This window comes from Ciconia boyciana, chromosome 4 (assembly GCF_034638445.1).
Source record: "Ciconia boyciana chromosome 4, ASM3463844v1, whole genome shotgun sequence".
Lineage (NCBI taxonomy): Eukaryota > Metazoa > Chordata > Aves > Ciconiiformes > Ciconiidae > Ciconia > Ciconia boyciana.
Window position 1 is genome coordinate 24,721,751 of NC_132937.1, and position 72,089 is coordinate 24,793,839.

The 72,089-nt window shown below is 40.9% G+C and overlaps 3 protein-coding genes across 3 annotated transcripts; all 3 read right to left on the bottom strand.

Annotated features, from left to right (window-relative positions):
• Positions 1–247: 247 nt before the first annotated feature.
• SLC45A2 (solute carrier family 45 member 2) lies at positions 248–16,816 on the bottom strand. Its single transcript, XM_072860895.1, has 8 exons — positions 16,811–16,816; positions 15,703–16,183; positions 14,421–14,597; positions 11,189–11,514; positions 7,216–7,359; positions 5,824–5,947; positions 4,647–4,852; positions 248–472 (listed from the first exon to the last, which is right to left on the bottom strand). The coding sequence occupies exons 1-8, from the start codon at positions 16,814–16,816 to the stop codon at positions 248–250; spliced, it is 1,689 nt and encodes a 562-aa protein (XP_072716996.1).
• A 1,887-nt stretch (positions 16,817–18,703) lies between these two features.
• AMACR (alpha-methylacyl-CoA racemase) lies at positions 18,704–40,189 on the bottom strand. Its single transcript, XM_072860080.1, has 5 exons — positions 39,654–40,189; positions 37,145–37,288; positions 34,350–34,510; positions 28,245–28,431; positions 18,704–19,596 (listed from the first exon to the last, which is right to left on the bottom strand). The coding sequence occupies exons 1-5, from the start codon at positions 39,901–39,903 to the stop codon at positions 19,187–19,189; spliced, it is 1,152 nt and encodes a 383-aa protein (XP_072716181.1). The 5' UTR covers positions 39,904–40,189; the 3' UTR covers positions 18,704–19,186.
• Positions 40,190–51,678: 11,489 nt separating this feature from the next.
• On the bottom strand, positions 51,679–66,798 carry C1QTNF3 (C1q and TNF related 3). The gene is made up of 6 exons (XM_072859952.1): positions 66,511–66,798; positions 61,361–61,472; positions 58,596–58,750; positions 54,833–54,962; positions 53,282–53,381; positions 51,679–51,838 (listed from the first exon to the last, which is right to left on the bottom strand). Exons 1-6 carry the CDS (start codon positions 66,796–66,798, stop codon positions 51,679–51,681), a joined length of 945 nt encoding a protein of 314 aa, XP_072716053.1.
• Positions 66,799–72,089: the final 5,291 nt, after the last annotated feature.

Genomic DNA, 72,089 nt, shown 5'->3' on the forward strand with positions numbered 1-72,089 from the left:
AGGAATGAAGTAGTAAAGCAGTCAAAATACAGAAGCTTTCAATCTGAGGCATTAGGCAACCTCTTAATGCCTCAATCTGAGGCATTAGGCAAGTCTCCATTTCATAAAGCTCTGGAATTGCAACCGCTCCGAGGAGGTAAGAGAGGAGGACGTGCCAGCAGTATCAGCACGGCAACAGCACCAGTGCTACTGACCCAGAAAGAAAACACTCCCCTGGGGAGATTTCTTCCAGCTGCTTCACACAGTCCTACTCCACATATCGAACACAAAAAGCAACAAAGCAGCAGCCGATCAGTGCCACCATAGATGCCGAAATCACAGTGACCACGCTGCCGGCAACACTAACCAAGAGCCCCAGGCCCACACCGAGAATGATCTGGGCCAGCTGGACCATGCAGGTGAGAGCAGCACAGTCAATGCCCTTCCCTCGCCCGTGCTCTCCAGCTTGTTCCCCATCCTGCAGGTTCAGGCTCTGCAAATAAACACAAAACAAAACCCAGTGAAATGAGACAGCACTGATAACTTGCAGCTCTCGGCCAACGCACTGTCACGACCCCCCAGGTGCAGCAAGACAGGACAATAGCTCTCTGCTTCCCTTCCGTTTTTTCTGCTTGTCCCACAGAGGTTACGGAATTCAAACAGATTTTAAAAGTTATGATGAGTTTTCCAAGCTCCCTCCCAAATGGTCCCGTTTCTCCCATCTGCAATTTTTCCCTCTATCCCTTCTCTCAAGGAAAGAAATGAAACTTGATCAGAAAAATTAGCCGTTTCCTTCAAGTTGAGGTCTATTTGAGGTCTAGCAAACTGACATTTCACAGTACAGGACACTCCGTCATGGAAAATTTAGCTCCAGCTCTCATGGTTGAAGGAGAGCCTCAAAGGGATGTTAAGATGAGTCATACTATGTCCCACACACATACAGATCATAATTAGTTATAATGGAGTACTGTGCTCTGAAGTTATGCCTCAAAGCACATAAAGGAGTTCAGAACTAAAATCTAAATTTAATGCCTTTATTGCTGGGGAAAAAAAGAAAAATCTGAAAACAAATGTCCAGACTAGGATTCTTCTACACTACTGAAGACCATTATTAACAACTGATTATCTGTATATCTGCTATGATAGAACTAACAGAGCAAAAGGCTTCATTTATTATATACAAGCATCTCGTATATAAGTACCCTGTGAGAGTGGTCGATCACTGGAACAGGTTGACCAAAGGGCTTGTGGAGCCTCCATCCTTGGAAATATTCAAACCAGACTGGACATGACCCTGGGCAACCTGCTCCAGGTGGCCCTGCTTGAGCAGGGGTTGGACTACATGATCTCTGGAGGTCCCTTCTAACTTCAGCTGTTCTATGGAGCAGATCATCCTGAGTGCTATCACACGGCATGTAGAGGATAACCAAGGGATCAAGCCCAGCCAGCATGGGTTCAGGAAAGGCAGGTCCTGCTTGACCAACCTGATCTCCTTCTATGACAAGGTGACCCGCTTAGTGGATGAGGGAAAGGCTGTGGATGTTGTCTATCTAGACTTCAGTAAAGCCTTTGACACCGTTTCCCACAGCATTCTCCTGGAGAAACTGGCTGCTCATGGCTTGGACCGGTGTACGCTTCGCTGGGTTAAGAACTGGCTGGATGGCCAGGCCCAAAGAGTGGTGGTGAATGGAGTTTACTCCAGTTGGCAGCTGGTCACAAGCGATGTTCCCCAGGGCTCAGTACTGGGACCAGTCCTGTTTAATGTCTCTATCAATGACCTGGATGAAGGGATCGAGTGCACCCTCAGTAAGTTTGCCAACGACACCAAGTTGTGTGGGAGTGTTGATCTGCTTGAGAGTAGGAAGGCTCTGCAGAGGGATCTGGACAGGCTGGATCAATGGGACTAGGTCAATTGTATGGGGTTCAACAGGGCCAAGTACAAGGTCCTGCACTTGGGTCACAACAACCCCATGCAACGCTACAGGCTTGGGGAAGAGTGGCTGGAAAGCTGCCCGGCAGAAAAGGACCTGGGGGTGTTGGTTGACAGCCGGCTGAATATGAGCCAGCAGTGTGCCCAGGTGGCCAGGAAAGCCAACGGCATCCTGACTTGTATCAGAAATAGTGTGGGCAGCAGGACTAGGGCAGTGATCATCCCCTGTACTCGGCACTGGTGAGGCCACACCTTGAATACTGTGTTCAGTTTTGGGCCCCTCACTACAAGAGAGACATTGAGGGGCTGGAGCGTGTCCAGAGAAGGGCAACGAAGCTGGTGAAGGGTCTGGAGCACAAGTCTGATGAGGAGCGGCTGAGGGAGCTGGGGTTGTTTAGCCTGGGGAAAAGGAGGCTGAGGGGAGACCTTATGGCTCTCTACAAATACCTGACAGGAGGTTGTAGAGAGATGGGGGCCGGTCTCTTCTCCCAGGTAACAAGTGATAGGGCGAGAGAAAATGGCCTCAAGTTGCGCCAGAGGAGGTTTAGACTGGATATTAGGAAATTTTAGTTCACTGAAAGGGTTATCAAGCATTGGAACAGGCTGCCCAGGGAAGTGGTTGAGTCGCCATCCCTGGAGGTATTTAAAAGACGTTTGGATGAGGTGCTTAGGGACATGGTATAGTGGTGGTCTTGGTGGTGTTAGGTTTACGGTTGGACTTGATGATCTTAAAGGTCTTTTCCAACCTATACAATTCTGTGATTCTGTGATTCCCCCCAGGAAGGATCTATTCTGTTTTGTTGGGAAATTACATGATAGTTTACATATTTATTGTTCTTCTTGCATAGGCTGTTGAATAGAGAAGGTTGTATTGTAACAAACAAGAGGTTTCCATACTGTAGGCTAACTGTGTTGCTGTCTTCTGGTATCCAAATGCTCTTGGCCATTAAGATGCTTTTTGCTTTTCACAAGACCTATTACATTGCCTTTGAGCTGTTACCACCCAAAGCTCAAAAGTACGGGAGACAAACAGTCTCTTCCTAATCCAGTAGACAAAATTGAATTTGGATCCTAGGGAACAGCAGCACGAAACAAGAGTTGAAATGGCAGCATGTTAAAACCCAGCACATGATTTTGGTAGAATGCATAGTGAGGAAAATGTCTGTTCTTTGTTCTGGAATGATACAGTCCTTTCACCTGAAGTATTTCCAATTTTAGACTTTTTTTTTTTTAAATTATATCTATTTTCCTGGTCTGTGCCCAGTGTTCCTATGTGTTAGTAGTTCTGACCACAATTATATTAATGTGTAAATAAACGCAATCTTGCACTCGATGTTTCCTCTTTATTTTTTCTATCTTGTACATTACAGAAGATTTGAGATAAACCTAATTCTGTTAATATCAGATGTAACATAGAATTATATATCATTTAACATCTGGCATAGAAAGTACCATATACCAAACAAGAAACAGTCGGTTGTCTTACAAGTAACATTTGAATATATTAGCCTATTAAATATAAGGTCCATGCACACTTCAGCATATTTTATTTCACTTCTGTCTTGGAACAGCTCTAAATCAGAGCTGGACTACAATTTTGTCTTTACTCCCTCTCTTTGAGTTGTCTGGCCTGAGGTTAGGATTGTGATCTCACCCTAAACTGGGTTCATTCCCTGTCCTTTGTTCTATCTTTCTAAAACTCTTCATCATGATTGTTCTCTGTTGGAAGGAATAGAGAAATTAACTGAAAAATTAGGAATCAGATCTATGAAATATTTAACCACATTGAGACATCCTCCTAGGATACAATGGAATAATTAAGAGTTTTCTTGTATTCATCATTCAGATGGTGATGTTTAAAAGCTGTACAGAACAGTAGGACATGTTGTCAAGGACTAGATCTAGCCCTGTGCTGGTCTCAACTATGTTTCTATGTTGTTTTTCAATGGTTCAACATTTCCTTTATTAATTTCTTCGAATATCCTGAGATATAATGAGAACTTTTCCTAAGTCCTCCCAACTCTTTTAATCCTTCTTGTTTCCAGCTCTCTCACTAACTTAAGAGACTTGAGAGAACTTTTCCGTTGAAGAGCTCAACACTTTACAAGACACGAAGATCCTGCTGTGGCCAGTAACATGATATAAGGAATGCAAGCTTTTCCAGATTTTCCTTGGAAACAGGATTTCATGCTGTGGAGGACCAAAAACCAGCCCCAGCCATTTAGAGAGATAATAAGAATGTGGTATATACTTTAATACTGAACTATATGAAACTGTACTTCAATTTCATATCTTTATTAGCTAACAGTTTTTGTAACACTTTGCAGTTAACTAAAAATTCTGTCAGCCTTTACAGTGTGGTTATTAACCTTAGGAACTCAGAAGTCAAGTCCTAGGCTAATACAGCTGGAAGGAAGGATATAAGGAAGGTAGTGCTTGAAGGCAACACGAAGTGGAACCCTGTTATCTGCTTACTGCCTGAACACGTACTGTGATTGGCTTTGTTTCAGCTGTGATGATAAATAATTATTTGTCTCACTGCAGGATTGTTTGGAGAGTTTGGAGCTGGGACCTCAACTCTCTCTGTCAGAAACTTTCCATTCAAAACATGTGTCATCATAAATATTTTGAAATTAAAATTAAAAGCTGCTCACCAGTTCTATCCAGTTTTCTCCCAAAGCAGACTAAACACGCCCAGACAGATATAAACTTACCCTTCCTTAGACACTGAACTCACCTCTTCTTCCCTGTGATACTCTGCAATGAGGTGGAATGGCACTGTGTACAGCGTGCTGGACATGACACCAAAGAGGGAACACAGAGCCAGAGTGGAATAGACATTGGGAAACAAGCCAATTAATCCAGTACCCAATCCAAAAAGTAGGTATCCAATGAAATAAAGTCCCTTTAATCCTATGTATGGCAGAAGGATTTTCTGCAGGTCTGTGAAAAGAAAGTTAAAATGCTGATAAGACTAAAACAAAACAGGTCACATTTCATCAGGGAGTTCCTTTAAGGGGTTTTATTTTGTAAAATGCAATGAAGGAGACACTATTCCTGATTTTGGAAGTTGCCTTGAATTACTGTAGGTATAAACTTGCCAGAGAATACTTGCTTATTCTGGGGACAGTCTTATTCTGGCATAGCCAACTCCAGAGAATAAGTAGTTAACAACCATTCTGGAAGAACTGCCTCACTGACAACCTCAGAAATTTCCACTGTTTGATTATAATGCAAACGTTTGGCATCAACCTCTGTCTGAGCTGAGAAAGGTGCTACAGAAATGCCTGTAGTTAAGCTCCAAAGGGAAAAAGATTTTCCTCATGCCTCTTTTAGATGCTCAATTCAGCCCCCCAAATGCTACTCATTTGAGTTTTCAGATCGCAAGTAGTTTTTTTAATCCTTGGTAAGAGCTATGGTGAAATCCATCTGGGGAACTGTGCTAGCATATTTACACATAATTTTGAAGAGCAAGGTTCATGCTTCTGGCAAGAACTTCTACTGCCCTGTGAAGAAGTTATTTTACGAGGAATGCAGATGGGGAGAAGCCATCAGAAGGACCTTTGAGAACCTACAGCTACAGCACTGCTAGGTGAAAGAGCATCTCAGAATGATGCCCATGGCATCCATTTTAGTCTGGCATTTAACTTCAGGATGATTTTCAGTGTTCAGGGTCAGTTCACATGCAGAACAATGCCTTACTCCCAAAGTGACCCCTCATCATGTGGTCAGGAACTGTTCATGTTAAGATACGAGTTTCTGACAATGCTGAGAATGTAACATTTCTTAAAGTTTTAATGTGGAAAAAAAACAGTTAATCTGGTATCACTTTGGTTTTTTAAACAATGGCAAATAGTGAACAGCTTAAACACTGTTTCAAAACACAGTGCTGGAGTACATTCCTGGGTACTTACAAGAATAGACTGATGAAGAAATTGCGTTGATGCACAGCCCCCAGCATCCCACCTCTACTCCTGTTTTGTAGGTAAGGTAAAGCGTGGAGTTATGAGGTGCATAAGGACTACCCTGGTATACAACCTGAAAGAGACCACAAAGATCGCAGAAGGCAAGGATGGACTGCATGTATATAATACCTCCTTCTTATGAGAACAGGGTACTCAACACAGGGCCTCATCCCTGGTAGGGGAGATAATTAGCACCCAAGAAATCTGTTAAGCAGTGCCCTAACCATCCCTTCACAGTTCTCCAGGTTTCACACTCATTTCTCCCAGATTCTCACATCCCAGGCTCTTCCTCATTTATTACTCTCTGCCTTTTCCTGGACTGTCCACTCTACACTGACTCGTTTGCTCTTTTTCCTTTGGGTGTCTTATTTCCCACTCTCCTCTTTCCACTTCTGCCTTCTTGCCTTAGCCTTTCTTTCCCTAATTTATCTACAATTATTTTTTTTGTTTTCCCAACACACTCATTTTTCCACCCAGTAATTATCTCATTCAGCTCCTTATCTAGGCAAGCAAAACGTTTTCTTTCAGTTGTTCATACACTCTGCAGGAAAAAAACCCCTCCCTCTCACCTGCACAGACAAAAAAAGGCAAGGAAATGGGAACACTGCATGGAAACCACAGAAAAAAGGAAGTAGCAATGAGAGGATTTGTTCCAGGAGCATATTTGTACCATGGAAGAAAGGAGGCAGACAGGATTGTATAAGCAAGAATCACCGGCAGGGACGTACAGTCTTACTGCTTGGGAATGGCGTGGGAAAGGGAGCACTGGATATCATGAAGGCAAAGAGTTGCTGGCAGAAGGGACTCAGGGAAAGGTTTAAAGAGGTATGGCAGGGACAGCCAAATTAAAGGAGACAAGAGCTTTCAGCTACCAAGTAGCTCACTGTGTGCAAAGACCTGCAGAGCCTGAGGCCAGGGATGCTGCACTGCAGGTGAACAGCTTTGTGCCGACAGTGCCCACGCACCAGGATAAGGCCAGCGGCATCCAAGCAACATCAGCATTACTTTAGTTAGGAAACCTACCCATCTCGGAGCAGCTCCAAAGCCAAAGCAGAGAATGGATGTGTTTGGAACAGCTCCGAGAGCTTCATTTGGAACACTTAAATAGACACAAATAGCCTTACAAATACTAAAAGGTTTTCCCCAAAGATCCAACAGACTGGGTCAGAATGAGGGCCTGAGATCAATTAGCTGTTTTACAAAACTCTTGCTGAGCCATCCAGATGCAACTGGCTCTCCCACCACTGTCATTTCTTCAGGATTATAACACCGTCTCATTTCTTTTTGGTGGAGGAGGAGATGCTACGAGGAAAGAGAAGTGAGAGGATTGTATGCTTTTACCTGTCCCATGAAATCTGTGAAGAAGAGCATGTTGGACAGGAAAGCCATCCATCCAAAGAGGTGGCTCACACACAGATAGCGATAGTGGGATGGCATGCTTAAAAGTGTCTTCAGGAGTGATTGAAGGGTCATCCGCCTTTGATCCTAAAAGCAAGTATTTAACAATAATACTGTATTATTGCCCTGAGGGCTAATAAAATAGCTGACAGCAAATGAAGAAGGCCTCAGCACCTTTTCTTTGATAAACTTCCGAAGTTTTTTAGTTTTTGCTAGGAAGGGTTGCTTGGGTAATGAATGTCCTTCAATATATATTTGATTTGTAGAGCCATTGCCTAATAAAGTAATCAGAAGGATTCACAGAGACTCTGGGAGAGCTGGGGTGTAACATTTCCTGCTGTTACAATCAGTCATATTATTATTTACTTGTAGAACCAAGTGAAAATTTTCTGCCAAAACAGCTTCAGTGGAATTTAAAAAAAAAAACAAAAACAGAAAAAAAAATAAGTTCTTTATGGAGGCAATCAGGTTTAGACTGAAAATTTAAATTTGCCACGGAAAAAATGAAACTCAAAATACTTCCTGAGAATTAAAATGTATCAGTTGTGTAATACGGCACTTCTGAGATCTCGTCGCCATTCCCTACTATGTGCTAAATTCCCTAGAAAACGTCACCTCTTCTGGAGTATCGTGAGATTTCCACTATGTACTGTCCTCCCCTCCATGAAGCAGGGAGAGACTGTGATACATCACAGGAGATGCAGCACCAGTCAAACTCTTAGCAGCCAGAGTACGTGAACTCCAGCACCTGAACATCTCATCTCATGGGAGAAATAACTCATTTCAAAATCTGGTGCTGGTTAACAAATCTCACTGATGGGGAAAAACAAAATTTCTCACCACCTTCAATGACCCACCTTATCTCCCTCCTCCTTGTCTGAGCCCTGTGCCCAAAAACTCTCTCTCAGTTTCTTTTCCAGGCACATTCATCTGACCACTTGTATCACTTGAATTTTTTTAGTACTGTAGGTATGCTTGATGTCAGGCATTTGCAACACACAATTCTTACTGCTTTAAAGCTTCTGCATGGTTCTTTGCTTTTAAAGAAAAAAAACGATATCATTTTATCTGTGCATGGTGGGACACTTCCAATTTTCTCTAGTGATGTTTGGAGGCAACAGTGTTGGGAGAGATGGTAAGGGAAGCTGTATGGTCATGAAATGTGGAAGAACTGTAAAAGTTATGTTCATCACTGGAAAGGTGAATTTTGTTTTCAATTTGCTGTAAGATAATGATTTCTTTTTCCTTCCTTCAATGTTCTACTTACTTTTCAGAATTCTGCTTTCCTTTGAACTAGGTTATGCTGCAAGCTACTCTATGAATAATGACCACATATAGAGTTGGAAAATACTTTGCTCCAGTGGGAGGTTTTTAATCTTCATTGGAATGCCAAAATTCCAGTTGCTGACTTTCACCTTGAACTGCACATTGTCCAAATCCCTTGGAATTTCTCTTGGCATCACTGTCTCTTTTAAACAGGGTAAGATTTCTATTCTTCTACTGTTATAAAAAACAACCAAAAAAATTCCATATTGACTCATTAGTGTTATTTCAAGGATAATTACTATTGTTTGACTAGAATTATTTAATTTGTCTTCTACACAGTTCTTTAAAAGAGCCTTTCCAATCAAAGTGTTAACATAAGGTCAGGGAACTACAAAGGACACCGCTGTAATTGCAAACAATAATTTGACAGCTAGATAGAAATGCTTGCTTTCTATTTAGATATTTTAGAGAGTGGAAATGGAAACTGAAATGTTTAATGCACACATCAATACACACCAACACACAAACCCCATACTAATTTAAACGATGTGCTGAAGTTTGGCTCCGTTAAAGTGCCTTATCCTTCAAAAGCTTACAATACCCAGTCATTTTCTCTATAAAATCACTACAAGTCGAGGCCTAAGATGATTCATAAGAATGCAGAGGAATCAATATGACTTGGGTTTTATGGCAGTAGATCTTGAGTAATTTGGCACCAAACTAAAGAACAAAAGATGAATCACTTTGGATGTCTGTTCATACTGTCACACATCAAATCTCATTAATAATCATAGTAGCTATCAGCATGTAAGTGCACAGTCCTTAATTTAAAAGACATAGGGCCATGATGCCTGCAGCAAAAAAAGAAACACAGAAAAACAGGACACCAAACCATTTCTTCAAGGAAGCAATTACAGTAATGAATGAACTCAGAAAATGTGCCACAAGAGACAGACCATTAAGGCAGTGAGTGTCTAGAATTCATACATGCCCAGGCACATCAAAGAACCATGAGACAGATCAAGGCACTGTGAGCCTCTGACAGGCTGTCCAGCCAAAAATATAGGGAGGAGGGCAATGGCACAAGCTTGCCCACAGTGGACACCAGAGCTTCACCTTGGGTGTCAGACGTTACTGATTCAGTGGAATTAGTTCTTGCCAAGGTAGAGGCTACCCCGACCCCGTGTCTGCTCCCTTCGCTTTCACTGCACCTGCTCTCTCCTCTTCATTTACTTTCCTTTCTTTAGAGCCCACATGGCCCAAGCAGTCAATGACACTCAGCATCCCTGACAGTCTGGAGGATGCTCAGAGTGAACAGTGCTGGTGAAGAATGCTGGCTGCTCAAGTGGGCCTAGAGTGGGGAAACAGGGACAGCATCGCAGTGTGCTAGCCATATTCTCCCGACAAACTGTTGCTTTGCTGTCTGCGCCTCTCTGTGCTTGTCTGGCATTTGCATCCGGCAGTGTTCCTCTCTTATTCTACCTTTGTGTTATATCTGGTGTAATAATATTTTTCTTCAGGTTAGGAATACCAAGTGCTATTATAATACAAATGATAAATAGTAAAAGATAATAAATCCCTTTTATTTGTAGCTTAAACATGAGTTTAGGTTTCTAACTTATAACCATCTGCACATTCTTAGTATTTTCTACCTGATTGATCAAGACCTGTATCAGGGATAGATATACAAGAGATCAGAAGTGAAATTAAAACAAGCAACTGTTTCATCACTTATTGTTATACTTGGAGCCAAACACACACATTAGCCTTTGCTTACCTAGGGTACCGTGAGAGTGCAGTGAGGATTCCTAGCACTAAAAGTCATCCACAAAACAGTAAAAACTATTATCTGTTCGTAAGACCATTCTAGAAATGTGCTCGCCAGATATTCTTCAGGTAGATTCACCTTTTCCTAGTTGCCTTAGATTGAAGCAATCTCTCATTAAAATGCAGCAGAAACAAAATAGTGTTTCTTTGAAAATGAATGATTTGAATAGTGATGATTTGAAAGTACTGGCTATTCTCTCCCACCTAAAAGTTCTGCCAAAGACACAGCTACAACATCACTTCAAAATAAAACTAAAACTCTGGAAGCAAGGTAGCATTGTTGTAGAAGTAGCAATTTAAAACACATCAGTACCGTCAATAAATCCTCAATGAAATGTTGAGCAGCAGCATAACTGGAATGTTTACCAGACCAGGGAACAAACATTTCATATGTGCTACGTATGTAAGTGTGTGGACTTCAATGGGAGTTACAGTTTTATATCAAACATTAATGGTCTGTAGTTCTTGTCCGCAATGTGATGTTAATTCTGTCAGGACTACAGGACAACGTATATCCTCTTGACAAAAGTCACATGAGGAGGATATCAGGAGACTGAGGCAGAGCAGAAACCTGAACCTGGTTCTCCCTCACCCCTGCCAATTATTCAAAGCATCAGGACTAGTCCATCTCATCCCTCTTGCTGGAAACACTTCATAAATAAAAAAAGAGAAAGCAAGCAGGCTTTCTACTGACCCTGTATCCTAGTGGAGGATTCTTCTTCTGTGTATGTGAAAGGGCTCCATTCCAAATAGTCAGCATTAGCTAATTAAAGGGTCTCCAAGGGTGGAACGATATGGGTTACAAAATGATCTCTGCACTTACCTCTCTACGTGATGTAACAGCACATTTCCTTGGTTTAGCGACAGCCTTTATTTCTGTACATGTCGATTGTAAGTAACCGTTCTTGATTTCCTCCTCTATGGATCTATATTTATAGGCTTCAGTCACTTCCAACAAGAAGTTTGTCTCTTCATTTTTGTATGTGAGTGGGACTTCAGGAATACTGTGCAGATGTACGGTAAGGCAGATTAGGAAAACCAAGGCTGCGAAGAAGAAAATCACCTGGAATTCCGACGCCAAGGAATATCCTAGTACAGTTTGACTCCAATCCATAGCACCTGTCAGGTAACCCAGGGCTCCTCCCAAACCTACGGCAGTGGGCCAAAAGGAGAAAAAAGATCTACTGGCATTGATAAAAGAAACAGAAGTACACAGTACCCTCAACATGTGACCACCTCTAGAAATTACTGAATAATCACTCTCCAGATATTAATCACAAAAAATAGGAATACTGACCTAATCACACACATGAGCAGTTACCAAAATATCTCTTGAAAAATCTCCTCAGCTCTGGTGGACAGAGGTCTCAAAAAATGCCTGACCATATAGCAACATGGGCCTCCATCTATTTTCTTGATTCTTTGAGGCTTTATTTTCTTTGAAACAGTGAGTAATACAAAATAAAATTCTACTGAAATTTATGGGGTTTTTAAAACTTCACAGAACAAACAAATATTTTTAAATTATCTATAATATATATGAGACTATCTATAGTTTTGACTTTGTAAAATGTATTTTATATAGCTGAAGCTAAACAGAAATACTGTTTCCTTTTGAAATTAAAAAAAAAAGGAAATAAAACCAAAAGCATTGTTTTGTAGTTATCAAAATCCAAGTACCTCACCACTCGGAAAATAACACAAAAAGGATCAAATACAAATGTGTAATTCTGTTTACTGATTTTCTCAGAAAAGTTAGAATAAAAGGTAAAATGAGAGTGCTACCTTGTGTCTTGAAGTTAATAAAACCAGCGTTCAGCCCAAATTTTTTAAAATGTCTTCTTTTTGTTATTAGTGCACACAGTTTCAGAAGCACAAGAAAGTGCACACTGTTACATACAGTAGAGAGCTCTGGTAGAGGAAGCAGCTTTGTAGAGTCCTGGCACCTTGTTAACCAGGTGGCTCTGCAGGACGGGGGACTTCAGCAGGATAGAAGCATTTGAAGGACTTGGAAGTATTGCTACTCTTCTGCTTAGAACTGAAGACAATGTATGGCAGAACCATTCTGTCTAACAAAAAGTAACAGAGGTAATAGGACCTACATTTGCTTCACCTACAAAACACGGGATGTTGATTTCATTCTGGGTTTTCTGTACTTTTTTGCCTCTCGGGTCCGATTATGGCCCTCCTTCATTGTGTCCTACTGCATTTTACAGGGGACTGTATCCTTGCTTCTTCTCATGAAAAACAATTAAGCTGTTAATAACTTTTTGAAGAAAACCCACACTAAATGTTTGCACAGAATGAGTGTTTGATGTTTGAGGTCGTCTTTGCATACTGTTTTGACAAAAAGCAATCATGATATTGGAATGCAGTCCAAGTGTTGTGTGTTGGATATGCGTGCTCTTCCTTCCACTTGTCTCAGTGGTGCTAAGTTTCAACTGCAGAGCGATCGAATTTCATATTCACACCTTAAACTGAAGACAAACTGGAGAGCAAAATCCTGGAGATATTTAGTATAAAAAGAAGTAACTAAATAGGGGAAACAAAATAATATCTAAAACAGAAGCCAGAAAAGAAATGGGAAGATTGCTGTCTGTGTCTAATAGGGATAGAACAAGGAATAATAAAGGTAAATTGTAGGGAATGGATATTAAGATTAAATTTTAGGGAAAACTATCTAACAACAAGGCCAGTGGAGTGCTGGAGCAGACTGCCTTGGGAGGGCTGCAGAACCCCTATCAAGGGAGGATTTCAAGAACAGGCTAGGTAATTACCCATCAGGAAGTGTTAAGATACTGAGGATCTTGCTATAGAGGGCACAGGGTGCTGGACCAAATAACGCAATCTGTTTTAGTCTTATTTGATGTGATTTGTCCCACATCCCTTTTCACAGCTCAGTACACAAATGAATCAGCTAAATCTGTAGCTCCAAATTCAGAAATCGAGCCTTTTTAGTATCATCCAAGGAAAAAATGCAACCAGAGTTCTGCTGAAGGCAACAATACACATAGAGACTCCCTCCCCTCTCTGTCCAAACAAGTGATTATTAAAAATTTTATCTGACAGTTTCTAATGGATAATACTGATTTAATTCCCATATGGCTTTAAGGTTCCCTTATAATATGTGTTCCTGGACACAGCCATTTTGTATGTCCAAAATAGGCCTGTTGTCAATAGCTACTACACCTCCCTCCTCGACTAGCGTAACTGCCACTGAATCTACGTGCCTCTGCTCTTGGTATGGCTCAGTAGCCACAAAAATCTGCATCAATGCAGATTGCATGACTTCTCATCTAGTCTGCTTTTTGTCTAGTCCTTTCACAGTGACTGCTCCCAGGCACAGCTGGAAGCTACTCCCAATTCACATTACAAGTACACTACCTTATGTGTCTTCCCTGTGCATCTTCTCAACACAGGGCTCACATAGTACAGGTTTCCTTCTGTAACTCAGCCACATTTCAAACATGTATGAAGGCAAATGAAGCTCTTACTTCATTTGCATAGGCCTGGCCTGAACCACTTGGACTTATTTTGTGGAAGTTGTGAAGCTCTGAATTTTACAAAGAACTCCTATTTCTATACAAGAAAGCAGCACATATTGGAGCACTGCTGAAGAATGGAAATCAACTACACTCGTTTGTGCAGCTCTTGCTCGATGTCACATGCTGATTGAAAAATGTTATTTGTATGTGCTATGGCAAGGAAACAAGTTACATCCCTTAATTTTTGCTTTACCAAAAGCTGGAAAAAAATCAGAACAAGCTGAATAAACACTACTTCACTTCTTTAAATAATTAGTTGCTCTTACTTAAATAATGGCTATGTTGCTGTAAATATTTATGCCTGCAGCCTTCTGCAGCAGAATTCCTCTAGCAGCAATCACAAGCTGCTGTGCTCTGGAGTACTGAAAACCCAGCAACAAAAGACTCGTGACTGAAGCGTGGGATCAGATGATCAGTTCATTCAAGATTAGAAACACAGTAAGAATAAAATCCATGCAATTACCTTCCTCTCCTTCAGGAAGTAGGGAGGAAAGGAAGGGATCTGAGTACCTGTAAAGAGGGCGTGGTAATGCAGACCCTTCTCTTTATCCTGATGAGAGCAGACATCAAATAAATATGCTTTGATGGGGCCATCAATAAAATCAGCTGCAAAATCAAAAAGCACTACTCCCAGCATGGTAATGACTATTGCCCACGTCCGCTGATTGTTTCTCTCACCGATGAAAGCTACAAAAAGAAAAACACCCTCATTCTGACAGCAACAGTGCCATGTTCTGCAAAACCACATTTTATCTTTCCTGATACCTCCGAATCTAAACGGTGCTTAGTTATGCAAGAGAGAGCAGTGATACCAGAATCACATCAGCGAAGCAGGGTAACTGACTGTGCAGCGCTGAGCTGTGCTAGGTTGACTTACTGCCTTGAGTCACCACAAGCTCGAGGTACTCCAAGCTCCACAATCAAGAGCATCACTAGCCTTAATCTACTCCTTCGCACCTCCATGGCATGCTCTGGTAGCCTAACACACATGCATTTTGTAGTGCTTTTTTGTTTTATTCTATTTGTCCCACCCTTCCATTGTTTTAGATAATCAAGAGTGGACTGTAACACCTCTTTTTGGGCAAATGAATATAAGTATACTCAACATCAGTGATATCCAGGGAGAATAAATCAATCCATAATCAAACCTCCCCGCTCTGCCAAGTCATAATGACAGCAACAACTTTCCATCAAGCCTTTGCGAAGTTACATCTCAAGATGAAATATAACAGTATCTAAGGATGTCACTCCTATTTGATTTTGCATATTCCAGCTGCAACACAGTTTCCAAGGAGTTACAGATTTCTATTATTCACCAGCATAACACAGTCCCAAGACAAGTCAGTGCTGCAATAATTAAAGGTATGTATTTTGAATGCTAATCCATCTAAAATAGGGATTAACAGATATTCAGTTTGGATGTGTATTACATCACACAAACAATACTGATCATTTAACTTATCAAGGCAGATTTTAGTTTGTAAAAACTTCTCTGGGCCTAAGCAGTGCTTTACTTGCATGAGCTGATCAGGCAACCATGCCAACATACAACATACTGTAATCACATGCAGAAACTACAGAACACGATGTACAGGGTACATAACATGCAGCGTTAGGATTCAACGTGTATGAAGATTTCAGTGTTCCCCAGCTCCTTCAATGCAGCTGAGGAACATGATACCCAATTTTAAGAGTCCATTTTAGCAGGGAAAAAAGGAACCCCTCTTTTCCTTCTGATTCAAAAGGCTAGGATGAGTTTTGTCTGTCAGCACAGCGTATGCCCCTCACTCACCTGAGATCGTCACGTCCCCATTGAGGTACAAAGCCATGCCTAACAGCATTATGATGCCCAGACCCAGAATGTAAGGTCGCCTCCTGCCCCAGCTACAGGTGCAGTGATCACTGGCTGAACCTACCACGGGCTGCAGCACGAAGCCCAGGACAGGGCTGATGAGCCACACCAGGCTGTAGAGGTTCTTGGGCAGCCCTACACTGAGCAGTACCGGCGTGACAAAGGCAGCCTCCACGGCATAGCAGAACTCCCGGCCGAACATCGCCATGCTGTGCATGACCAGCCTTCCCACCGCTCGCTTCCTCGGCACCACTGCTCCAGTTCTCGTCACAGATTGCAGCAGAGCCTTCTCCTCTCCGGTGCCGTCCATGTCAGCCTTGGCCACCTCAGAAGGGGGTGGAAGAGCCCTGCGGAAACTCTCTTTCCTTAAGGTCGTCGCTCTGGCTATGCGCAGCGCTCCAGCAAGTCGGTGCTGCCTGCCCTGGCTGACATGGAGCCCAGATCATATGCCGGGTGGGATCAGCCTGTGCTGGGGGAGGGACTCACATACTTTCATGGCTCTGCGATCACAAGTTATGAAAGGAAGGGGGTGGGGAAGTGTGTGTTAACCTTAGCAGATCAGAGTTCTTGGGCGTCTGCAAAGCTCCCAGTTATCCACAACTAAAGAACTACTGTTTAAGCACGAAACACGTATAACGGGAACATACATCACATGGGCAAGGTGCAGGATTAGTGTGGCACAAAGCTATTCCTCTGGTTGCTGTAAGACAGCGGTGATACCAAGAAACTAGAGCCCTCATCTTTCCATTCAGCAAACGACGTGAGCACCAGAGAGAGCGCAGATTTCCTGTAGATCAAACGGGGGGGAAATAATCTATAATAGATATGCAGAAAAGGATTTAAATGCACTTCATGAAGATAATTGCCCTACCTATTGCCCTAGAGTGTTAGTGGCAGATAAAAAGCTTGACAGAAGTCTGTCAAACAGCAACTGGTGAATATTTTTTTGTATCTGCCGTGTGCAACCCTCAACACAACTGATTATTTTCTTGGTTTCTGAAAAACAAAGGATATCAGGATCACTTACATTTTTGTTAAACGGTCTTACCTGCATAGAGAAAGGCTTAAAAGAAATCTGTAGTGACATACCAAAATGGTACCTTTCAGGTTAGCCACCTGAGTGAGGCAGCTGATTCAACCTATGCTGAATCATAGAATGGTTTGGGTTGGAAGGGGCCTTCAAAGGTCATCTAGTCCAACTCCTCTGCAATGAGCAGGGACATCTTCAAGTAGATCGGGTTGCTCAGAGCCCTGTCAGCCTGACCTGGAATGTTTTCAGGGATGGGGCATCTGCCACCTCTCTGGGCAACCTGTTCCGGTGTTTCACCACCCTCATTGTAAAAAATTTCTTCCACATATCTAGTCTGAATGTACCCTCTTTTAGTTTAAAACCATTACCCCTTGTCCTATCGCAACAGATTAAAAAGTCTATCCCCATCTTTCTTATAAGCCCCCTTTAAGTACTGGAAGGCTGCAGTAAGGTCTCCCTGGACCCTTCTCTTCTCCAGGCTGAACAACCCCAACTCTCTCAGCCTGTCCTCATAGGAGAGGTGTTCCAGCGCTCTGATCATTTTTGTGGCCCTCCTCTGGACCCGCTCCAACAGCTCCATGTCCTTCCTGTGCTGAGGGCTCCAGAGCCGGACGCAGTACTCCAGGTGGGGTCTCACCAGAGCAGAGTAGAGGGGCAGAATCACCTCCCTCGACCTGCTGGCCACGCTTCTTCTGATGCAGCTCGGGATACAGTTGGCTTTCTGGGCTGCAATTGCACATTGCTGGCTCACGTCCAGTTTTTCATCCACCAGTTTTTCATCCATCAGCAGGGCTGCTCTCCATCCCTTCATCCCCCAGCCTGTATTGATACCAGGGATTGCCCTGACCCAGGTGCAGGACCCTGCACTTGGTCTTGTTGAACCTCATGAGGTTCACACAGGCCCACTTCTCCAGGTTGTCCAGGTCCCTCTGGATGGCATCCCCTCCCTCAGGTGTGTCAACCTCACCCCTCAGCTTGGTGTTGTCTGCAACACCCCACAGTCGATCCCCCTGTCTATGTCATTGATGAAGACAGTAAACAGTACTGGTCCCAGTACAGACCCCTGAGGTTAACCTCTGAAGTTAACATGTCTTTAAATTGACTTCAGTGATTTTGGGGTCAAAACTTCAGTGCACTGGGAATTACATTTGACAACGTTCATTGTTCTCCAACACAGTTAGATGCAACTGGGACTAAGCAAATTGTCAAATCTTACTGTAAAGGTGTATAATATTCAGTAATTTACATTACAGTGGTTATCAGCTGGAAACTCAAGATGCTTTTGCTGATTGTTTATCTAATTTGTCAGGACCTACTAGATAATTCCTGCTTCCAGGCAGGTGTTTATGTAGTAGAATGTAAAAGTTTTTATTATAGTAATAATGCTGACATTTTAGCATGACACATGTAAAATGAGCTGAAGTATGTCTCAGCTTCGGAAGTCTTTATAAGCAACAAACTAATCTTCAGCAAGGTAAACACTCTGACAACATTATCAAAAAACCCAACCCCTCATATCATTAATTCCTGACGTGTCAGACTAAAGAAAACTGTATTAAGGCCATATAACAATTCTTTTTAAAAGCTTTTTTTTTTTTTGCCTTGATGGAGGCTGTTTCAAATGATGGTTTAATTTTGAAGGAAATGAAAACCACCATGGAATAACCATTGTTTAAAACCTGTGCATCTAAGTTGCCTACCATTTTTCAAAAAAGAGAGGAAAGGATTAATACTTGGCAGCTATTTTAAAATAACAAATTTCATTCTGAAGTGATTTTCTAGGCAAACTGAAATTCCAAATGTAATATAATCAGGAGACTGCATTAGGAAAATGTAGTCAGGCTATTAAATAGAATTACTTTATGATAATAACTCTACAGCAGCACATAAGAAAACAGCATTATTTCGATCATTGCTTTGGCATGATATGGCAAATGAATTAGTATGATAAGACAGAGAAAAAAAATCCCTTCTAATCTATGAGTAAACAACATAATCACTTGTTTAGGAAGAATATAAATATATTTTATGAAAAGTATTGTAATATATGTTGTAATTACATGAAGTCAAAACAACGGTGTAACTAAGAATTAAAATAAACTTTTCACAGGATATGATATTTAAAGAAACATTTTGAGGATTTACAGCTGCTTACTAAGCAAACTGTGTAGATCTTCAGAACACAATTTTGGTTTCATTCTAGACTGCAGACCATCCAGGTACACAAGTACAGAACTCCCACTGTTTTCAATTAAATTTAAAACTTCCATAATTTTTTAAAAAAATTATTTAAAAGCTGTATCACGCAAACATTTATTTGTCATACAGTTCAATTTTAATGCATAAAAACGTACTGTATCAGCCTGAAATTTGTCTGATCTGCATAGTTACAGATTATAAATTAGCTTTTGGTTTACTGACTTCTATTACTTTCTCAGAATAAAGTTCAGTAATCTCTTGCTTAGTAAATCCATATTCCAGAAGTATCTCTTCTGTGTGTTCTCCTATAAAAGGATCTCTTTCAAACGATGGAACAGCAGGGGTCCTTGACAGAAGAGGAGCAGGTCTAGGACTTGTCTCTTCCTGATCATTTTTGATAAAAGAACTTCTTTGTTTGTTATGCTGATGTGAGGCAACATCATCAAAGGATAAAACAGGGGTCACACAGGCATCAGTACCATCAAATATGCTGCACCACTCAGCTTGTGTCTTCTGTGCAAATATGGATGCAAATTTTTGCTTCATTTCAGGCCAGTCAGAGAAACTCAACTGACTGGGAAGTTTATCTGAATCTAGGCCAAGACCTGAAAGGAGAAACACAAAGTTTAACTGTAGTATAGCTTAGATGAATTAAAGTGCTGCCCACAACTAAGTATGTTCCCCAAGAAGGTAATGTTTTGCAGGCAGTCCAACACAGCAGAACATACTAACTAAAAGTTGCTTCAAACTTCATTATGATATTTATAATTGAGGGGGAGGGAGCAGAAGAATAAAATGTTCTATTACTTGCAATTAGATTATACTGCATCAGCTACAGCCTTTTAACTAAGTACATATAATAAACATTTGTATAAACATTTCGTAAGAGAAGCAGCTGCCTAGAGATAACATTTTGTCCTGAGAACATTTTCTATAATAGGTATTGTATTCTCTACCTGGCAGCAGCAACACAGAAGTCTGCTGAATGGGTCTTGGACTACAGCAATACTTATCTCATAGAAGCCAGTACATCTTCCAGAGCTGGACATTCAGCAGGCTACAGTGTGTTCAACACAATCGGGTTATTTCTATGCCAGAGATGAGAAGATGGTGTGGATGGATATACCCAGGCTCGATGGGCATCAGGTAGCCCAGCTGCAGGTGCCTGCAGGCTAAATGACCTGCTTCTCAACTCCCTCAGTCCAAATGGACTCCAGCAGTGTTTGCTGCTCTCCCCTCTTCAGCACACTTCCCAGGCTCCAACTCTCCACTGCTGCTCTTTTGGAGAAATGAAACCCATAGCCTTTACACTCACTAACTGCTTAAGAACTCTGCTTCCCAGAAGATCAGTTGCAGGGACCACCTAGGTTTGCAAGACGCACATCCCTTCTGAGACTCAAGAGCAGAAGATGGACACATGGGCTTTGTACTGAAAATGTCCTGAACTAGGCAAGTCCTCGGTCCTTCCCATAACTAAGCACCACCTTCCCTCTCATTGGGGAGTTTACATCTCTCCTGTGCAATCAGTTTCCCATCTCTGTTTCTGTTCTCATGGATTCTGCTCTCTGCACTCCCTACCCTTCCATTCTCCTACTTCAAGGAGATCCAAGAATTGTTATCACTTCTTGTAGAGTTTATCTCAAAAAGGAGGTAAGAAACAGGAAAGAGAAAAGCCAATTAAACCACACTTTCAAAATGGAGATAGTACAAACAGAGGTACAAACAGAGTCTACGATATCAAATAGAAAGCAGAAGTGGTACACTGAAGGCTGTCCAAACAGTCACATCTTGAAATACAGGAGCATGAACATAGCAGGAAAAATTAAGAAAAAGCAGGGATAAGAAATAAGTTAATTTGAGAAATTAGAAAGGCTAGAGAACAACTATCATCATAATGCTTCACAAACAGCAAAAAAAGGGAGCTGCTTGGAAAACAACAGCTCTGTGTAAAAGGCAGAGAAAATGTGGAGTTCTGCAAACATTTAATTTTGAGCATTCTTTGTTATATCTTTGGATATCTGATATCAGATTGATGATTTGCCTTGCAACTGTTAACAGGCTTGGCTACTAGATGCCTGTTTGGAGGTAGAATTTACACAGAATTCCTCTAATCTTTAGATGTAGATAGGCAGAATAAACTTTCTGTATCTTCTATTTCTACAGCTTCCTTAACACTGAGAGGGGTAGACATATAGCTACTGAAACATGCAGGGGAGAAGAAAGGAAGATAATGTCCATTCTTCTGCTCTGTAAATTCTTTCTTTCTGCTCATAATCTCTACTACATGCACTTCTTGGGGCTCATAGGCTCCCCCAAGTTATCACAATATTTAAGAATTTCACTTTTGATCACAAGATTCTTAAATAGTAGCTTTGAAAATTAATACATGCTTTGAAATCTTACTTTGGTACTGCAAAGGAAAACACAGAGAAATTGCCAATCTCCAGACTCAGAAATACAGCCTTGCAGTTGTTCATGTTTAGAAGAAAACACAGTCAAAGACAGAATAAGCATTTTCACATCTTATTAGAGATTCCTGCAGATATCAGGGTAAGTATTACTATAAGGTAAACATCCGTCCTTATCGAGTTACCAAGTCATCTGCACCTTAAAACACTAACTTACAATCTAGTCTTCATAACCATTCATATCATGCTAAAAAAAGATCAGCTGAAGATTACTCAAGCTGGTTGAACATCCATAATTAAATGGAAGCTTTCTAAATTAATTTGATTATTAATCTGCAAAGCATAATACTGAAGATGAACAGTGCTATACAGTTTACTCAAGAACTAAGAGGTGAGGCAAATTTACCTTCCACAATAAGTAAAGCTAAGTAACAACATGCTACCTGAGATTCTGTCTCAATGCACGAAATCTTGTCAATTGCAAACATTGTTTCATAAGTATTTATTTGCTCATGAATTATGTTTTGAGTTCTAGTAGCCAGCCCAACATGAACAGAACTCTATCATTATGCCATTACACAATTATATTTGAAGATCATGCCAGATGGAAAGTTGGCTGAACCTAACCATACATGCTTTAGCAAAATAGAACAATATGCAGAACCTGGAATTTAATATTACATGCTCATTTTCCATTGACCACTGAAGACTTCAACTTTAAATAGCACGAACAGCATTTAAGCACTACAGCTTCTCATTTTCCAGCTTGTGCTAACCATTTGTGGTGCAGACAAACAGAATCACAGCAGGAGCAACTGAGTCAACAAGGAAACAATTACCCAGCACAGAATTGTTTGGGATACCACAGGATGACTGATTTCACCCAGCATAATCAAAAGCCAAGTATCTTTCACACAGAATATCTGGTAAAGCAATCACAACTTGTTTCCAAGTGTTTTTGTTCAAATTTTCGTCTATGGATTTTTGTTTTGAAAAGCCCAGTAACCTACCCTAGTACAGCTTGAAATAACTGTTTTTGAAAAATGAAAAATTAAGTCTCCTTATAGTGACATCGCTTTAAGTCTCCTTTAAATGCCATAGCTTCATTGACATACATCTGCACATCATCTATTAATGCAACAAATTGAAATCTCTATTCCTACAGAACTCCTTAGACAAACAGCAGTAAAACTAGGCACCTATTTCAAGAGAGAGAAAAGAGTAAACTTCATCAGATAAATCAGCAAAGTTGCTTTGGTATGTTGGAAAAAAACTGTTTCTTAGTGTTTCAGCCATACTATTTTAAAAGATTACTTAGGATCGCTAGGAGTGTTTTGTTCAGGATTTTCTTGTTTTAACTTGCTGACTTTCTTTTCAAAATTGTATGCTCATAGCACAGTAATTTTGAAATTATGTCGCCACAACATGACTGAATAGAACCATCGAGTATGGGAATCCTTAATTTTGGCCCAACCACAGCCATAAAGGGTATGCCATTGCTCACTCTCTCTCTAAATATAATTCATTCTCACTCTGAGAGGGAATTGAACTTTAGAATATTCCAAGACAGCAGTGAATTTTCATTGAAGTAACTACTTAATGTTTTTTCTCTGCTCAAAGTTTCTGAAACTAAATAATTTTTTAGAATGTGACAGTTCAGCAAAAGGTTGATCAGGAGCAGAGTACTGCCAGAGCATCGCTGCAAATGCATCCATAGCTGTACTCCAAGTTCACACATTTAATTACCACAATTGCAAATGTTTTGGTGCAGCAAGATTTGTACAAAGTTTAAGGCTTATCATGACAAGTAAATTCAAGTAAAACTGAACGTTACGTGTAACTGAGGGTGTCTAAAATGTAATAAGGAAAAGGCAGAGAAAAAAGTTTGTCCACTTTGCATGTCTTAATAAAAACGTTGTATTGAATTCACTACATTAGCAGATTTTTAATACAGTACACAATACTTTACAGTCACAAAACGGAGAGTCCTGTGGAAATCCTTCATAATGATGTAAACTATGTTTTTCAAGTGCTTCCTAATTTTTTCCTTTGTTTTAAATTGATACTCCTACCTTGCGTGACTTCTAAGTAGTATAAAGAGTACTACCAAATATATGTTCAGAACTTTAGTGACTGTTAGTGCTTTTCACATCAATGTACACTGACACTAAGTTCACCTTATGTAACCGAGTTTACACCACATGATAATGCAGAATCGAACCTTTACTCTCACCTGATACTCAAAATTTACTGTGTTCTGCATGCCTCTTGTAGCCTGGCTACAGCAATACTAAGCACATATTGTTAAAAATCAAGAGAAACCTGCAGAAGCAATTTACAGGTCAGTTGGAAGACATTCTGTCTCTTTCTGTCAAAACACTCAGACTTAACATTAGTAGCACATGTTTCTTACATCAGATTTTTCATAAGATGCAAAGGCATTTTAGTTATTTATTGGCTGACTTCTGTAGTAATAAAATTAATATACGCAAAAGGATTACAGCATGTTTGTTAACAGCAAATAGTCTATAGTGAGCCCAGAATACAACTCCTAGTACTACAGCTACTACAGCAATTATTTACCATGTCTATTTTATATAGCTTCAGTTTCTCATATAACCTTTTTTAAAAAAAATTCATAAATTTGTGGTAAGCAGAAATTTAATTTTCCCTGCCAAGCATGATCTACAAAGCCAACAATCTTCTCAAACTAAGATGCTCTATTTTCTCAAACTTAGTTAGTTTCCCTCTGCAGACCCCTTAAGAACTTTCCTCGCCAAGTCATTAATTGCACTCTGGTCCAGCACTGGGTTCCTAATTCTGCAAGGAAACACTGAAGTGAACCAAAACCAAAAGGAAATTAGTTTCACTTTGGGTACCTAGAATTCTGTGAGCAGTGATAAATGGTTCAGAAATCATGTTCCTTTCTCAATTCCACAATCTTTAAATCTCCAACTGTTACATCTGCAACACCCATATCCTTGTGTTCTCATTATATAGGAGTGGCAAAAGTAACCTACTCTCTGAATATGGACAGAGACACATAAAGTGGCTTTTGAATATATTTTATCTGGAACAGCACCAAATTGCTCACCAGCAGAACTGACCAGAATTATGGAAAAAAAGTATGAAATAAAATTATGGAAATTGTAACTGGAACATACCATTTTAAAACTACTTCAAAGCAGGGAACTAATGCCTGGAACAGACGACTCGGCCTAAGTCAAAGCTCTGCGGGTTTGTGCAAGATCAGTACAATTCTCACAAGCAGCTTTTTCTTCCCTATAACGTTCAGAGGCTTAAATTCTGAACTGAATTTCTGCAACAGATATCCCATAAAGGAAAAAATCCCTAAGCCACGAGAAGGATCTGCTGTTCTAATTTAGTACATTATTGCTTCAGAAAGCTTGCAACCATAACTACTGAGGGGGATAAATATTTGCTATGTGAAAATCTGAACAATTCGTAATATACACCTAAAATCCAATGAAGAAAGACCACTTCTTTTAAATGCAATATTGTGAAAAATCTTGAGTTTAGTCTCATACTTTAAACAACACACTTCTACAAAATAAACAAAGAAAAATTATTGACTGTAAACAAGCAAAGATTGTGATACAATAAAAGGCAAAAAGCAAAATTTCCTTAGGAGACTGCAGTCTGTATGCTGGATTTTTGAAATATGACAGAAACAGACTGAAACACAGGCACAGCTGTGACTGCAGTTGCTGTCTACTTACAAATGGACACACCAGTTCTTTATTGCTGGAATAACTATTTTCGAAACTTCAGCTGTTAAAATCAAGACATTTCTGTGCATTGTAAGCATAAGGAATACTTTCAAACATGAAAATAAAGTTGTCCAATGTGGGTGCCCCAATACAGGCAGATGAATTCATAGTTGCTGGTCCAACTTTATGCTCTAAATTTCTGAGAAACAACTAAGAGGAAAACAGAGAATGTTAACATTTTCCTCAGTAAAGAGTTATCTAAATAGGACAGAGACCAATCAGCGATCATGTTATATTGCCTGATGACTGGATTCATCCATCAGAGGCTTATTTCTAGATAAGCTGGCTGGCTGGTTGAGGGAGAAAAGCCTGAGTCTTGCCCTGTAGGAATGGTCAACACAAGAAGGCTGGAGTGTCCAGCAAAGGTTCACTGAGAAGAAGAGTGTCAAACAAGACCAGATTCCATTACAGAATTTGTTTTCTTTTTGAACAAATACAGATTCCATCCCACTCCTGTAGTAAGTGCTATTCAACTTAATCTCTAGAGAAGAATAAAATACTGCAGCCATGAATACTGCAGCCCAGTGTTTGATCATTTAAGCCAAACAGATAGGTATTTGAGTAAGCAGTTTTATTATTTTCTTTTTTCCTTTGTATTTAATACAGGCATTCTCCCTGAAGACATATATTGGAATTCCAAATTCCCTAACTTCCAGAGCAAGGGCTTACATTTTGCTTTGATACAGTTTTATATTTATTTTTGTTCTCCAACTCCATTTCTTGCAAGCAAAAAATGAGAATAACATTTCAAAGAACTGCAAAGTGTAGAATAATCAACTATGCTGTCTTTTTCAAGATCAAGTAGCTTAGAACTGGAGTTAGCAAACAAGTTGTTCTCAGGACAATGAGGGACAAAGTACCAGCTTCTTCAGCCAAGAATATGGCTCTTCCAAACTTGACATCTGATCTGGGGGCAGCACATAATGCTGGACATACCCCTGAGTCACTCCAGGAGACTGCCTTATGCATTTCATGTATCAGCATGTACAATTGCACAGCCCTTTTTAAAATACACAGAGAAGCAGCCATTTACAACCACAGAGGTGCAAGAACTTTGGTAGCACCACAGGTTGCAAGAGAACAAAGCCAAAGTGTACAGAACAAGATCTCTCTCTGGGATCCTGCTCACCAAAGGCATACCCCATCTTACAACTTCATACCTTCATTTCATCCTACCATGCTCCTGAATTTCAAAAACTCCTGGAAGTGCAGGCCCTGGCACTGACTACTCTTGTTAGCACAATGTAGCTGATTGGGGCTGAGCTGGCAGTAACTGCCTGTGAGAGGAACTGTCACGGTTTAAACCCACCCAGCAACTAAGGACCACATAGCTGCTCACTCACTCCCCTTCCTCCCAGTGGGAGGGAGGAGAATTGGAAGGGTAAAGTGAGAAAGAAACTCATGGGTAGAGATAAAACCAGTTCAATAAGTACACGCAAATAACAATAATTTAAAAAACTGTAAGGAAAAGAGGGGAAAAAATAACAAAGGGAGAGAAAAATAACACCCAAGAAAGACAAGTGATGCAAATGAAAACAATTGCTGACCATCAACTGACCGATGCCCAGCCACTCCCCAAGCAGTGGCCCACCAACCTCTCCCCCAGCCTTTATTGCTGAGCATGACGCCTTACAGTACAGAATATCCCTTTGGTCAGTTGGGGTCAGCTGTCCCAGCTGTGTCCCCTCCCAACTTCTTGTGCACCCCCAGCCTACTCGCTGGTGAGGTGGGGTGAGAAGCATAAAAATCCTTGATGCTGTGTAAGCACTGCTCAGCAGTAACTGAAACATCCCTGTGTTATCAACACTGTTTTCAGCACAAATCCCAAATATAGCCCCCTACAAGCTACTATGAAGAAACTTAACTCTATCCCAGCTAAAACTGGTATAGGTATGCATGCTACAATTCAAGGAATAATCAGTGGGGACAGACTGAGCAAGCATAAGGAGCTACTCCAATCAGCCACCCTCAATCAGCAAAGATTTACCACATGTAAGTCATGCACATACAAGTGGTTCACAGGACACTGGGTACATCCACTTTAGGTATATCCTTTGTTGGTATTCCTTCTACTCATTAAGCAAAACTGAAAACAGATTGAGAACTTTTTATATACTTGATATTCAGAATAATGGAAAGACAATAAATACCAAATTCATTTGTAGTTTTTTTATATTTTCATAAGTTCTATATGGAAAGCATAGCAATCTAGCAAAGGAGCACAACAGAAGAAATTATTTTTAAATTAAAAAAACAGTAAGAAGCTAAGAGCACAACTGATCAAAAGCCTGAAGCACACAAACAGTTCAAAGGTAAAGAGGTGCCTGCAAATTTCTGTTCTAACTTCACACAATTATTTTGCATGATCCATTCTAATTTTTCAAACAGATAAATCTTATTTTGCATGATCCATTCTAACTTTTCAAACAGATAAATCATATTTTATAGTCATATTTAAAGAGTCCTCAATAAAATATAAAAATTATACCCATAGCTGGACACTAAAAGCGCTCTGAAATTGTGTGGTGGAAATTAATTTATAAGGCTGACTTTGCTTCTAGAAGAATTCCGTTCTATCAAGAAATATTATGAATTACTTCCACTGAACAGTCATTTCTGAAACAATTTAAATAGTTTCTTTTTAAAAAAAATTAGAACACAAATAACTGAAATTGCTTGACATTTTATTTGCAATACCAAAGAATTAGGTCTCCTTTTTAAAGTATATTCACAATCCCTTGAAAAAAGTGGTTTCCAAAAATAGTTTAGTGCTCCAGCCACATCACAGACTACCATTACCATAAGTACAGAAGAAAACCTGTAGTTTAAGTGTAGTTTCTGAGGGTAAGGTGAAGAAGGGATGAAAAAGAAAGACATCAATTGCTAGGAGAAGAAAGTCAACTACACTGCTACACTACTATCCAATTAGTTTCAAGAAGTGTTTGGTTTTTACAAAGCAATCAACATAACCAATGCCATGAATCAATGTCAAGTATTAAAGAATTCATTCAATCATGTTTTGCTGATGTGAAACAACTGCTCCAAGCTACTTACCCTTTATTAACTGCTCATAGAATTGAGGCTCAATGGCACCAACAGCCATGAATTTTCCATCGGCGGTCTTGTAGGTTTCATAAAAAGGTGCACCGCTATCTAGCAGGTTCTCACCTCGAGGTCTGTTCCAAAGTCCCAAATTTTGTGATTTCCACAGGAAAGAACTTAGGTATGCTACTCCTTCTACCTTGAAGATTTACAGGAAAAAGTAACAGCTTCAGTAAATTAGTTGGCATGTTACCTTAATTCTACATGAAACAAAACAGCAAAAACCTACTACCAGTTCTGTCCTTTGTTGAGATTTTTAATGACAAAGTCTCTGCTAAGCAGTTTAATGTCTTAAAATTTTCAATTACTGTTTATATTGCATATGTGAAATCATCTAGAATTAGAGAATAAGAAGGAGCATAAATGTAATGCAGCTTCAGATGGATAACACACTTTCAATGCACAAAGTTTCCTCATTTAGCAAGTTTATAATCATTAGGAGCTCACATAGAGACTGTAAGTAATTTTAGGTGATGGGACAAGCTTCTTGGCTCTATAGAACATTAAGTATCTGACAGCCATCAAGCCTTCTAAACCTCTGGAAATCAAGATGCCTATACCAGTCTTGTAAGTATCAAATTTTTACCTCAACATTAACTTCTTTGAATTTACTGATTACAAAACTGCTATTTTTAGAAGAAAACTGGAAGGAAATCAAAGGTTAGAGCTCTCTTATACCATGAGAACTGGGAAGCTCATCTTCATCACTAAGTTAAAACAAAAATTATTCTCCCACTCTCATCACTGGCAGGTACATAGACGTAGCAAGGTAATCTCTAAATAGGCAAGCGTCTGATGAATATAGCATTAGAAAACATGATTAATCCTGTTCCAGCTTGCTCCTTAAAATTTTGGTTAGGTGGATTACAACCAGATGAAAATTCAGTTTGTTCAGCCTTTCAGTAATTATCAAGCTTGTGCTAGTCTTTCCAAGCAAAATCACATCCTACAGTTTTGCTCACCAGCAGAATCCATTTTCTTCCAACTGCATTAGAAAAAACTGTAAGAGAAGATGAGGCAGTAACAGTATATGGCCAGAAACATTCCAGCGGAACAGAGAAAAACCTAAGCTGTATCATTTTGATTCATGCATTTTCAGCTGTGTAAAATTAACCTAATATTGTCTATAGCAAAAGCACAAAGATTGTACCAAAATAAAGAGCTACTGAATTTTCAAATGGAAAGATCTATTAGTTTCTACCTTTCTAAGCAAGAACTTAAAACATGCAAATCTTTGAAGTATGCAGTCATGAAGACTTCTTCGCTTAATGTGCATTACTTGGCCTCTTTCTCAAGAACCTGCCACAAGGACAGGAATACTTCTGCCCTACTTGTCACATGTTAAAGTTAATTAAAGTACTTTAATATGAGAAAATACTGTATACCTTCATTTACATGTTTGCAAAATGATTGCAAGGATATCAAAATAGTGTTTGTTTTACTAATGATCTGATCTTGCACTGCTCAGATTAAGAAAAAACCCACAAAAAACATTGGAAGTAAGGATAATACTAGGTGGGGATAATACCAGAATAAGCTCTAACTACAAATTAGATTTTGGTGCTGATGGAACTACTTACAGTGCTACCTACATACAGTGCTACTTACCCTGGAAACACTTAAAATAAAATAGCAAATCTGTTTTGGACTAGTATAGGGACTTCAGAAATATCCCTGGCTGGGAAACTGGACAGCTAGCTTCTGCCCAAGGCCCGCTGCAACTCAGAGACAAGTAAAAAGGTGTCTAACATCTGCACCAAACCTCCAAAGGCATGCTCAAGTAAAACCACACACACACTAATGTGGCCACCTTCTTTTAAAACATGAAAAGGACAACATGGGGAGACTCGACTTAAGCCTAATTTCAGAATGATTACAGTGAATTATGTGTTTCACTGAATGGCTCCCTCATGCTAAAAGCATCAGCAGTCTCTGAAGCAGGGACAAGAATCCAGAGGCACCACCCCGCTGGGTGACCTGTCTGCTCTGCAAGTCTTCTGTTCCTTCTGCAGAGTGAAGCAGTTCAAACAAAACTAAGAATGAATCCACACCAACCTAATCTTTATCCTCGTGAACTGATGAATGCCTCTCAGCCTCCAGGCTGAGAAAAACCTGGAACCCTAGTCTTCCGTTGGACAGCTAAATGCTCTTGCCATGAGACTACTATGCAAGTGATCATTACCACAATCCTCTTCTGTGGCTGTCGTCTCCCAAAGAGTGAATCATGCTTGGTCAGATGCCTACCATCAGCAGAAGGCTCTGTGTCTGAATTTGGAGTGAACCTAAAGTGTGGCCCTGACTCACACGCCTCTATTCCAGTATGGTACAAGAGTGCAGACGTACAATTGTGCCTACCGTATCGTATCGCGGTGTCCTCTCCACATCCTACTTAGCACATGGGAACTATCAGGCTCACTGTAAGATACCTACGATCCCTATAGAGTCAATGAGAAGAGACAGCAACTAACATTAATCAATTCAGACCAGCCATTTAATTTTCTGAGGTAGACAGCTGAAATGCAGGACCCAGTGTGTACTTTCTACACAGCGCAACAGTAGCACTGGACACTGTGAACAGGTGATGCAAATCTAGCCCTTGGCCTGATCCTCTCTACCCTCTTTTTTTATCAGTTTAGTTTCACTAACTGGAGGAGTTCCTCATGTGTACATTACTGATCTTAAGAATGCTCGCAAGCCATTTTGCAGCTTTCAGGATAGTAATTAGAAATAAAAACAACAAATCCTTCCATCACAAAAATTCTGATGTCAATCTAGAATTACTAACCTCAAAGACAAGAAATAATGAATTTTTTTAGATTACTTCAGAAAAATAGACATTGCAATAAAAGGAAAAAACAAACAAGTTGTCAGTAAAACAATCCATGAAGGAAGATGAGAACTTTATAAAAGTAATCCTGAGGACACAAAGCTGCTAAAAAAGAAATCCATTTTCCCTCTTCTACCATAAAAAATTCCACCATGTGTCAGAGTCGTTAGCATATTCAGACTACCTAAACTGTACAACAACTTAAATAACAGGCCTATTAAAGAAAAAAGAATGTTAAAATGAAGTGAGAGCCGAAAGGCTGCAGTATTGTGATTTTAAAAATATCTACTTCCATGAAACAAACTTAGATACAAAACCAGGCTCATCAACCCAGTCTATTTAACAGTCTTTGCTGTTGATAATGTATGTACGTTTTTCATCAACCGTCTCACTGAAAGTCTGTTCAAGTGAAAGGAACATAACAAAATGCCAGGTAAAGCACATCCAGTGATACTGGACAATATTTCATCCATTTCACAGGACACCAGCAACATCAGCAGGGAACCTTAAATTCCACAATTATAATGAGACAAAAAAACATTGAAAGAGAAAAGTTTTGAGGGCTTAAAAAAACCCTACAAAAAACTACAACACATTCCATTCCCAATGAGCCAGAGATCTCATTAGGACATTAGTGGACTTACATTGATTCTTCTCTTAACAAATTCTTTTAATGACTTAAAGTACCAATAGTGAAATTTCACTTAAAGTGAAAATAAGGTAATACTCCAAACTAAAAGAAATAACTTTTTAAATATTTGAAGACTTGTCACAATTCTCCAGAGTTTTTGCTTCACAAATATACAAACCCCTTCAATTTTCTTTTGTAGGTCATGTTTTTAGACTCACATCATTTTTGTTGTGTTTCTCGGACTTCCTCAAATTGGTCTTTTTTTTTTTTTTTTTGAAATATAATGGCCAGCATCAGAAACAGTATTTTCCTAAGGCCTTATAAATTTTGAATAGATTAGAAAAATTACTTCAGAAACTTTGCTGGCTCTATTTCCTGTTTATACATCCTAATACAGAGTGTGTGTGTGTTTTTCACAACAGCATGATATTGTTGACTCATGTTCAGCTTGTGACTACTACAAACCCCCAGGATTGTACTTTAGCCAATTGTTCTCATACTGCATTTGTGCAGCTAATTGTTTCTGCCTAAGAGAACTTCAGAACAGTGGTCTCTGTGAATTTAAGCCAATTTTTTTCAGGTCATTTCTCCAATTTGAAAAGGTCATTTTCGATTCTAATCCAAGTGTCCAACATACTTGTAGTTCTTCCCACATGCATATCATCTGTAAATTTACTAAACACAGTCACTCATCCATCATTCAGCTTATTGGGGAAAACACTGAAAAACAACAACAGACGTCTGTGGAACTCCAGCTGGTAAGTTTTTCATTTTGACAATCAACTACTAATAATTATTGTCAGGGTAAAAACATTAGACCAGTTTGTGAGAGACTGAGAGAGTTATGTGTGTCAAACATTGTGGCGACACGAGGTGCTATTTGCATGGTGACAGCAGGTCCGCCAGAGCGGGACGTGGAGGATGTGGAGAGCACATTGGAGGATGCGCGGTTCCAGGTTCCGACAGATCTTACCACATACGACCAGAGGTCACACATAGTTTACCTGAGGAAGACCTGGTAAGCCATAGTTTACCTGCTTGTGACCACCTGAGAGGCCCCTCGCAACCACCACCCTCCGCAACCACCACCCTCCACCAGTGCCTGCGCAGAAGATTGAGAACTTCCTAGAACAAGAACCATGTAAGTCTTCAAGGGACATAACTGGAGGCAGGGATTAGTTTATAGAAGACACGCCCTCCAGGGAACCATGCACGCGCCCACCACTGGAGGATGCCACGCCTGTCATCGTGGGATCCAAGGGTGGTGATACCTTTTCTTTCTCCATCCTCCTCTCTCCTCCTTTCTTTTTCCCGCTTCTCTCTTCCTCTACTCTTCCAGTATATGTAAGTTTGGGATAAATTGTGACAGGTTGCCCAGAAAATAGCTCCGTTGCCAAATCACCTCTGTTCGTTCATTGAGCTTGCCCGTTTATTAAGTCTGCCCGTTTGTTGAACTTGCCAGTTAATAAAGTTGCTGGTCAGACTGTTCCTCTGAGTCATTGTCGTGACTCTACCGGCCCCACAGCTCTGCCGAGCAGAGATTGGCCTTTGTCGGTACGCAAACCCTCAGAGAATCAAAAAGATTCACCCATCTTGCAACCCACCGAGTGGGACAAGACACCGTTTTCCACTAATTCCATAGAATTTTCATCTAGACCATAAAGCTGTGGCCTGCTTCTACAAATGTCTTGTGAATTTGCCAAAAACTTACTCGAGTCAAGATTGCTAACATCTCTTGCTATTCTCCTACCTTCAAGACCTCTTCAACAAAGGGATTTTTTTCAATTAATGTAATTTTTTTCAGTTCATATTTAAGTCCAAGTCATAGCCTTCAATGTATCATAACACCTCAAAGGGAGGTCAAATTTTAACTGCAACGCTCTTTAAAAAGAAAAACATAGAAACAGAGAGACAGAGAGAGAAAAAACACTTGCAGATAATACAGGCTTCAAGGATAAATGTAAATACGTATTCTTCCTCTGTGTGTAAGTGGGTGGCCTTGCAGTGAAAAATTCCATAGTATTCATTATTAAGCTAATTTAGCCTTTCATTTATTTTACGGCACATTAACACAAAGTGTTTGAAATTGACTTCTTGGCAATAATCCATGGCAGTGTAATTACTCGAGGGAACAGTGCTTCTAGTAAAACATGACCTGTCACAAATTCATAAGCAGATGTATCTTGGATAAAGCTAATGCAATTCTTTATTTTATTAGGATCATCATTTTTGCTGTTATGCATGATATTAATTGTTTATTATACACCCTATTTCCATAAACCAAACTTACTCGTCAAATATATACAGCTAATATTTTGTGAGGAAGGCAGACAAGTAAAAGGAAAGATAGGGAACAGCATAGCAGGAAAGCTGCAGTATGTGTCCCATGTCATAAGGATGTTATGGCAACAGTGATATGTGGAAACTGCTTGCAGGTGAAGAAATGGTCATTTTATGAGATTACTTACTTTCCCTTCCCAAGTTCTCAATTTTAAACTTTACGAATAGCTCCAATTTCCTCCCTTTTACAGACCTAGAGTAGGAAAAAACCCAAACAAGCAAACCTAAGAAACCTCACCTTTCTCGAGACCAAACTTACCATACTTGCATCAATGACCTGCCCTTTGCCAGATTTGGTACGTTCATAAAGGGCTGTAATAATGCCCATTGCACACATGACACCTCCACCAGCAAAATCAGCCAGAAGATTTATTGGTGCATAAGGATTTTCATTTTTTCTACCCAGCTTTGACAGCACACCTGACAGTAGAACAAACAAAGCAAACGCAAGTATAAAATTAATTATAAACATTCATTTCTACATTTCTACATTTCAAGTTTCATTCATTTTAATCTGTGCAAATAAACAAAGGCTAAAGCAAACTTCTATCAACAGTTTTCAGTCTCTACTTGGCTGTGCCTTAGCAAATAGTTACTCTTTAATTCACAAGACAATAGAATATCTGAAATCATGTTAGTGAAGATGCATTTAATTAAAGAGATTAATAAAAGTCTCACAGATAAACCATTAATAATTTGTCTATATAGGGACAAAATTTTATTAAAAAAAAATTGCGTGCAATAATTCTGTATTAGTACTTTGTACATGCGTAGAACCTCCCCCCTGAGAATTCAACAGGCATTATGAGCATGTCTCAAAGCAACTTTGGTAAATTTCTCTTCTTTGAATCTTTTAAAGTAAAAATGCAGATGTATAGTCTTCCGTGCAAATAACCCATAGATTAATAATCATAACAAAGCATTTCACACCAACAACTGCACTTCAGTCCTATCCTCCCTCTTCAACTACCTTTGGAAAAAAAAAGGTTGCATATAAGAGGAACAGGTGAGTAACTCAGAAAGGTTAACTCTGATTGCATGCCACGTAGACACAGGGAACCTATGTTTATGCCAGAAATTATGCAGAAATGAAAGGGAATAGAGCAAAGGCTAAGCCAGTTTACTTCAGGCAGAGCTTTGAATCTGCTAGCATTTATCTGCCATCCTGAACAACCTCTTTACTGTCACCTTACTCTTTGAAGTTCCATCATAGCAATTCCCTTTGGGCAAGCAAGAAACTGCAGTATGATCGTCTCTTTCCTATGCCTGTAGCCTAAGGTCTGAGACTTGCAACATACACGGTCAAAATTTCCTGAGAACTGCATGATTCTGATGCACTGTTTAGTTAGCTAATGGTCTAATGCAATTCCTAAGTGCAAGCAACTGAGTGCACAGTATAAAGACGTTTCCAAAGCCTGTAGTGCAAGCATAAAGCCCTGTCGCTCACTTTTACCAGTCTGAAGGTCATCACAGGCACCAGCAGATTAACCTATTAACTTATATCTGGAGTTTCTAATGCAAGCCATTTTTAGTTAAAGAAAGCCAAAGCTCATCAGGAAAATAGTCAGGATAGGAGATCTCATTTTTGAGGAATGATACCTCCCAAACATGTTGTCCTATTTCCTTTAAATAGGTAGAAAAAGGTGACCTGTGACATTTCAAACAAAATGATTTAATTTTAGGAAGACAGCAGTAACCAAAATACTACTGATTAAATCAGCTCCAGACAAAAAACCACTTATTTTTGTAAACAGAAAGTACTACAATCTAAGGTAGTGATGGACTACACTGTTTCTGTACTGACTCTTTCCCTACGCTAATAACAAATAAAAATATCATAATACTTTGAAATCATCTGGACATGAAGTCAAAAGTGTTTCAGACGAGGCATTCTTTCTTTACTTTTTTTTTATTCTCTGACAACCTTACATAATGAGAGAATACTGAACCCATCCCTAAAAAAACTTAATTCCCCAACACAATGACTCCCCATAGTACAGGGACTCAGGGAGTCAGTACAGGGGGTACAGTACAGTGGTACAGGATCACCACATTTGCAGTACCTCTGCTCTGGCCCTTTGCTGGGGCTAAAAGAAATGCTTTATCCAGTGGGAAGCCAAGAAATTTTGGGCCACTTTCTCTCCTCCCTCACAGGCTGGGAGAAGCAGCAGAGACAGCAGCAGTTTGAAGAGCAGTAGGTGCAGCCATGCATGACACACTGACTGCTACTGCCAGAGTTGGGTAGTTTTGTTATTGTTTGTTACTGCATACTTGTAGAAACATGACACCTAAAAAGAGCATAGTCTACAACACCTTAAGGAAACATAGTATTGCTACTTTATTTTAAGCCTACTTTCCTTTCTGTTGGTATCAATGGAGAGATATTTACAGCAGAAAAGCACAAGAGCTCAAATGTCTTAGGCTGCCTAGTTTTTCTTCACTCAAAAAAAAGCTGCTCACAAACACACAGAATAACCTGCAGCCCTTTCAGGATTATAGGCATACAGATTTTATAGGAGAGAGGCCCTGAAGAAACACAAAAATGCACAAAAATTTCAGTCCTCTCTTCAAAGAGAAAAATTTTATTCAGATAAAATAGCACAAAAGAAAGAAAATACTGCACAGCCTGAGAAGGCATGCTGATCCAGCCTAACAGCTCACTGCTGCTGCCAAAACGAACAGCCTGTCCAGCCCATGTTTCCTCCTTTCTTGTGCTGACTTTTTATGTTTGTTGGATCCCTTAATGAACTGCTTCAGCTCAATAACCTGGCAGAAAAACATCCTCATTTCTCCTGGCCAGTTTTTGACTTGTGAGGGAGCTTACAGAGGGATTAAGCAAGTGCCAGAGCTGACTAGAGAGAAAGGAGCGGAGAGAAGCACACAGAAAGAGAAGGAAACCCTCCTTTCACTGACAGAGACCCTTCAGATCTGCTCAGCTGTTTCATCAGACTGCACCTCACGTAGTTTGAGCAATCTACAAATAACCTTTCAATAAATTCTTGGGTCTTGATTTAAGGGAAAAAACCTTATTTGACAGAGAATTTTACAGCCTACCTGATAAAGCCAAATAATTGATGTCATGACCTGCAGACCTGGCATATTTTCCTGTCTGGCCAAATCCAGTAAGTCTAGCATAGATGAGTCTGGGATTCTCCTGTAGAAGGACCTCTGGACCAAGCCCAAGTTTTTCCATAACACCTGAAAAAGACAAAGGCACGGAATCCTAATTCACGTTTATTTTTAATAAAACTCAAAATATACATGTTCAAAGTTAAATTATACAACAACAGAACTGAATTGCAATTTACGAAGTAATACATTTTAATTCAGTATCCATATTACAATGTGAACAGCCACAATGTTATAGATTACCAACATACTGCATACATTTTGAATACAAGCCAATTAAGTGGAAATTAAACTTTAGGGTCCTTTTTCTTCAGCTTTTTTTCCTGTTTTACTTCCCCAAAAGATTGCCAGACAGCTTGCTGTAATCCATATACTGCTGAATGAGAGAAAAAACTACCAAAGGCTTGTGAGAGAGAGAGAGAGAGAGAGAGAGAGAGAGAGCAAACTCTTATGTTTTCCACATTAAAATGACCTGAAATTGCTTCCATCTTTCACTGGAATATACTTTCCTGACCATATGAGCCTCTCAGTACCCCAACGTATTCCTGTATCTTTCAACTCACTGATGTGAATGGACCATGCCACTATTCCACAAATGATTTGCAACAACTGCACAAAAGAAAATGTGTTCTTTTGTAATGCAGAGAATAAGGAACTTTCAGAAATCAGTAAAATGTACGTTTGGTCAGCATGGGTTTACAGTAATCAAGGCTAAAATTTTGATCTTGCAGTTCTAAAATAGTTCTTTCAAAAGAAGCAAATTCAAGTTGCAAATAAATGACAGATTTTTACTGGCTCAGTGTAGCTTGGTCAGACTATGCCCTATAATCTATGCTGGCACTGCAGGGAGACACATTTTGGAGGGGAAGGGATAACATAACTTCAATGCCTATTCTGCTCCAGAATCTATTACCGTAACTTGTTTCCCAGACTAGTCCATAATATTACTAAATCTTCAAATTCCTTAAGATCTATTTCTATTGTATTACTTACTGGGCAGTGGCCAGTGATTAATGCCAAGGAGAAAGTGGTGAAATTTAGTAAAGAGCAAGATTTTCAAAAGCACAAGTGAGAACCGGGTGCCAAATAACCCCTGGTGTGACACTCATTGTCAGAAGGTCAATGGTACATGTGTGTTTAAAGAAACTCTCCTGCCACTTGGGCCCTCATCTTCTCATTGGTTCACACCAGCTTCATGCTGGATCACAGATTTGCCTAGTTCAGTTACAGGCCCATAAAACCTAATGTCTAGTTACAAAATGACCTGCATTTCCAGATTTAAAAAAAAAAAAAAAAAAAAACCAAGTGCCTATAAAACCAAAGAAAATAGAAATTTCCATGGTAAGAAAAAAAAATCCCACTAAAAAATAGGAAACTAGCTACAATGAAAAATGTAATTTAATGTCTTAATTTTGTTTGCACAGCTTCTGAAGCACAAAAGAAAAACTTCTTCAGGTAAAAAACATCACAATCATAAAACCCTGTTTTCAGAATGAAAAGCATTATCCGTAACACAGGATAGGTAAGCCTGTTTATGATGTGTGACGTTTAACTGATATGGCCTTCTATTTCTAAACTGACTGCAGAAAACCCAAAACAATTCAACTAGCTCCTCACTGAAGCATGATCACAGAATCACAGAATGGTTTGGCCTGGAAGAGACCTTTTAAAGGTCATCTAGTCCAACCTCCCTGCAGCGAGCAGGGACGTCTTCAACTAGATCAGGTTGCTCAGAGCCCCGTCCAGCCTGAACTTGATGATACTCTTCATAATAGAACAGCGTCCTCAAGGAACAGCAAGGATACTGAAATAGCCCACGCATGAGCATCAGATGAGCGCCTGTGTATGGTTCATGAACAAAGACAGCATTTTAGATCTGCTGTCTTCAGGAAAATCATAAGCTCTGAGACTTAGACCACTATCTGCTACGTCTTACCCGCATGCTAATCTTACTGAGTTGAACTGTTGAGTTGTTGAACTGCGAGTTGAACTGTATCAGCAGCCCTGAAATGACTTTCCATCAGCAGGACTGATGCCCAAGCTCATGCATGACTCCTGCTCAGACGTTCTCTGCTGCGGTCAAGAACTATTTGTTCAGCGTCTCAGCCAGTGAGGCAAGGCCCTGGCTGAGCACCGTCCACGGCTTCTTCCCTGTGGCGCTGCGGGGTTGCTGCGCTTCACAAACCCCACAGCATTTTTCACCCAGTCACACGAAATAAACCCCCAGGAGCCGCCTCCCTCCCACTTCCCAGTATGCATTTCCAGAGGTCACAGACAGGAGTCCGCTGAGCACCGCACCCCATGGCCGCTTAACTGCCACGCACCCGACCTCCCGCTTACACCACACTGCCTCCGTGAGGCTGTGCCTCCCATGCCCCAGCCGCACCGCTCCCCCAGCCCTACCCCGGTGCCCCCAAGGCCGCCCCCGCCTCACCGTGGCGGAAGGGCTCGATGAGCACGTCCGCCCCGCAGCACAGCCGCCTCAGCACCGCCGCGCCCGGGGCTCGCTTGAGGTCGAGCGCCAAGGAGCGCTTGCCGCGGCCCTGCACGTCGGTGGCCACGGCGGAGCGGGGCGTCCGGTCCACCCGCACCACCTGGGCCCCGAAGTCGGCGAGGATCATGCCGCAGAGCGGGGCCGGCGCCAGGCCGGCCAGCTCCACCACCCGCACCCCTCGCAGCGCCATGGCAGCCGCCGCCTGCCGAGCGCCGAGACATCGATCCCAGCCACGGCCTTAACGGCCGACCGCGCCGAGGCGGTTCCGCTGACGGGCTCGGCGGTCCCCGCTCCCAGAAGTGTCCCGGGAGGAGCCGGCTGAGCCACGCACGCCGGTCCCCTTTTACGCGGCTTTACTCTCCGGCGCCTGAGGAGGCTGCTGCGGCCCCTCCCCTGTGGCAGCGGCCTGTGTTTCCTCCCGGTCCCCCGCGGCTGCGTCTCCTGAGCGCCGGACTTGCCCGTGTTACACCGAGGGTCGCTCCGGCTCCCTTCCGCAGCCGGGTTTTAGGCAGGAGATGCGCATTCCCTTGCTGCTGGGGGTCGGGCGGACAGCAAAGAATGTGAAAATCAACACCCACTTTTCGGAAAACCTCCCTGGCGTCAGCCGCCATGTTTTACAGGGCGGCGACGGGGAACGCCAGCCGTCCGACCCGTCCTGGGGCTGCCGTGGCTGGTCCAAACCCAACACGCAGCTCAGCTTCCCCGGTCACACTTCGGAATATTAGCGGAAGAGCTGATTAAAACTGTTTTTTTCACCAGATGTGCCTTTAGACTGGGCTCTCTGGTCCTGTTGCTCCTGCTACAGCAGCTGTAGCCTCTCCTGGGGGGGCAGAGCCCGCAGCTGGGTAGTGACATCTTAAGCAGTCCTGGCTAAATCTGGTCAGGACAGGGTTGGCACGGTGGCTTTTGGAAAGTACACCACCGGGATTTTACAAAAATACAAATGTTAATCAAGATCTTGATGCTCTCACCTCACCAGTGTGGAGCCGTTAGCTCAGCGGTGCCACAAATGGCCTGTCACCATGGAGGCCATCAGCCCGGCAGCCTTCTGATGGCCAGGAGTGTGGTGGAGCTTCAGCCAGAAATGTCTCGTGTCTTCCTGACACTTGCCGTTTCCCCTGCGCAGAGCACATGGGCTTGTGTTTGGTTAAATCAGACCAGCTTTAATAAAGCCCACATTCACGAACAGTTGCTCTTTTAATGCAGCCTGCCAGAAAAGCAGCCACGTTTGACTGGAAGGCATGGCCGTTTTGTTTTTGTTTAGGCTGCTCACAGGAATGGACATTCATCCAGGAGAGGTGGTGAAACAGGCATTGGATTAACACAGCTTTTCAAGCTTATGTCCTGCTCCCAGTATTTCAGGTTACCAGATAGGAGGCAGAGCGAAGACGCCCTTAAAATCAATTCCATGCTCATTTTATTTATTTCTTTAAATTAGTTGGACTACAAAAATGTGTAAAGGCTGCAAATATGAATGCAGAATTTGTTCTAACTCTGCAATAACAAAGATAAGAGATCTATTGCCAGAATACCCTTTATTTTCCAGGTAGACACTGGTCCTGTAATGCAGGCACTGATTGTATCCGCTGCTATGCTGCCACCCATAAGAAATGGCAGAGAGAAAAATATGTGTATTTTCATTCAAATGAAGCTGGCTTGTTTTGTTTATTATCCATCTCCCTTAGAGACACTATTCCATATAAAGGTTTGTTTCCACAGACATCATCACGTTACTGGGACACTGCATTTCTTTAAGTGATTTTCAGTTTTGTTTGTCCCCTCTCACCTTCGGGTCTTGGAGTTCGTGTTGAATAGGAACAGGCAATTTCTGTTGCGTTGTCTTCTTTCATTTCACCTGCTGCTCTTTAGTTTATCACATCCAAATAACACCATAGTCACACACTGGATAATGGCTGGATTTTGCTGTGGTTTAACTGAGCAGCCCTTTGCACCTGCTTTTTTGTTGTCATCCACCATTACAATGGGTACTCTGTGGCAGAAACATTTGAGTCAGGACCTTATTAAATCATTTCAGTTCAGGAGGGCAGCATTTTATGAGCATTAAATCCACTTTGAAAAACTGGATTTTAACAAGCTAAGAAATAAACAGGCATGAGAGAGAAACAGATATTCTAAGTAACCAAGATATGAGGCTAATGATCTGAATCCAGCAAGCTCTCCTGAAGCAGCAAGTTGGCCAGCAGAAAATATATATTAAAAACACGGAGACATCGCCTAGCATGGGCTTGCAGTAAAAACAGTGCAGTGCTTATCTATGTGATACCATTTAATATGCATCATTAATACGCAGCAGCAAGTAAGTGGCTGTATGAATTCAGCACTGCAGAGGCAATGGGTGTAGGAAAGGAGATTTGTTCTGAGATTAAAACCCCAGTGTGGGTGGCAGGACACTCGGTTGTGTTTCACACCTTGTCAGACTGCTATTGTGAGCTTTATTGAATTATGTCAGTGAGTCGCTATATGTGTCATCCTGTGAAATATATATAATTCCTATACTGAAATTAGTGTATGGCACAGTCAGTGTTAAAAAAATGAAATTATATATACTGTGTGTTATATCAGCATTTCTTGCAGAGGTACAGGCACTTCTGTGATACAGGCTGACTACACTGCATGCCAGACTTTAACAGTTTGTATCAGATTTGTTGTTTGCCATTACTTTTGCTTTTCAGTCCTTTGGAAAAATACCAAGGCAGGAATGTGAAGTTACAACTGTACACAAAACCTTGATTCTCCCTGTTCGCATGTATATTGTTTACAATTTAGTCCATCTTGATACATGGTTAAAGGGATACTGGTAGCAGTACAGTTTGTATTGGTTTTGTTAAATGAAAAAGCAAGAATTGCTTACATCTGTTATAATATTGCAAATCTTGATAATTATAATTGCCTAAAAATGCAAGTAGTAGGTCACTGCTTAGGGTGAAGATAATTATAATTGCCTAAAAATGCAAGTAGTAGGTCACTGCTTAGGGTGAAGCTTCTCTAGTCAGCTCAAACATATCTGCATCAACCTTCAATTAAGAACTTTAAAGATTCACATGAAATTTATGGTGGTATTTTTGTGTCCCAAGTTTATCAAAGCTTTCAAGCATGGGTACTTTATCCCAAAGCCTGCATTTGTGCCTTGCCTGTATAGAGGCTGTGCTCCATTCATAACACTTACTGATATCCACAAAGACAGTGTAGGTGATACTCCACAGTTCTGACCTCCTATTGTGTGGTGTTGTGACACACTGTCCCTCGTACAATGGCGCTTGTCAAACGCAGCAGCTTAATCTCTGCAATTTCAATAGGTTCTTCAGCTTGGAGCATCTCTTTGCCTTGCTGTGTTTCTCTGCTTCTGTGTGAGCGTGGATTTGCACATTATTGCTCACTCTCTTAAATGTACATCCCACCACACACCCGCAAAAAGCCCCAAAGTGAATCTGTCTTGAGATCGATACATCCCTCTAAAGTAGCTGTGAATTCATGCTGCTTGAGAATCTGGCTCTGTCTGTCTGAGATTATGAATTATAGATTTAGAAATGAAAGCTCAGTCTCATCCACAGAAAATAATTGTATAAGCTGCCTTGTGCTACTTCATTAAAATTGACATATCCTAGAAAAACTACTGTTAGTGAGTTGTTTAGTCCAGTCAGTCATTGGGGTGATGATCTTGCTGCAGTGAACAAGCTTTGCCATTAACTTTCACAGTGTCAGAAATTTGCCCCCTGATACTCTGTTAAAGAACAAATTAGAGATGCCTGTGACAGTGATTCCTGTACTTTGGACCTTTACCCTTTTACCTGAACCAAAATACTCATCTTTTATTTGCTTTAAGTCACAGCTTGTGGTATTACTGTGCTTTCATGATTTAGATGAAGAGACTGGCAAGTAGCTTTATATAGCTAATCTTTATATTGGCTAATCAGTAGAAAATAAATATTTTCCTGCAAGTTTATTATTAACCACTATTGCAGGGACTGGAAACTGTAGACCAGGGTTATTCCCAGGTTTTGTTTGCCTGGATACTGAGCTTCAGCTCTGTGCTGCGGACCACACATGCTACCGCTTGGCCATCCTGCCCTACCTTACTTCCAGCGAGCCTTTCCTGCTGGATAATGTTGTCCACTGCATTTATTAAAGACAAGTTCTCCTTCATTGCTAGTGCAATGGATTGACAAGCCTTTGTTTTTATGAACTGTTTCCATCACCTTGCCCATGAGCCATTTATTTGCACCTTAGCTATGGCATACCTAATTCATGTTCTTTAATTTGTGTGCCTTTGATAATTGGAGAAAGCAAATATGGACCATTCTGAGAAGCAGGTAGTCTTGGAGGGAAGAAAACATGGATCTGAAATGATGCAGTATCTGAAAGATTTTATTCAAAACAATCATACTTCTCTTTTCTAGTTTAAAAGATGAACAGGAGATAAATTCCATCCAGCACTTTCAGCTGCAGACCAGGACTTTTCACATAACAGAATGGCACAAACTCTGAATTCCCATCTCCTGGCCTGAAGTTCCAGTCCTTACGGACTTCCTTGACTCTCATCAACCTTAGTGTGCTGTGAGAGCCTGGAGTGTTTTTCTTTTAAAGAATTGCTAAGAATGAAAAATGAAGCTCGTAGAAACTTAGAAAATGCTAAAATGAAGGTTGCTGCTGTGGATTTAATTCCTCTGTTCGTTCTTACATATTACTTGTTTCTTTCATGCATATTAGTATGCTCTATTTTCTATAGTAATGGTGCTTCATTAACTACACATTTGGACGAAGTTACTGAATGAAGCTGTTCTATATTCACCTCTTGCTATCACATTCCAGTATATGGTCCATGCTTTATTCAGCAAGCATCATATAATTGCCACTGGATGAGCCAAGAAGTAGCATGTGACTATATGATGGGAAGAACATACTGTGAGACACATTCACAGGAAACAGGAGCTAAGATGTCAAAGATGATTTTAACATGGGTATTTCCATTCTTGGTGTTGTAACAATGTGATTCTTTTAGAACATTGCTTTTTGTGGAATTTTTCACATCTGCTGGATTGTTTTCAGAAAAGCAGAAGGATAAAACTTCATTTGTGCAATTTTTCACCAATTAACACAAAAAGTCTATTTATTTAATAAAACCCTGCACCACATGGGTTTTATTATTTTGTGAATGTGTTCACGGAGGATGCCTTGCCCTATTTCAAATGCAGATGCACAATATTGAGCCTCTCCTACTGTCATCTTTACAGTCTTCATGCCAAAATCTATGCACTGATTTCATAGAATGATAGAATCATAGAATGCTTTGATTGGAAGGGACCTTTAAAGGTCATCTAGTCCAACCCCCCTGCAAGAGCAGGGACATCTTCAACTCGATCAGGTTGCTCAGAGCCCCATCCAACCTGACCTGGAATGTTTCCACGGATGGGATACCTACCACCTCTCTGGGCAACCTGTCCCAGTGTTTCACCACCCTCATGGTAAAAAATTTCTTTCTTAAATCCATTCTAAATCTGCCCTCCCTTAGTTTAAAACAATTACTCCTTGTCCTGTCACAACAGGCCTTGCTAAAAAGTCTGTCCCTGTCTTTCCTATAGGCCTCCTTTAAGTACTGGAAGGCCGCAATAAGGTCTCCCTGGAGCCTTCTCTTCTCCAGGCTGAACAACCCCAACTCTCTCAGCCTGTCCTCATAGGAGAGGTGTTCCAGCCCTCTGATCATTTTTGTGGCCCTCCTCTGGACCCACTCCAACAGGTCCATGTCCTTCCTGTGCTGAGGGCTCCAGAGCTGGACGCAGTACTCCAGGTGGGGTCTCACCAGAGCAGAATAGAGGGGCAGAATCACCTCCCTCGACCTGCTGGCCACGCTTCTTCTGATGCAGCCCAGGATATGAGCCCCTTCTGGGTTGTGAGGGCACATTGTCAGCCCATGGCCAGCTTTTCATCCACCAGTAGCCCTAAGTCCTTTTCCGCAGGGCTGCTCTCAATCCATCCATCCCCCAGCCTGTATTGAAACCAGGGATTGCCCCGACCCAGGTGCAGGACCGTGCACTTGGCCTTATTGAACCTCATGAGGTTCACACAGGCCCACTTCTCCAGCTTGTCCAGGTCCCTCTGGATGACATCCCGTGCTTCTGGCCTGTCAGCCTCACCACTCAGCTTGGTGTTGCCTGCCAACTTGCTGAGGGTGCACTCGATCTCGCTGTCAATGTCATTGATGAAAATATTGAACAGAACTCGTCTCAACACAGACCCCTGAGGGACACCACTCATCACTGATCTCCATCTGGACATTGAGCTGTTGACCACCACCCTCTGGGTGCGACCATCCAACCAATTCTTTATCCACTGAACAGTCCACCCATCAAATCCATCTCTCTCCAATTTAGAGAGAAGGATGTTGTGGGGGACTGTGTCAAAGGCCGTACAAGAAGTCCAGATAGATGACATCCATTGCTTTTCCCTTGTCCACTGATGTGGTAACTCCCTTGTAGAAAGCCACTAGGTTGGTCAGGCAGGACTTGCCCTTGGTGAAGCCATGCTGGCCTTCTCAAATCACCTCCCTGTCCTCCATGTGCCTTAGCATAGCTTCTAGGAGGATCTGTTCCATGATCTTCCCAGGCACAGAGAGGAGGCTGACAGGTCAGTAGTTCCCAGGGTCCTCCTTTCTACCCTTTTTAAAGATGAGCACAATGTTTCCCTTCTTCCAGTCATCAGGGACTTCACCTGACTGCCATGACTTTTCAAATAGCATGGAGAGTGGCTTGGCAGCTACATCAGCCAATTCCCTCAGGACTCTGAGATGCATCTCATCAGGTCCCATAGACTTATATACATTCAGGTTCCACAGGTGGTCACGAACCTGATCTTCCCTTACAGTGGGAGAGGCTTTACTCCTCTGGTCCCCAACATGTTGTCCATTGACTGGGGAGGGGTGAGGAGAGCGGTTGCCAGAGAAGACTGAAGCAAAAAAGTTGTTGAGTACCTCAGCCTTCTCCTTGTCTGTTGATACTAGGTCACCATTCTTGTTCATCAGTGGAGGTACGCTTTCTTTAACTTTCCTTTTCTGGTTGATATACCTGTAGAAGCCCTTCTTGTTATTCTTTGTATCCCTTGCCAAGTTCAGCTCCAGCTGCGCCCTGGCCTTCCTGGCCCCATCCCTACATAAGCGGGCAATGTCCCTATATTCTTCCCAGGTTACCCATCCATGCTTCCACTGCCTGTGCAGTTCCCTTTTGCTCTTTAGTTTGACCAGCATGTCTTGACTCAGCCATGCCAATTTCTTCCCTTCCTTGCCTGATTTCATCAGTCTAGTGGTAGAAAAGAGTGACCTAGCCAGTCACTCCTGTTGGGAGGAATTTGCAATGTGAAGAAGCCAGCATAGTCTCTTCCCACACCTATTATCAGTCCTTGTTCAGCCTGCAAGGTACTCAGGATGATGTACACACTAGTGAATTAAACAGCAACAGGAATTTCGATGTCTGGGAATTGCTGGATTGTAGTGTTGTGTTACCAAGATTGATGGGTTATACAGCTACGTTAGCAGAATGGTCCTGAGCTATCTCCCCAACTTTTCTCGAGTACTACTTGAAAGTTAGCACAAGCCAAGGATCAGCCCCAACAGACAGTTTTGCATGCAGACACCCTGCTTTGGAGGCTGAGAGAGTTTAATTAGCATTAACATAGTCAGATGATAACTCTGGTCTGGAGAATGGACTCTGGCACTGGTTTGTTTTTTAGTATCGATTTAACCAGAGAGCAGGGGGATGAGGCATGGGAAGTATGGCTGTTCTCTGCTGCTACTGCTGTGCTGCATAATTCCCACCAGGAAACTATTTGATAATGAAAATTAACGTGGCACTGCAGATGCTCTAACTCCTGCTAGGACTGTGTGGTTTGGCCCAAAGACTGAAGGAGCTGTTGCCCTTTGGTGTAGGAGGGAACCTGGTAATACTAAGAAATGCACGTTGCATTGAGTTCTTTTAGTCTAGAGTTTGTGTCTTTCTTCATTCGTATCTGAGGATGACACCCAGCCTGGAGCACTGTTTTGCATAATTCCTTTTGTTGCCTCAGATTTTTAAATCTGAACTCATCACTGTCAGTTTTTATTTCCTTTGGGTGCTGAAGCAGAACTAACTGCAAAATAGAGAAATTTTGCTACTGATTCACCAAAATGAAGAACTGCGGGCCTTTTCACACACCACTCAGTGACTCCCTGCCTGTTTTGTTCTTGGGTGATTGTTTTGGTTCTGAGCACAAAACATCATTTTAATAATATGAGCTAAGTAGGAGGAAAAAGAGTTTTAGTAAAAAACCACTTTTATTAAAAACTGCTTCAGAAAGCAGTAGGGTGTAATATAGGAAACTCAATGCAAAATTTCATGGGGAAGATGAAATATCTGAGTGAAGAGTGTGTTCCTTATTTTCCCTCTAGGAAACTGTTACTTTATTTAAAGCCCTCCCTTTGGCTCACAAGGTTTTCAGTGGGACTGAGGCTGCAAACTATTGTCGGTCTAAATTGCTTCCTCAGAATTAACTCAGTCACCCTCAGGCCATGGACTAGCCTCTGAAACTAAAATCATAGATGGATTTTTTCTCAAGGATTTCTAATTAAACTGAGCTGCTTTCCGCTTTCTTTAAACACCAGTTGTGAAACTGGGACCCAGACCTAAGATGTTTTCCTTCAGTTAGCTTTCATTCTAGTTCATGTTTTTCTTGCACAGAAGTTGTGTTTTACCTCTGCCAAGGGGGTCCAACCAGCATCTCTCAAGTGGCACACAGCCCTATTTTGCAAAATGCAGCCCTGAACACTCCTAATGCAGCTGGAGATGAGAGCTGCTACCTTCCAAGGTTGTCACGGGGAAGGACAGCAGTCCCTGGGTCTCAGAGGGAAGGGAGGACCAAGAGTGGGGGCTGGTGTTTCACACAGAGCAGAGCTCAACTTGTTTATGTCTGAGGCAGCGTTTTCTCCTGCTAGGATGCCAGCTCCTACCAGAGAGGCAGGATATCGCCTACCAAACCACACTCTGTGGCAGGCAGGGGCTTGCAGCTCTCGCCAAGTTTTGATTAAATCTGGGAGCTCATGGAGTGGGAGAGAGAGATACAGACTCAGCTTAGCAAAGACAAGAAACCATTAAGTATACTCCAAATTGCAGCTTTTGAGTTTCCAGAAGGTTTCTCACTTGTAATACAAATTACAAGGTACCACCTATTTTACAGCAGAGGACAAAAGTCTCTGACAGAAGACATTTTGTTGTGAGCATCTGCTAAGCAAGAGGCTTTCGATTATCAGCAGCATTATAAAGATGACTAATGTTCATAAACATTTCTGAGAAAAAAGCATACATTCCACATGACTTACTGAATATAAACTTGATAATTTTGAGGAACAGGAACACATGCACACAGAGTTTTACATCAGCTGCTATATTTTGAAGGGTCTTTGAAATTAATATGTAAGTTAACAATTTATTTGTAAAGTATTACAACACTCAGTCAGCAGAGATTGCATGCAATAACTTTGGAGAGAAAAGACTGCAGAGATTTCATAAAAAAACTAGGAGGTTTCAACCTTGATGTAAAAAAACCGCTTAGCTTTAACCTTGGAACTGAGACCATGCTGCTGTTTGTTTTTCAGAAGCTTTTGTGGTCATTCCTAGTTGCTTTCCACTCTTAGCAGGCCATGTTGCACAAAACTTGTGAAAACAACATAAAATGAGAATGGCAAAACCTGGCCTGCTTTTATATCATGGCCATTACGAGAGATATTGTAAAGGAGCTTAAAATGACTGTATATATCATAGTTTCTAAGTAAGTGCTTTATTCTGACCAAAATGGATTAAAATGTCCATGCAATAAAGGAAAATTAAGTTCCCAAAGGAAACCTTAGGGATTTAAATTTTGTGTGTGTCTATATATATATACACATGTAAAATAAATATATTTTGACCCTTAGTGCGGGCTTTCTCCTGTTCAGTAGCAAAAGGAATGCCTAGGAAATATGCATTAAGAATATATGTTCATAGTCTCTAAATGGTAAGGTCCTTGGTAAATATAGATATGAACAAAACAGTATAGTTTCATGACTATTAAACTTTATTGGGTAAATGTATGTGTTACAAAGTAAGCAAACATTCCTAACACAACAAGAAATACTTTTTTCAAGATTTTTCCTACTGTGAACATTAGCTCATGATGCCATATATCTCATAAAACTTGTACACTCATTCCAAAAGAATAACATTATCTGATTATCTGGTGGGTGGGTTTTAGTTTGAAGGCATGCCAGGATGTTACTAAAATGCTTATTAAAATAACATGTTCTCAGGTTTTGAAAACCTATGGGGTGGAAACCTGACCCAAGTTCATAAGGAAAAAAATAAAACTCATTGGATGACGGTTCATTAAAGCTAATATTTTCAGTGGTTGATGCGTAAAACTAAAAAATCACAAGTCATAACCATCAAGTATCAACATGCATTTTTCATCATAAGACATGGTTTACATACACTAGGAACGTGTACAAGGACATACAAATTCATAGGGCAGATTTTGATTCATTTGCTCTATTGATGTGCTACTGGTATCTGTATCCAGTATAAAAGAATTTCAAATAAATGTTTTCCTAACCTCACCTGCTTGTTAGACATTAATGGCAGGTAATGTCCAGTTAAAATGTAATGTCTATTAAAATGTAATTTATATTTCATTAGCTTGTGTGTGGAGAGCCAGAATGTGCAGAAGATACATTCAAACTTCAGTATTGTCTTAGTATATTTGGTGCTGATTCTGATGAAAAGCAAATAGCAAGACAGGATTTCAGGTCCCCAAAGTTTGAAAAGCTGGTGGCAAATATTAGTGCTGAAGAATGGCCCAGTTTACTGTGACCAGAACTTCTGAGCCAGCCAGCATTTGCTTTTACCAGTTAAATATTGAACTGGGTTAGCTGCTGCTTTGCCAGGTTGCAATGTCTTTTCCTGAAATACTGGTTCTTGGAAGGCTGGTAGGAAAACTGTATCCACAACTTCACTGTTAAGTAAATATGCAATATTAAAAGGTACATCCTTCTAAAAGAGCTCCAGACTCCACAAAGCATGTGTTTCTCTGTTTGTGCTGTTGGCATATCCCAACTTCTCCAGCGTATACGCCTGTGCTTTGACACCTTGCATTCAGTTACATGAGGTTTTAACAATTTGAAGGCTGGGAAGAAACATTACAGTTCCCCTGTCTGATCCCCTTGCACTCTGCAGAGCAAAATACCTTAGCTTCAAGCTGCTACTAAGGCAAGAATTACTACCAGTCTTTTTTTAAGAGAGAGAGAGTGAGCATAAATATGTTTTAAAAATCTATGAAAAATGACACCAGATACATCTTCAGAGGTTTGAGGTGGGAATGCAATAAAACTGAATCCTTGACATCTTTATTTTCACATTTTTTTCTTCTACTTGTAAAGTTCATTCTAGTCCAGTGAAAATGTCTTCCTTTAAATCTGCTCTCAGCTGAGCCTACTTATAATTCATTCAGGCCTGTTTCCATGATGCAAACTTAAATGAACATGTAATAAGGACTGAATAAATGAACAGAAAAACATGAATCAATTGTTCAGTTCCTGACATATACTTAACTGAAGTATATTTACAGACAAAATTGACTTTACTGCGCAAACTGCTCTCTAAATTATTTAAACTCCTTTTCCTTTATTTTTCAGTCACTTTGGAGAAGAGAGCACTAGCAACATTTAACAATTTACTAGATACAACACAGATGACAACACATCTTCTGTGAATCTGTGTGTCAACTACCCAATGTATTTAGCTCATCTCTGATACATAAATAGTAATGCATTGCATGAAAACAAGCCTTGTTGATCTTTCTATGTTGTAATGCTATTCCACAGTCCAGAGAAAAATACCAGTTCCAAAAAAGAAGTTTCCTCAGATAAACATCTATTGTGTTGTTTCTTTTTTTACTTGGTTTCAAAAAGAAGAAACCCAGCAAAGGTAGAGAAGCGTTGATGGTCCCCGTGGAGGGCTCCATTTCCCATTCGCAGCCAAACTTCATCTCCTTTGGCAAGTTTTAGCACAGCACTGTTTCCTGAAGTGTCTGCTTTCCCTTTTGATTCATAGCTAAGGATGAATATTTTAACAAGTCAGTTTTTTGTTTCTCAAAAATGATCAAGCAAACAACTAAAAAAAAAAGAACTAAGAAAGCACATTGTTATCCTGCTTTATATGAGTAAAACTTCCTTGAAAGGCTTGCCGACATTTTTTCAGCTTTATGAGGAAATTCTGGCATCTTTCTGCATTTCATTTCCTAGTCAAATTTTGCACCTTACACCTGATTGCACCTAAATGATGCACCTAATTGCATAATTTCATTCCTTTCTGAAATTCTGGAAGTTTAACTTATGTACTTGTTTCCAGGGCACAGGAACAGGTTTGTTGTTTAAAATAAAACTCTGCTCATTCATCACAACACTCCAGATTTCCTGTGATGCTCTTTTTCCCTTGGATTAATTGCAGCTAATTTTAAATGCCTCCAGGTCATGAGTTTCATGTGAGCTGAGCCCCTGAGCTCCTGGCACAGGCAGTGGGCAGAGACAGGCAGCTCACTCCATCGTGAGGCCTTTCGTTGGAATGTAGATAAGTTCAATATGGGCTAACCTGCTGGCTTTGCCTGAATGTTGGTTCCCTTTCTTCCACCTGTTGCCTTTTCTGACATCAATGCTTCAGGGGGGAATATTTTTTCTTTTGCAGGAAAGATCTATTGGGAATGAAAGCACTCTTTGGTGGTGCTTCAGGTACGGGCTGTTGAAGAAATCTTGACAGTTTAAATGAATGTGCTATCACCTAAGTGCCCAAAATCCAGTGTGATTAATCTAGGCTTTTGTGTCTGTTTATTCAGGCTCAGGAGAGAAGCTTGTTTTTGGCATCAAACCCCTGGCTCGTATTAAAGAAATAATAGTTTTTTCCAAACACATATTTTTTTCAGATATCCATCTGGCTACAAGCTTCTTGACCTGGTCCTTATAGAAGTTGATAAGCTAGACATGAATCATGTTCTTGATGATCCTCCAGCTGACATAAAGAGTTCAGAGACTTTTTTTCCCAAGTGTGCTAATGATAACAAAGCCAGTAAATGGTGGACTTTTGCTTCTTACTCATCCTTACTACTGCAATTTAAATGCTCTCCACCTTTAAAGTAAATTGCTCTCCCCTAATCTTTAACAAGACTGTTACTAGTCTGACAGGCAAAATGAGGATGAAGACATGTTTTAGCAGAATTACAGCATGTTACTGCTGGACTCCAACCCTGACTTGCAATGCTAATTCCTTTCCCCTGAGCTTTGAGAAACTTGTGATCAAGGCTGAATTTTAGGTCCCATATCTGTGGCAGGTATGATCCAAATTTGCAAGTTGAGGGGGGCAAAATACAATAGTTTGTTGGTTATTTTACCCTACAGAATTTCTTCAAAAAATGAACGATTTCATATTTCTTGAAATGTGAGCAAGCTATCACATCTGTGCAACCATGTCTTTTGCATTAAAATGGCCTGGCCCTTCGCTTACCTATATAAGCTGAAAACTGTATTACCATTATGCATCAGGTACACGTACACTTCCTCCACATCTTCATGTTTCATCATGTTGAAGGTGAAGAAATACACCCCTGAAAAGATTACCAAATACAACGTGTTTGCTTCATAGAGGGAGGTAGTCATGCTACAGACTTGTGTTTCTTGATTAGAAAACATAACAGCTGAGGCCAAAATTACCTTCCAGTGGTCAGTGGGTATTTTGCTTCTGCTTATAGTGTGCCAAAATATGATTCATTTTTATTCTGCATATGGCCGGGGTTCAGCCACATCCTGCTCCAGAGAAATAACTGTATTTGAACATGTCAGGACTGCTCATCCCTTCCTTCTCACTGAAAGGAAAATTTCCCGGGGGCTGAGTCCAGTGACCCCTTACCTTCTTGCTCCTGCCCTCTCCCAAAAGAGCATCCTCCAGGCCAGCCAGGGCTCAGCCTCAGAGGCTGTCGGACAGCTGGCGTGTGCCCAGGTCAGGCAGGGCATGAGTGGTTTTAGCAGCACCCACTGCTGCTCACCTGGCTGTACCGCATCCTGAACAATGCAGACATAGCCACTGCTTTCTCTTCTTGCACAACACACCCTTACCATCACCCTTTTTCTTTTTAGCTCTTTCTCTGTCTGAAAAGTGCCAACAATATTGTCAGTGCAACCATGTTATGCGTCACGAGCTGTACAAGACTCCTGCAGGTGGGAAGACAAGCTCCTGGTTCCTTCAGTGGGAGCTTGGAATTTGCATTGAAGTCATTAAATCATTTTGGGTCAAAGTTTATTGACATCCACATATATATTAACCTCAAAAGGAAGCAGCTGTGAGGACACACGCACCTAACTGTCAGCAAGATGTGGTACAGCAAGCTTGGAGGGCCTGACTTTTGTTTAATTTAATATCATTTCCCACAGCAGTGAGTAAATGAATGGCAGGGTGAGAAAGGCCAAGTGAAGGAAGGTGTTTTCAGGCTTTGATTAGACATGTTTTTGGTTATGGCCCTGCCTCCCCCATCTCCTATTGTTCTTCCTGCGCCACATCTGCGTAAGATGGGGGATTGATGCAGCCGAAAAGTAACTCAGGAAAAACTGTAATGCCTCATTTCCAGCCACACATCTGTTGCAGGCCAGCTCACAGCTGAACTGGCGTGAGGGAAGAAGGGCATGAAGAGAGTGACTGGAGGCAGGACGTGGAGGAGGCAACTGTGAAGCTGCTGCTGCTGCAACATCAAGGCCATGGTTATCTCATCACAGTGGCTGAAAGGCTAAAGGTCTCAAAGCAGATGGTCCTGCTTCCTCCCCAGCTCTGGCCATGCCTCTTCCTCCTACCTTTGTGCCAGCACTAGTCTCACTGGCTGGCAAGCCCTCTCTTGGCATGCTCAGTTTCCAATTTCATTTTCCCTGAAAGTAGGCAGCAACAGCTATGCAGAGCGAGTCTCATCAGTGCCTTGTGCAAAGGCAGTTAACTAGTTTCTCATTATTATTGACCACGCTTCTCCCTATGGCTCCCAGAATTGCATTATTTTGTTTTGCAAACACTCACCATTCACTGGAGCACCAAATCTCCCAGTCATGACATCAAAAAAATTCCCAACGTTGGTTTCAACACTACTGAAGATGATCCCACTGTTCTGGTTGCTGAAGTGAGTAGCCATGGAAGCCATGAATGCAACCTGCAAAAACGCAGTTCTTATTCAGGCAGTCATTCACGAAATGCACGTGTGTAGAGGAATCAGCTACAGAATTTTTTCCTGTATTTGCGGTCTGTTTATTTTCCAGACAGAGATGTTCTTCTAGGGCCTGCTCCAAGGCCATTAAACTCCAGTAACAAAACTCCCATTGAATGAAACTGGAAGAGAACTAGGCTTCTTACATTCAATTGGACTATTCATGACTGTAAAAGTAAGTGTATGGGCAAGTGTTTGCAGGTCAGGACCTTCGTTTGGGATTTTATTTACTTTAAGTCTCTCTAGGATGATGCAACAGAAAACTGGTATTGAGATGGATGGTGTTTCTGACAAAAGTGATTTAATTAGTTTTTCTATATTCCCCAGTGCATTTAGACTGGATATTGCTTTTAACTGAATGTGTGAAATAAATAATGCTTGGTAAAATCCATACACATTAGTGTTTCTTGCTAACTACCTTCAGAGATACATTAAGCACTTTTATTGGAGGTCCTCTAGAAGTGCAGTTGCTGGGACTCAACATTCAGTGCTTTTTCTCCCTTACCAGTTGCCCTGTACCCTCAGTCACAACAACAGAGGGTGGTGGAGACTGAAAGAGGAAATTAAGAAAGTGAAAACTGTGCTTCAACTTCATGTTACACTTCTTGCAGTGGGGTGTATTGGCTGTGGAAAATGTTTCATAGGAAGCGGTGGAAAACCTCCCACATTGGACAATTCAAATTACCCTCAGCAAGATAGCAGGGAACGACCCTGCCAACTTGCATGGGTGGGGAAGGGGGTTACCTCTTCTGTGGGTCTGGGATCCCCCCATCTGGCTGTCAGTAAACAGGGTACAGGCAGAATTGCTGCACCTGGGTGCCAGAAGGTCACATAGTGACTTGCTGTTTTATCTCTATCTCTTAACTTCTTAGATGAGAAGTGTTTCATTACAGTTGTTACTGCCCAAAATGGCATTTTTGTCATTTTGACATTTTGACATAAGTGCCATTTACTGTCAAAAATGACTTTTTTCGTGAGATTGCAGCTATACTAGTATTAAAAAAAACCCACCCCAAAGTTCTTTTGATTTCAGATCCAAATGAGAACAAAACCAAAACAGGCAAAATCAAATGCAAGTCTGGATCCAACAATGGAAATCATTAGCTGTCTGCTCAGAAATTTGAGTTGCTCCAGATGTGAGCTGAAAGCTTGGGCTGATTTTCCTTATCCCTGCATGGATGCATTTTCTATGACGGCAAATTGTTAACTTCTTGCTTCTCAGCCAGGATCACATCAAAGTTCATCATGTGTTAAAGGAAAGCAGCTGCAATGGCAGCGTGATGGAATTTATTACTTTTTGTCTAGATTCCATTTCACAGTCTCTTTGACCCCAAGCTACTTTTCTTGTAGCTTGGGGTCAGCTTGGCTGACTCAGCTTAGGTCTCTGATCAGCTTGGCTGATCAGAAGAGTTGAAAAAGATGTCCTTTCTCCCCAGGTCTCATTTTGAAGTAGCAGATCAACATGGACATGCCAAGTCTTTCAAAATAATCCTGTACTTAAATCAGTATTGTATTCAAAAGTGTTTTCTCCTCTACCGACACCCGCTCTAAAATTCGTAAGCATGATGTTAACAAGAAATTATACACGATACTGTGTAATGAATTTTTAAACACATCTGTTAAAAACAGTGATGGAATTCTACTTGGAAATAGGTATAGCAATATGAGCTTTTGTTATTCATCGTCTTTCATTATTCAGTTTTAATTAAATTACTACCACTATCTTTAGGTAAGAAAAAAATGCTGATAGCTCATTTTAAAATTGCAAAAGGATTTATGTTGAATGTAATTACAACAAATATGTTTTTACAATATTCAGCTATAATGTTAATTCCAGTTAATTCTTTAAAAATACTAAAATAATTCTGCTTTATTACAAAAGTCCAGTCATTTTGGAAACTATTTTCATTGTGAATTTTATTCTGTGCAATTATCCTATCTTCATGCAGCCTACAGTGGAGAATTCAAACACGCACAATGCCAAGAAATCCAAAGCCATTTTCCCACACTGCACACGTTGGTTGTACTGTTGATTTTGCTGTTAATTTGCATGTGTTTCATGAGGATATAAAACATATATGAATGACTGTTATTAGGAAACAGTATCCTTCAGTTAAAAGGTGTAGATCTGTAAATAGATCAGAACTTCAGTTTTCCCCATAGTCAGAGTATTTGGAAATGGGATTTCCATTAAAGTGTGTATGTGTGAGTGAGGATGTAAACTCCCTTATAGTTTCTGGAGTTCGATATACTCTGTGGTGTCTGAAGTCCCATTTGCCCAAAAGCAGCGGTGACTGTCAGATTAAGCTGAGTTGTTCTTCTAGGTCCTCAGTAATTGTAATGGGAGCAGAGATGCTTCCCTCACATGTAGGCTCTCTGGAGCTGAATCTGACTGCAATCACTTGCCCACGCAAATGCACCTAGTGCCATCTGAAGTACTTTAGGATTCCCACACACAGGGCTGGCTGATCTGACCTACAGAAGCCCCTTCCACAGTGGCAGCTGCAGACCAGAAGGGATACATCTCAAAGGCTTGCCATGCATCTAAATCTTGCCTGTAGCACCTTAGCTGCGCCACATCATAGAGATAGTCACGTCTTCCTGCTGCTGCAGGTGAACTGCTCGTATATTGCTACACTGCAGTTTACAGTGTGGACAACTCTTTTAAATCCCCTTTGCAACAGCAACCAAGGGCCTTAGTTATCAAAGTCCCATTTACTTTCAGTTGCCTTAGGGACAGAACTACACCATGCCTCTGCTGTACTGCAGGTATATATAGATAGATAGATAGATAGATAGATAGATAGATATACCTAAGCTCTCTGCCATCTGCCAGATTCCTGGGACATGAAGAAACTCTAATGCAAAAGCTATGGGACTATGCCAACAGAGTGCTGAGCCCAAACAAATATATCCCATCCCTCAGCAAAGCTTATGAGCTCAGGCTTGAACCCATGTTTTAATGCTCATCTGGCTTTTGGATAGTTCATTCATAGCAGAACCTACCTGCTTCTCTACCTATTTAAGGTATCTAGACATATAAAACCACAGATAGCTACTGACAGGTATTTTTCAAAACCAGAGGACTTCTGTCTGCACTCAGAGGTTTTGTCCCCATACTTTGAGGAGTTGGATACATATGCTTCTGAGAATCTCACAAAGCCTGACTGACCTGAGAAGCATGCGCCTGAGTGACTCCTTTACTCTTTTCAGGTGCCATAGGAAGCACATTATGTATGCAATACAGCTTGATAGGAAAATTACAGTCCCCACTATTCTCCTTTAATGACCCAGATACTGGCTTTCTGCCATAAAAGTGAACTATATCTGTTCCTTCCTGCCCATTTCTCAGCTAGATTCTTACTCTAAAGAAAGACTAAGCCCTGATGTCTTTCTTTTCCAGGAAGATCTGGCAGAACACATTTGGCAGTCATGACAAGGGCTATATATGTCTCTCACTGTACTAATTTACAGAGGGATTTGCTTCTTAAGTATCTTACAGTAGTTAGGTGCTGCTTTTCAGAGAAGAAAACCATAACCTGAAACTGTTGCAGCCAACACAAGCCAGAGATTTTGTACCTGTAGCTCTGGGGGAATCCCAGGGTAACCCTTCTCGCCTTTGGGTCCATGGTGGCCACGTTCTCCCCTCGGTCCCATATCTCCTTTGTCTCCTTTCTCACCTTTGGCTCCTTCCTGGCCAGTTGCTCCATTATTTCCATTGTTTCCATGATTTCCTTGAAGGAAACAGACCTTTCTGTTTAACTTAAGTAATTTCATATAATATATTTTAACACATAACTGCGACAGGGTCCTTTTCCACCAGTTTGCATAACATAGACTTTTCAGCACCATAAAACCCAGGTTGAGCTGCCATGGGTAAGAAACAGCTGTGTGGTTAAGCTGAAGGTGAAGGTTTTGATGAGCAAATTTCCAGAAGGATATAGATTGATGTTTCAGAGTTAACTCTCATGCTATCTTGGTGTTGCTGTATAAACTGCCAATGTCTCAAGTCATTGTGTTGTTGGGGAGATGTGCAAGGACAAGACCTCAGTGGATGAGAGGCGCAATGAAAGCGAAAGGCACTGCCTATTGATGCATACCGGGTAGCCTGCATAAGCACTCTTGCTTTTCCTTTTGTGTAAAAACTTATTTCCTGATAATTTAAGTTTATTAGTATAGGATAAGATAATTCTGAGTAACATTTTGCTGTCTTTAAAACATGTCTACACAAATGAAGAATGGCTGTAGCCTTTAACAAGCTAAAAGACCCATCTGTGCCGAAAAGAGGAGAGTGTGCATTCTCAGGGTGCTGGTTAGCTTGAAGGGATTGATTGATTGCATGCTCCTAGATTTAAAGAAAGACAAAATTTTTACAATGAAGCTTTTCTGAGATGGCTTCTTGTAAAAAGGGTCATTATAAAAACATATTCCTGCATCTGCAGGAATAAGTAAGTATGACTTACTTCCTGATGTTTACTGAGGAAATTACTGAGCAAATGTCTATGCAACTGACAAACTTTTAAAGTTGGCTAGAATCACTGAGCAATTATTATGCCTACCTGAAGCAAAAGCTTGACCTTTCAAGTAATTACTCAGGGGATTAATTAGTGTTGTCATTGTTCTAATTCTACCTGAATTGAAATTAGATTCTTTACCACTCTGCTTGTTCTCTGGTTAGTCACTCTGGTTATAAATTTACAAGAAGAATGGTGTTGTTTGATAGATCAAATCTAATGATTAAGTGATTCTTCAGAGTTTTTGTATTGAGAAAAAAAAATCCTTAAAACAAGGAAGCTAAATGGTGGAAGAAATTAAGCAAATTTTTGTTTGGGTAGAGGAATCAGTAACTCTTAAAAATAACAAGAATGATCCTTCATGTAAAGCTGGAACTACTTCTCTACCGCTTCAGAACAGAAGTCTGCAAGCGACAGTTGATTCAATCAAGGGAAAAGGAGCTGTTGTCGTTCCCCTTACAGGCACAATGATATGAAATGCAGCAGATGATGGAGACAGAGGAATTCCAGGGTGCAGAAGGTTGCTGTCGGCCATACATTTGTGGCATCCTGTGGTGACAAGAAGTGTGACTGAGATACATCCTCGCATGAGGAAAGGGCAAAGCTGGGACTGGGCTGTGTCCCAGTATATCCACTGCAGCCTTGAAAGTGTGGGTCTAATACAAAATTGTGTCCTGCTTCTAAGAAGCCAACAATTTATTAATATGTAATGCAATATTTCTGCACAAGAGGCCTCACCATTAGATTTCTCTTACTTCTGTAATGGTCAATAGTATGTTTATAAAGGGTCGGTGCATGAATAGCTTACAGCAGGCTAATACCAAATATGCCTATTACCTTGTTTTGCCTAATACCCAAATGTCAAAGTAACAATTTATTTCAATATTTTGCCAGCTGAAGCTAGTTATTGAAACACTTCATTAACTCGGATTTAACTTCATAACCGTCAGATTTAAGTGTTACTGTAAACTGTTTCTACCGAAAATCACTACATTAATTTTTTTTGTGTATGGTCATGTCTGTTACTGTCAGTACATTTGTGAGAGAAGGATTATGAAATTGCATTTTTGTTGTGATAACAGAAGATGTAAGCTTTTGAAGAGGAGACAAATCTGTCAGTCAGTGACATGTTCATTTACATTATATGTCTGCTTTAGGAAAGGTGACTTTCAAATCCCTGAAGGTAGCTGCTGTAACAAACTTACACCAACATGCAACTATCTTTTTCCCTTCTCTAGGCTCTTCTTTTTCCATAGCAATTATCAGATTGAAGTATACCCTTTTCTTGTGTATCCTGTTCTTCTGTGTGCATTTTTAATGTAAAAAAAAAAGGGACTTTTTATTATGGAAGACAAGAAGAAAGAAGGAAAAGAAGAAATTTCTATGATTGAATAAAAGCATGTGTGTCTCTGTAAAATATCGGCTAGCAGTACGCTAGATGAAAAAAGTTCCTGAATACAGTACACAATAGCATAGCTGGATATTCAAAGGTGATCGCAATAATCAACTCCAGAGAACAAGTTCTTCCAACTTTAATGGAAGCTTCATGCTGCTTTGAGAAGAGAGACCAATTTGCCCCAGAAAAGTAATGAGATTACTTTCAGTATGAATTTGTGAAAGCTGAATTTTAATAACAAAGGGATTTTCACTGGAAAAGACTTTAGACTCTAACTGAAAATCTCTGTCCCCCAGAAATGACAGAAAAACTTGTTTCTGAATATGTCCCCAAATACTGATGTTTGGACCATTTGCTGATATTTCATAGAATACCCTGTAATTTATAGCCTGTAATTAGACTGATCAAAAAAATCAATTAAACTTCATCTTTACCTGGCATCCCAGGGGGCCCGGGAGGTCCTGGGGGCCCTTGGTACAGTCGAACTCCAAAGTCACCACGGCAGCAGGAACTACAGTCTGGATTCTGCGGTCCAGTTTGAGGGGGCTAAGTGCACAAAAATAAGCTTTAAATAGCTCATTCATGGAGAGCATCAATCATATGCCTGTCATTTACAGGGTCTTCATTATATATTCTTTGTTTATATACTTGCTAAGTTTTCACAACACTTATCTGGGCTGAAATCTCCCATACTTGGGTTGTCCCTGAAGATGTTATTTTTGGAAGATTTAAGGGAATAGCTCTTCAAGTGTTCTAAGAGCTATATGAATATTAAAAAAACCCGACTTGTACTGTCAAATAATTAGGGTTTTGAAAATAAAATAATACCAAGTAATGAAAGTTAGATGAATATTTCTGTTAGGTTCCTATCCTGCTTTTCACTGATCCCACATTTCAGCTGACCTTTCTTGACAAACAAGCCTATGTAATGAGTGGTAGGACACAAGGGACTTCATTTGACCTTCAGAAATGAACTGTCCTCCACTAAACATAAAGAAAACTGTGTTGGACTGCCTGAAGGAGATGTTCAAAAATGTCTGTGCAGCATATTCCTGTTCATGGCCCCAGACTTGCATATTTACAGGCTACTAAAGTGGCAAGAACCTAAAAAAGTGCCAAGATACATGACAAAAATTTGAACTGACCACAACACCTGGTGTTGCGGACATTTGATTATTTGTAGTTGCAGGTGTGTAACTATGAAAACCTGTTTATATGCGGAAACCGATATAGCAGCGTAAATAAACTAATGAGTTTATTATACACAGCTCAGCTACTGTAATAATAGCTTGATAATAGTTTTTCTTCAGTGCTTTTATTTCCCAAATTATTGTATTTTTACTAATTAAGTTTCATTCAATCCTGGATGGATTTGGTAACTAGGCTCTTGCGATGATTTAGCGATCACAAATCTTCCGATGGGTCAGCCGAGGTAGAGGTCCAGGGTTTGATTTTATTTCTCTACCTCCTTCTCATTTCTCCTTCTTTGTTTCTTTTTCCCTGCAATTCTTTGCTATTATCCTGAGGTGCACATCTGCAGTTCTTAAATTCTGGAGGGGGATAGTCACACCAGTCTGACTGCTACTTTTCCCTAATCATTCTACTGTTTGTCTTCCTTCCCTTTCTTTTCACTCGTCTTGATCATCCTTGAATTACTTGCCTAATGCAGACTTATTGGTTTAACGGCAGAAAACGAGCCTCTGGTGGGATAGGAGCTGCCAAATGAACGTATAGGTGTGCTGTATTCCTGCCCTCAAGGTCACCAGCTGGCTTGATCTGAAACAGTAGAGCTTTCTGCCCATGTTTTGAACAATACCAAACACACCCCCCGAATTCATTAATTTCAAGAGGCTTGGGAGTTTATGTTTATGGATACAGAAAACCCCTTTCATGCCACCAAAATACTGCAACTCCTCCAACGGGACAGACACATGCCCTCTCCAGCTGGAACTGCCAACAGTGGAGCTACCATGGGAATAAAGGCTGACCTGACAGCTCAACAAATACGCGTCATATTCAAAGAATTATGGATATGTTAAGACTTTCCGGTGGGCAGAAGGGCTTCATATTTATGGGGGTTTGGTCAATACTATGCTTTTTACCTTAATTCTTGATAAGGTCTATATTTTATGAGAAAAATGAGTTCTGCCTGTGGGACTGTCTGTTCCTGGAGAACCTGTTTGTCTCTTTCTTGCTGTTTTATCTCTCCCAGTTGTAAGGAAGAACATAACTGACAATCACCAGACACACTGTTTAAAGCTTTCCTAATATGAGAGAAGAAGTAGCCCTGCTTTCATCTCATTTTCAGCCCTTGAAGGGGAGCCAAGTACAAGAGGACTGGAATTGCACAAGCATTTTGCACCACCTGAAATGCTAATGTTGAGTGTTGCACTGGGATTAAAATCTCCAGCTCTTTTGTGATGGTGCTTCATATTCATATTAAATGAGAAGGTAAATGACATACATAACTGCCAAGAGCAAATAACTCATATCAGCCTAGAAATATCCAAAGACTTGGAGCTGTGGATTATAGGTAAGCGAAGCATGAAACCAGCAAACTGGACTGCACGTGAGACTCTCTCTGTGCAGTTGAGATTTGTTTTTTACCCAATGCACTGAAATCCTGAATGACATTATTAGCTAACCAGCTATCTTATCATAAAATAGATACTAGTGCTGGTCATAACCAAATGCTATTTGGCATTTACCTCTCGAAAAGCTCAGCAGGTTATTACGTGTGAAATGAGGCAAGTCCTGCCTGCCTGGTTGTATTAGAACAGTTCCACTGACTTCAAAATAACTACTTATGCAAGTCATAAAGTAGTGTTGACTTATTATTTTTACTGATCCTTTGACTAGGAGGAAAAAAATGTTCACAGTCAGCTGCCAAGAACAGTGAATATTCAGGATACTCTTTTAATGTCTAAAAACAAAGAACTTCATGAAGAGTACATTTAAAGGGAAAACCTGTTCCTAAAGTAAAATTACACTCAAATGGGACAGAGAGATTAATTACAACCTACTTGCCAAAGGTGTCCTATGCAGCCGTTTACACATAAATTTTATTGCACAATGAATCTTTGGCATTGCTCTCAGAACATGAATATGATTTAGGAGTTTGTGAAATGCATCTGCCACATTGATATCCTAATACAGATAGAAAACTAGAATTATTTCTGAGGCTTTTGCTGAATTTCCTATGATTTAGTATGTAGGAGGCAGTTCTAGGCACCAGATGGTCTATAAAATTCTCTTAACTTAAAGCTGCGAACGAATCATATTGGAGACCCAGCCCTTTTTCACTTCCTGATTAATTTTATGGTTTTCTGTTATATTGTCTAAGACAATACAGAAGACAAGTAATGTACATCCACTATTCTTGGCTCCTGTTCTGAACGCAGAATAGCATGTCTCTGTGGGCACTGAGGCCATCCATGCCCCTTCTCTAGCAAAGAATTAAACAAACCAAAATTGCCAAAGTTGAGGGTAAAACACCAGTAGGTTGAGGGCTACCCAAAGGTTTTCCAAGAGCAACTTGAAAAGGAAGAATGCGTCTGGCATGGCTGTCCCCAGTCACTAAGGGTTCTTATGCTTGAAAAATGCACGTTTTGTTTTGCGCAAGTTACCAGCAGCATGGAAACTGGCCTTGTACCCAATCCAGCAAAGACCAATGCTATTGTCTCTATTCCACAACAGGGAATGGGACCATTAAAACACTTTAGCAAGAGAGTGAAATTCTCCAGCCAGAGCTAAGATAATCAAGTAGGGACTGAGGGGTGAAACAGCTTTCAGATAGCTCAAGGGGAAGAGAGAGGTTTGACATGAATTAAAACATGTCTGTGCCACCTTTGTTCCTCCTCTGTCTGGAAATCCCTGAAGTATAGAGATAGAAAATACCTATTGCGTCAGCCACTCTGTGATGAATTATCCCTGTCATGCATCTGCTAATGCTCCATTTCATTTCAGTAAGCCAAAAATTGCATCATTTCCCCAGGAAAGATGGCTTCTTAGAGAGGGTCTGGCAGGTAAATGACTGCCATCAGCTGTACTCGCTGGGCTCAGTTTTAATGTCACAGCCTCTTCCCCCAGCAGGCAACTCCAAACATGTTGCATTAAACTCTCTGAGGAGAGACATATGCACCCCAAACACAGTGACACTTTCTGTGAGGGAGAGTTTGACCCCTAAAAAAGTTGCAATTTTGTATTAAATCCTGCATTATCTGAAATTATGTTGAGTTAGAGGGGAATCTTCTTTAAGTACCAATAATATATGGTCTGTGGTATGCAGCTGCACAATTCTCTCTGCAGTAAAGAGGTATGCACACACCAGCTGGCTCATTGGACTATATATCTGATGGTTTACACTGTTTATATACTGCAAGTGCAATTTAACATACCTACAGTTAAATATCTGTTTTGCTGAGTTTTGATCTATTGCACTGGTGGAACATATAACTCCTGCCCAAGAAATATGAAATGCAAAACACCATGAAATTTAAATACAGGGAATGTAGTGGTGGATTAAACCTATCCCTATACTTGGGTGTGTTTCAGTTCTTCAAGCCTAGGACATGATTAAAATCAAATCTCCTATCTGCTTATCGTGAAGTAGGTTATTATTCAACACTTGTCTGCATGTCCATGATTTTTGGAATTCAAAATATCATAGCTTGATCTGAAAGAATTTTAAAAAACAAATGAAGGTGAACTATACAGGACTCAAACATTTGTATCAGCAATAGGAACAAAACACTCACGTTCTTGTTGTTTCTAAAAAACATCAAAAAAATTTCATTTGAGTGGAATTTTGTTTTGCCTAGTGCTAGAAAAAGCTTCATCTTCTGCCCTTCAGATTTTTACTTTTAAATTTGGAATGCAATATTTTATGTATAATCAAATTATGCCATTTTTCCTTTGCTGTGAGCTAATGACTATAATATCTAAAATGCCATGTAGAAGGCATAGAAAGATTCCCAGGTTAAAACGCAGATACTACAGATGATTTAGAGTTACATTCCAAGCCTTTTTTCCTCTGAAACTGTCAAGTTGATATATATTGTTAAATCTACCCATTACATTAGTATCTGTTTTTTTCAAGCTATTGCTTAGAATAAAATTTTTGAACACTCAGAATTTCATTATGTTTGTCTCAAGCTCAAAAGAATATACTTTATATACATAATTTTCAAGTAAAGTTATTCTCTGATATTTGAATCTTTCCAAATTCCTCTATAAATTCTGTAATTTTCCTTCACATCCAAATGAGTTAACAGAATCTAAAACTTTAATATATTAAATAAGTAATACCTTGAAATCATTAAGAGACTGTATATCAGAATATAAGATTGCACAGGATCAGAGTTTCAGCAAAACAAACAGCTGCTGTCTAGTTGAAACCAGTGTCCCCAACCACTGCTGATTCTACCAGCTCATTAAAAGATCCTATAAAGCAACCCAGCAGGATACAGACCAATACACAGCTTTAATAAAAATAATTTCATAAATATATCACTAATAATCTTAGCAAAAAAAAAAAAGATCTCATTAGCTTTAAAGATATCTTTAGAAGATTAATTCAGAGTACCTGGACTCTATCTGAGGTAGTCAGTTCTACATCATCTACCTCTGGTCTCAGGACTTTTTGGTCTGTAGAAGTGCTATTATCAACAGTCCACTCTATAAGTTGACTCCGCTGTTTCAATATTTCCCTGCTTCTGGAACCTTTATGGCCAGTCTGGTGATGACTTTGCAATACTTTGGCCACTGGTTTATAAGATCTTCTGCTCACCTCCATGTATTCATCTTGACACAGGCAAAATGGAAGAAAAAATAAAGCCAGTAGATGCCAACTGATGAAATCCTTCTCTGCCATGTTATTCAAAATAATTTTTCAGGAGTCCAGCAAATGCCTTGCAGAAGGAGAACCTCTTTGCTGCACCAGGAGTTATGTGGTCCTTTCAGCTTTTCCACTAGTAAGCCTGGCACTGAGACTAGTACCAGGTTTTATACGGTTGCGTGCAATAAATAAAACTAAAAATGCCAAAGTGACAGGATCCTTCATCCAAAATCAGTCATGCTCCTTTAAACAAACCAGGCATTATTCACCACTTCACCACCACAAGGAAAATTGATTTGTATGCTGGAAGTGACCACAGCATTTAACGGACTCCCGTGGTTCCTATTTGGGGGCATTAAAAAATGTATCACCTTTTCTTTGGCATGTTTTTGTTTAAGTGTGAAAAAATGTGATGGAAATGGAGAACATGTGGCTAATGGTTTACGCTCCTTGATTAGACATGGAAAGGCTGTGAATTCACACTCTTAAATGTCTTTTGGACACAGTCACCTTCCTTATTTGCCAGGAAATTCACACACACAACTGCGTCAGCCCAGTCCCAAAAATCCTTCCAAGAGCAATTAGGAAACAAAAGCACAAGAGGAGCTTTTGCATATGATCCTGACCCAATGGCTGTTTCTGACTATGCTTTTCATTCACTGAAAGAAAAATATTGAATTTCTGTCGGTTGGCCAACAGTGGAAGGAGACTGGGTTAGTAGCTCTGAAAAACTGGGTTGAATTCAGATTCACAGAGCCCCATTTCTCAGCATTAGTTCAACCTACTCAGCCAGGCAATATTTTTTCCCTTGAGTTCCCAGTGTTTTGCTAAATGCAACTGCCAAACCAAGTTTTATATCTTCGCTGCCAAGTAAATATAAATTTACCAGGGGCTTATTTCAGACTAAAAGAATCAAATTATATATGTATAATAATATCCTTATTATATTTTTTGAACCACCCACTAGTATCCTCTAGAAAGCCACAACTGCAGAATGCAGTTCTGCAAATGCATCCACATACACACACCCAGCCTTCTCAAAAGAAAGTAGCTCCTTGGTCTGTGAGAAACACTTCACCAGTACATGGCTACAACAACATCACTGAAGGCATCAGCCCCAGGGAAGGATCCCTGGCCCTGCAATGCGATGAACTACCTCATACTCAAGTTGTTCAAGGCTGACCACCCTGCTTAGCGTTTGGTTGGGGCTCCTCTGTGACCTCTCAGGTGTTCTGTGGCCCTAAATTATCCTACTTGGTTTCAATTTTCTTCTCCTTCTTGTTCAGTTGCCTGACAAAAATGTGAGGGTTGTGGTGCAGGGTGCTACAGTGGTTGTTTTTAGAGCATGAGGCTAAGGTTGGGATGGTGATGAAGGTTTCGTCCATCCAGAAGGTAGTCACTGAAGCTAATCATCCACAAATATCACCCAGGCTTAATTTTGAGGGGGAAAATAGTGCACTCCAAAAGAGATGCGGGGAACAAACCAGTATGTGACCAACCAGAAGCCCAAGACCTACCAGTGAAATGAGGTACTAAGTTATTTAATTATATAAAAAGCCTTAAGCATACCAGCGTGCTACGGCAGCAAAGCATAACACCATAGGCACTGCTAAACAGGGGAAGTAAGTTACATCTGCTAAAATACCCCACCTTCATTGCCTGCAGCTGCAAGGGGCAGCCATTATGTGTCTTCACTGCCTGGCGTATTACTGAGGTGGGGATGAGGTATGGAGCATCTGAAGAAAAAAAGCATAACCTTAATCTTGTGAAATCATAGGAAACTCTCTTTTTGACCCCAAGTAAGGAGAATAAGGCTCAAGCAGCAAGGATTTTGAAAGTGGCAGTGGCTCTCCTGTCTAAATGGAAGGTGAGCCCAGAAGGGAGATCTGTGATGTGAAGGCTTTTCATTCGACCCTTGTAGATGCTGGAAGGGATGCACAAATGATGGTTGCTGAGCGATGGTGAGAAAGCACTCTCTATTTTATATTCAGCTCCTTTCTGTGGGAGACAGCAAGGCAAGTCATGTCACGGGAGAAGGTGGAGATGCAGTGGAGAGGGGTGAGCGATGCTCAGTTGGGGTATGTCTGCTGGTGGCACAAGCGCTGAGCAGATTGTCAGCCTGTACCCAGCCACTTTCCTTGGTTATTTCCTATTTAGCAGCCCACAGAGAGGAGCATGGGGCTGCACCAGTCCCCCAGAAAGGTAATGCCAGCCCCCACAAACACGCAGGGTCCGGGCTGAGCCAGCACAGGGACAGTGCTTGAGGCTACTGGGAGCAAAGGCAGCCAAGGCCGGGTCTTTCCTTTTTCTCCTTCTCCACTAGCCAAGTGTGGTGTAGGAGCAGAGACCTCAGCTGCTGTGGGCTCAGTGTTTCCCGCCAAGGATAAACATGCCTGCAGCACCCCAGCTGTCTCAGCAACAGCCCCAGGAACAGGGGCAGTTCCTGGTTATCTCAGCCCACAGGCTTGCCAGACGGAGCTGTGTCTCCTTGCTTCGTGCTTTTGTTGTATTTATCTCCCTTATTTTGAAGCTCTAATGGCAGGAATCTTATTTCAATTTCAGTGAAATCTTGGATTCTCAAACCAGATGTTCAGGATCATTGAGTAACACTTCATAGATTAGCTCTTGAGCCTTGCTTCAGTGTGTAAATATTAATTAACTAAATAGCCTTGCAGAAGAGGCTCGTTAGCCTATGCTTTATGACTACTGAAAATCCTGATATTAAAAAAATGCAAATATTCAAATTATTTCACTGGGCAAGGAGAGATGGGAAGGAATTTACTGGAGAGTGGAGCAAGACTTCTGAAAACACAGTTCCAGATTCTGGAAGCTGCTGCCACCAAAATGGGGTTTCTTTTTCAAGGAGAGAGGATTTTCTTGGTAGGAAGGGAGTTTGAAAACCCTGGACTCTGTAAAACTGGGAATGACTCAGAGACAAACATTAATTTATCTTGGCACTTAATAATTTGATTCAGCAAGTGCTGGGACAGCACTGATGTTTTCAGCTGCCGTTAGGACTTTCATGGCTTTCCAAACTCCGTTCCAGGAGCTTCCTGTGGCAAATGTTTCCAATGTGAGTAATGAACATCCACAGCACCCATGTCCCAAAGGGAGGAGGAATAAAACCAGAGATTTGGGCTTCAAAGCCCCCATCTATCATTTCATGCAAAAGCTGAAACAAGCATGTTTCTTGGCAGCTATTAGAAAGCAGAAAGATTTCCTTCCTCGCTTTCTAATAGAGTCCACCTGGTTCCATCACTGCTCTGGTGGTTTGATGCTACACACATTTTTTTGGTCCAAATTAATAATGGACTTTAGACTTTGCTCTTTTGTTTCCAATCTTTTGAACAGAATCCCATCTGCAGAAATCTTTGCTGCCCATCATTCTCCTCTGTGCCTTCAGCAAGGAATAGCTGGCCCACAAAATCATTGTCTACAGGCAGAACTTTTGGACTCAGAAGTAAAAAGCAATGGAGGAACTGATTCTGATTCTCCATTCTTGATCTCCAAATGGTCAAATACACTTATCCAAACGTGTGAACAGAATCTAAAATAATAGGGCAACAAAATAGCAGTGCTTTGAATTAACTTTGCACTGGAATAAAACACTGAAAATGCTTCATGCTGAGATGAACAGATCCTACTGATTTGGAGACAAGAAAAGGACTGACCTAAAAGGTTTGGTTTTGCTTTTAGTTGCAGGGCCGGTGTGCGTTGCAGGAATGCTGACAGAGAGAATAAAATCTGACCCCCTCCCTACCTCTTCGCTGTGTGTTTGCACACCCAGCATCACCCTTCCAGCTTTTGCTAGCTGAGCTCAAGCACAGCCATAATTACCTTTACCCTGTTGGTCTCTGGGAGCAGGATATGCCTCTATCTGGTAATCAACAGTTTAAGATGAAGTGAAGCACATGGATCTGTTTATGTCAGATAATGAGATATCAGCTAAAATGCAATAACTGCTGGGTGAAAGCTGCTTCCCACCTTCTCTGCAAGCAAAAACTCTGCTCTGTGAGGAAGGGAACTCTTATTACTATGTTATTCATGTGGACATTGGGAAAGTGGGTTATTAGTGAGGTTATTATGTAAAATTGCAGACCATGATTTCAAGAGGCAACGAAACAATTAAAATTTTTAAAAAAAAAAAAAGCCTGCTGTGGCCCAAGCAGGACTGTATCTGTAATTAAACATTTACAGTTCCTTCACTTAGAAATAATCCTGTTTGCAGTGATAACTCCTCCATACCAGACACAGAGATAATCTACACCTGCTATTTCACAAGCGATCTCCACTGAGCCATACTCAGCATGGCTGCAGGGAGAAAACAGCTTTGAAGCCTTTTCCCACCTCTATGTTCACCACTGCAAACCCACAGGAACAAGTGAGGTATTTTCATTGAAGGCTTCTGTGATTTGCTCCTTGTTTCAGCAGGAGTTTTGGTCAGTAATGTGGATTCAGGCAAAACCCACCACCCTCCTGCCCAAGGGAGCCTCTACAGAGATGAGCTACCAAGGGGAAGGCAGATTCCCGGGGCCTTCCAAGTGTTGTGCACCAAAGAGGGTTTACACTTACAGTCTGTGCAACATCTTCTCCATGGTTGAACATTTTCTTCTGCAACTCACTGCCACTGAGCTTTGTGGATGACGATGGTGCAGTGAGTGCTTTGGGCGGTTTGTTTCGTGACACCCTATGCTGTGTGTAGTTTGCAGTTACATCAGTTCCTGGAGGACCGTAGCAGCGAGGTGTGTTTTGTAGGTGTTTTCCTCACTGGTTATAGGAAGCTGTCGGAGGAGGAGAGTGGGGCAGATCCAGCTCCTATTACATGGCTTCTGCCCTCACCCAAAGCAGATGAGTCTCTAGAGTCTGGATCTGCTCTAACTTTGACTTTCCGTCAATCAGGAAATCGTCTTGCCTTGCTTGACACTAGCATTTTCTTTCCAATGTAATGTGAGAGCTGGGGCTGAGGTCCTGCCTCTCTGCCACCCTCCACCACCCCTTGGGCCCCCACGGTTTGCCCAGGGAGGTGCCCTGCAGTGATGTGATCCAGCACCCCTGGACTGCCACTGCTACCTCATCCCTCCACTTTTTACAGCCTGAAAAACATCTTTCTCACCCTCCATATGTGTAAACTAAGGGATCCCTTAAGCAAAAGGATCAGCAGCTGGCAGACATTTGGGCCTGAGCTCCCAGCTACCAGCAGAGCCGCAGTCCGGGTGATCCTCCAAAACACAGCACAGCCTCTGCCAGCTCGTCTGCACAAACCCTTGCTCCAAAATACGCCGTGGAGACACAAACCCCTCACTCCATCAATGCCATTTTCAAGGGTC

Coding starts and splice junctions, on each gene's coding strand:
- SLC45A2 (XM_072860895.1), bottom strand. Junction 5,948..7,215: donor TCACAGATTTCATGGGACAG/GTAAAAGCATAC, acceptor GGTCTCTTTCAG/GTTGTATACCAGGGTAGTCC. Junction 4,853..5,823: donor TTCTTCATCAGTCTATTCTT/GTAAGTACCCAG, acceptor TTCTTTTCACAG/ACCTGCAGAAAATCCTTCTG.
- AMACR (XM_072860080.1), bottom strand. CDS start 39,903: ATGGCGCTGCGAGGGGTGCGGGTGGTGGAGCTGGCCGGCCTGGCGCCG. Junction 37,289..39,653: donor CATCGAGCCCTTCCGCCACG/GTGAGGCGGGGG, acceptor TGTCTTTTTCAG/GTGTTATGGAAAAACTTGGG. Junction 28,432..34,349: donor AGGTCATTGATGCAAGTATG/GTAAGTTTGGTC, acceptor TAAATCTTCAAG/GTAGAAGGAGTAGCATACCT.
- C1QTNF3 (XM_072859952.1), bottom strand. CDS start 66,798: ATGGCAGAGAAGGATTTCATCAGTTGGCATCTACTGGCTTTATTTTTT. Junction 53,382..54,832: donor ATTTGGTGCTCCAGTGAATG/GTGAGTGTTTGC, acceptor TAATCTTTTCAG/GGGTGTATTTCTTCACCTTC. Junction 51,839..53,281: donor ACAGTTTTCAGCTTATATAG/GTAAGCGAAGGG, acceptor ATTCATCCTTAG/CTATGAATCAAAAGGGAAAG.